The sequence below is a fragment of the Phyllobates terribilis genome, unplaced genomic scaffold, assembly GCF_046119375.1.
Source record: "Phyllobates terribilis strain yellow unplaced genomic scaffold, ASM4611937v1 Scaffold_1__5_contigs__length_1240528914, whole genome shotgun sequence".
In the NCBI taxonomy this organism is placed as follows: Eukaryota; Metazoa; Chordata; class Amphibia; order Anura; family Dendrobatidae; genus Phyllobates; species Phyllobates terribilis.
Window position 1 is genome coordinate 1,091,842,100 of NW_027362761.1, and position 72,089 is coordinate 1,091,914,188.

A 72,089-nucleotide genomic window follows, 5' to 3' on the forward strand; every position below is an offset into this window, starting at 1 on the left:
CTAGAAAACCTATTGTAACTGTATTAGAAATTGTAACTGTATTAGATTTTGTATTGGCTAAATTATAGAATATTCGGTGTACTCAGGTACGTCCCTAGTATCCATCAATAGTAAACCATCCAGCATGCCTACGTGAATGCATCAGCCAGTCGAACCTGAGGCCATAATCATGTTTGTAAATCATTAACAAATGATTGATGAAGACTATTTTTACAATAGGACCCTTCTATGTAGAGAAGTGCCATTTATTTCCCGCATTGTTTATATATAACCGCGGGGTACAGCGCCATGTTATCAGACAAATAAAGGCCATTGTCTTGAAAAATGATGATTAGTGAAAAAAGCTCATCATGTCCCCCTGCAATGAATTATGTGTGGTCTTCTCCGCTTTCTTGCAGGACTGTATAACATATAACTTATAGACACAATTCTACACATCCAGAGTATAAATTCAGAGATGCTCCAAAACTTCACATAATGGACCAAATCAAGTGCCGCCATATTACAGTTGTGCTCAAAAGTTTACATACCCCGGCAGAATTTTTCCTTTCCTGGCCTTGTTTCAGAGAATATCAATGATAACGAAAAAACTTTTTCTCCACTCATGGTTATTGGTTGGGTGAAGCCATTTATTGTCAAACTACTGTGTTTTCGCTTTTTAAATCTTAATGACAACCAAAAACATCCAAATGACCCTGATCAAAAGTTTACATACCCCAGTTCTTAATACCGTGTATTGCCCCCTCTAACATCAATGACAGCTTGAAGTCTTTTGTGGTAGTTGTGGATGAAGTTCTTTATTTTCTCAGATGGTAAAGCTGCCCATTCTTCTTGGCAAAAAGCCTCCAGTTCCTGTAAATTCCTGGGCTGTCTAGCATGAACTGCACGCTTGAGATCTCCCCAGAGTGGCTCAATGATATTGAGGTCAGGAGACTGAGATGACCACTCCAGAACCTTCACTTTGTTCTGCTGTAGCCAATGACAGGTCGACTTGGCGGCCTTGTGTTTTGGATCATTGTCATGTTGGAACGTCCAAGTACGTCCCATGCAGAGCTTCCGGTCTGATGAGTGCAAATTTGCCTCCAGTATTTGCTGATAACGTGCTGCATTCATCTTTCCTTCAACTTTTACCAAGTTTCCTGTGACTTTGTTGCTCACACATCCCCAAAACGTCAGCTATCCACCTCAGTGCTTTACAGTAGGAATGGTGTTCCTTTCATCATAGGCCTTGTTGACCTCTCCAAATGTAACGTTTATGGTTGTGGACAAAAAGTTAAATTTTGGTCTCATCACTCCAAATTACCTTGTTCCAGAAGTTTTGAGGCTTGTCTCTGTGCTGTTTGGCGTATTGTAGGCGAGATACTTTGTGGCATTTGCGCAGTAATGGCTTTCTTCTGGCGACTCGACCATGCAGCCCATTTTTCTTCAAGTGCCTCCTTATTGTGCATCTTGAAACAGCAACACCGCTAGTTTTCAGAGAGTCCTAAATTTCAGCTGATGTTATTTGTGGGTTTTTCTTTGCACCCCGAACAATTTTCCTGGCAGTTGTGGCCGAAATTTTCGTTGCTCTACCTGACTGTGGTTTGGTTTTTACAGAGCCCCTGATTTTTCATTTGTTAATCACAGTTTGAACGCTGCTGGCTTTTGTATCCCTTTCCTGTGTTATACAGTTCTACTACCTTTTCCCGTAGATCCGTTGTCAATTCTTTTACTTTCCACATGACTCACAATCCAGAAACGTCAGTGGCTGGATGAAAGATGCAAGAGTCTGTCTGGATCCCAGAAACTCACTCAGCTTTTATGCACAAACTGATTTGAAGCAAACAGGTCACAGGTGAGGATGTTACCTTTAGTAGCCATTCAAACCCATTTGTGTCAAATTCTGAGCATATTATCAGGCCAAAATCACCAGGGTATGTGAACTTTTGATCAGGGTCATTTGGATGTTTTTGGTTGTCATTAAGATTTAAAAAGAGAAAGCACAGTAGTTTGACAATCAATGGCTTCACCCAACCAATAACCATGAGTGGAGAAAAAGTTTTTTTTATTATCATTCATATTCTCTGGAACAAGGCCAAAAAAGCAAAAATTCTGTCAGGGTATGTAAACTTTTGAGCACAACTGTAAATCACATAGAATTTAAAGGGAATCTGACAGCTTTCCCAGGCCCCCCAAACTGTATTGTTGATTTCTTCATATGCAAACATCAATTTTATAAATGCTGTAGAAATATGCTAATTTGTGGGCAACTAGTTTTTTGGGACATTGATTTCTCCAGACTAGTCATCCCATGTCACGCAAGGTGTGGGAAAGACTAAGTGCAACACAAAGGGAAGAGGGAAAGGGAGCCCAGACTCTAGGGAAAGGGGGGGAGTGGAAACCTCCTAGGCTGATCTAGTTTCACCCTGTCTCCACTAGCATCCCTATTTTGGTTCTTCACTTATCGCTGCACGCGAACCTCGCCCTGTCTTTCCCAGGTGTTAGGCTCAGGCTACGGAAGGGAGGGGATAAGCACTAGTCGATCCCCACTGAATATTAAAGGCAACAAGGTGGGACAAACAAGGGAAAGTCGCTTAGTTTTAGTCGACTCCAGACAAATGTGCACACGTCCTCTAGCACCAGAGAGGAACAAGTACTGCTCTTGCTCAAGCCTTTACAAGGGGTAATGAATATCGCCGACACCACCCTCTGGCACACAGCAGGTATTTATACACCCAGGCCAGGGTGTTAATTAGCAAGAGGAAGGTAGCCGCTGGGTCCTAGAGATACAACTTCTAAGAAGTTGTCTGTAATGCCAAACAAAGAGATCTCCTGCAACCAACTGTGACATCCCACCATACATGCACAATGCGTCAACACATTGCGACTAATGAATACATGAACTTCAATATTGCTGTGAATGCTAAAAACGTAAGGTACGTAAGGTACGTAAATGTCCTACCTCTCCATGTCCCACACCAGCCTCATCTGAATGGGGAGTGAAAAGTGTTACGCACATGCCCGGGCTGACTGGCGTGAGCGTCATTAGTGATCCCACTGTACCATGAACCGAGGAGTGCCTGGAGGGGCGTAACTAAGTATCAACCCGATCCGACCAAGGTCACACTGCGGCTCAGTCGACTCCGTGAACCAGAGAGGAACCGAGCAGAGGGACCAGGTGCTACTCCAGGTCAGACTCCGGTCACAGCTGTTGACCCACACCGGGGAATGCAAGAACAGGCAGGTTAAACTGGCATATTGACTGATGGGTACTGGCAGGCACAGCTGGTATGCAGACAGGTGGATATTGACAGGCACAGCTGGCATGCAGACAGGTGGACACTGGCAGGCATGACTGGCATGCAGACAGGTGGGCACAGGGAGGCATGGCTGACATGCAAAAAGGCGGGTACTGGAAAGTAGAAACGTAGGCAGGATAGGGCCCAGTACAGACTGGGATACAGGAACAGAGCCGCAGGTGCGGTAGACAAGCAGAGCGGAGCAAAATCCACAGATGCGGTGAACAAGCAAAGCAGAGCAAAACCGCAGATGCGGTGAACAAGCAAAGCAGAGCAAAACCGCAGGTGCGGTGAGCAAGCAGAACAAAGCAAAACCCGCAGATGCGGTAGACAGGACAGGGCTCTGTTCACATGGAACAGACTGGAAAACGCAAGAAGATAGCTGGAACACAGGAGTTAGATACAGAGGGAGGGAAACAGAATGAGCAGAACCAGATACACACAAGGTACTTACAATGAAGTAGCGAGTGGACACAAGACTCACAAACAGAAGTACAGAGACAACGAGTTGGAGTTAGGTGCAGGTTCAGATACTGCAAGAAAGAGGGAAGATACAGACATAGAGACAAACAAGTAACGGACTAGGACACTGTTCAGACAGGATCTGAACCAGGAACAAGATACAGGAATGAGCCTGGTAACTCAGCCCCCAGGGTGGCAGAAACTGACTAGAAGTCACAGGTACAGGTAGAGGCCCTGGGTACTCAGCCCCCAGGGTGGCGGACAGACTAGAGTCAGGACAGGACCTGGCAACTCACAGTTGCACAGAACAGACTGTAAGAAAGTGTTGCTCAGGCACCTCCTACTCGGTGGAGGGGGTTTAAGTATCCAGTGACTCACAGCAATAGGCTGGGGACGCATTAGGATTGCGCACACTGTAGCTTTAAGAATCAGAAAGCAACAGCGCCGACGCCCTAAGCCAGCAGACAAGAGACATACAAACAGCAGATACTGGAGCAAAAGTGTGCAGCCTGGCCTGAAAGGTAAGATTGCGGTCTTGCATGGTGGGAGATGGTAAGCCATGCAAGCACGCCGCCAGGGATGTTTCAAAAAGGAGACCAGGCATAGCTTGCAATTAAAACCTTTGAGCGGGAAAGATTGGTGGATAAGGGTGCTGAGCCCTGGAGGGGGCCACAACTACCGATATGTACTACAAAAAAGAAAAAATACCTTTGGTATTAAAGTAATGTACAATAGAACAGTCCAAATTGACAGAAGACATATGACCTGGTATGGTCCTACAGAGTAATAGGCACCAACTGGGTCCGAAAAGTGGAATATGTGTGTCGAATAGTTATGCACGCTCAATGTGATCATGTCAAATATTTTTTTTCTAAATTAATAGGCCTGATATTTCAAGCATATTTGCTAGTTTTCTAGTATAATACTAGTTTTCTAGTGTTAAATGTTGCCATTTTTTTTGCCTCTTGTCATTTTTATGCCAGTCCACGCCAGCTTTTTGAAAATGGGTGCAGCTCGGGACAAAGCATGGCCAAGCGTACCTGAAAAATTAATCCAAATTGACACCACAAAAGTGGCATAAATTATGAGAGAGATGTACACCAGACCCTCTTTGGGGTAACATTAACTGACGGTGGCACACAACAGTTGAACGCTGCTCTAAATTCATTAGGATGTGCATGCCTCTTAGTGACTTTGATGCATTTTCAGCGCAAACTTAATTAAGACTGGTGTAAAAAATGACAAATGAATCTAGGTCAATGATTTTGAAAGACAGTATGTGCATTACATAAGTACCACACTCTGGATCCAGTTGGCACCCATTAGGATGTGACAGCTGTCAATCGATTGAAGTTCGCTCGGTGTTTGTATAGCGCTGTAATGTAGCAGGGGCACTGAGCGAACTATGGTTGCGTGATGGCTGTCACAACCTAATGGGCTCCAATATCGCTAGTGAGGCATAGCCTTACCCTCAACTATCATACCACTTGATTTCTTCTTGTGTCATTTGGGATTATTGATAATGATGGGTGGACCTGTAGATGTTCGGGTCCGGCAGGTTCGGCCAAACATCCATTAAAAGTTTGGTTCGGGAACCCAAACAGTACCGGAACCTGGACACCATTCATATGAATGGGGGGCCCGAACATTTGTGATTTCCCACATTGTCATCTGTAAGAGAGGTCACCAGGGCTCATCAGCTGATGAATTCCTGTGAACGTTCTCACGGCAGCTCAGCACTATACACTGCAGGAGCGATTACTCGCCTGTCAGTGTATAGCCGGCTGTCGTGTAGAGCAGTCACATCTGCTGATGTGACTGCTCTACAAGTGATCCGGATCATTTTACAGGTGACATGTGGATTAGATGTTAGGTGAGTATTATGGCATTTTTTTTATTAATTTATTTTTTTTTTTACAGGGGACAAGGGCTTCAGGGATTAGATGTTAAGGTGTTATTTATTTATTTTAACTTTTTTTTTCTTTACTTTGAGCACAGGCACCAGCTGAGGATTACTCCCGTCAGCGGTGCCTGCTCTCGCTGCTATCAGTGACAGCAGGCGTAGACTGATGGAATTTGTAGTCTCTCATCAGCCAACGCCTGTGACTGACGGGAAACATCCAGTGTTCGGGGTGCCGAACCCGAACATTAACATGGATTTCCTGAGTTAAGTCCATGTTTGGGGTCCATGCCAGAACCCTAGATGTTTGGTACGGGCCCTGAACTTTACTGTTCGGGTTCACCCATCTCTAATTATTAAGTTTTTTAATTTTATATATATATATATATTTTTTAATATATAAACTGCTTCCAAATTGGTCTCTAAATGTACGGCTCAGCAAGGTCTACTTATTAGAAAACCTTTCCATCCAATTTCTCTGGGAACATCCTTCTAGTACAGTTATTACCTGAACTAGTAGAAACAGACTGTTTGCATCATTCTAGAATTGATTCAGTTACTCCAGATTCTGCTGCAAACTACATATCAATACTATAAGATTATGGTGTGTGAAGCAAAGCCGTGTACATAGAGAGCTGCTGAGACATAGATTTTAGAAAATAACTCTCCCGAGAAATGATTACATTTCTCTGCAATTCCAATATCATTCTGCTACAGGAGATGTGTTTACTGGATGTCTCACAATCAAGTATTGTAATTGTGATTTGGCCTTCCTGTTACTCAGGCCCACTTGGTGCCTTGTCAATAGCCGTTAAATGGCTGTAGATAGATCTTATTACCCGCCGCAGTAATGTATTTTTTCATTATTTAGTTGTCTTCTTCAATCTAATGTTGTATTTATCAGGACAATGGAAACCTTTTTAAGTGTGGTGCAGATACTCCATAGACATCTGTAAGTGTAGCCGTCATTTATTGCACTGTCAGTTCACATTTCGCCAATCTACTCTTTCAGTAAAACACATCACTGAGCATCGTATTCATTAAAAGTCTTCACAGACTAAATGCTAAACCAAAGTTTCAATTTCTGGAACAGCTTGAATATCACAATGGTACTAAGTTCAGTGAAAATGTAATAATTATTGCAAGCTGACGTCTGTCCAGGATCCAACCATCATTTAAATAATTAATTTTTAACAATATGGAAGATCGGCATGATGAACAAGCACTGCAGAATATATTGCCACAATGTAAATTAAAGGGGTATTCCCCATATCATAATCATGGGCAACCCCAAAACTAGCAACTGCATGGAGAACAATATACTGCAATATTGAGCAGTGTACCTGTGAATCCAGCATTTGAGTGGGGTAAAATAATTGGTAGAAAATAATAGCAGCATTGTCCACTGTATTTTTGTCTGTCATTTTGCTCCTAGACTTCTATAGGCAATTGCAATTTCATACCTCAGTGAGCTGGCAGGAGGGGAAGTGGCTCATAAGTGGAGATGAAAGCATACTTCTATGATAAGCTATGTTTAATTGCTTGTAGTATTGATTTATGCATAGTTTGTTAAAATGACAGTGACCATTTACAGAAAATAGAATTAGAAAACCATGGCGGCTAATAGGGCAAATCTTGTACATTATCTGTGTGTCTGTTATTGCGGCTCAGCCACATAAAAATGTTGGTTCAGTGTGTTTCAAAAGTATATTGATTACATTTAGTGAAGTGGATCCACTAAGCCTCAGGTCGGGGTGGGCACACGGACCCCAGGCGTTGGTGTAGCAGGCAGGCACGTGAAAAGTGAGGGCTTGGCACACGCAGTAAACTAGGGACCAGTAGAACAGATGAAGTGGAGCAAAGCAAGGCCGAATGCAACATGAACCGAGTGCAGCAAAAGTTTGTTTATTTGCTGCAACCAATGGATAAATGCAGAGATGGCAGAGCAAGGGTTAACCTGCTGAGCTGTAGGTATGAAGGATCATAGAGTTGTAACACAAATAGTGAAGCACACCAAACACAGAACACTAGAGCCTTAAAGGGGTTGTCCGGTACAAACCAATAAGTCTGCAGTCACTCTGTGTGACTGTAGACTTATGAATCCCCCAGCGCAGGCACTGTGCGCTGCAGGGATTCGCCAGTTTATAACCTGGGACCGGGTTGAGTTATACATACCTCAGCTAGTCGGCGCAGCCTCGCTCCATACACTTGTATAAAGCAAGGCCACGCCCCGTCTAGTGACACGGCTGTCTAGTGGGTGTGTCCGACTAGAGGGCACGGCCTCGCTCCATACAAGTGTATGGAGAGCAAGGCCGTGCCCACTGCCCTGTAGTATGCATAACTCATTACATACCCTCCGGTCCCGGTTCAGAAACCGGCGAATCCCCGCAGTGCACAGTGCGTGTGCTGGGGGGATTCTGCAGTCACACAGAATGACTGCAGACTTATCGGTTTGGACTGGACAGCCCCTTTAATACCAAGACACAGGTGTGTGTCTTAGTAGGCCTTATATAGGTCTAGGTAGGTGATGTCATGGGAGCACGCTGGGACACTTGTAAAACCCGATGTGGAGCACAGCAGAGGGCAGTGGCCGTTGGGGAAGGTGGCAAAGCCCTGCTGAGCAGAGACAGGTGCGTAGCTTTAGTTATTTACTTTAATGACCTCATATCAGCTCCGATGTACCGCCTCCTTCACTGCTGAGTTTCCTGCCACCTCTGTTTGGGACTAAGGACGTTCTTAAAGGGGACTGGCTGTCTGACTCATTAAAAGGAATCTATCAGGTCATTTTTGCATACCCTACTAGTAGTATCCTGAAATAGGGCTTGGGCAGTCCTTTCATGATAGGTAACTTTTATATTTGTACGTTGCCCCGTTGTGTTGCTGTAAATCCCTGAAAATTTATAGTCGTGTGCCAGCTAGTCAAACATATGTAAATGCCAAATGAATATTCACCCCTTCCCCCGCCCATAATTCCGCCCACCCCTCTGCACTGGTATCAGTAATTCAGTCAGACTGCCGTATGCCTGAGGGTCGCATCGCAATCCTCGGACTGGCTGTCTGCTCTCCTGACCTAAGCGTGACAGCTGCATAGAAATACATCACGCTGTCACGCTCAGGTCAGGAGTGCAGACAGCCAGTCCGAGGATTGCGATGTGATCCTCGTGCGAGTAATTCAGCATCCTGACTGAATCAGTGATGCCAGCACAGAGGGGTGGGCCGGATTATGGGCAGGGGAAGGGGTGAATAATCATTTGGCACTAACATACTTTTGACTAGCCGGCGCACGACTATACATTTTAAGGGACTTACAGCAACATGATGAGGCAACGTGCAAAAATAAAAGTTACAAATCCTGAAAGGGCTGCCCAAGCCCTATTTCAGGATATTATTAATAGGATACGCAAAAATGACCTCACAGATTCCAGCCACTTTTCTGTTATGGCTGATGGTAAGATGGGAAGATCGGCTGGCTTAGTGGACCAGTGCTGAATTTGGACACTAAGGCTGCTATCGTAGTTAGAGTATATTCTGTAGATCCTGCGCTTTCCATTTTGTAATGTAATTGTCATCTGATGTCAGTTCGGGAGAACCCACGATAGTAAAGTAAAACTAATTAATCCAAGGCCCTTTCATGCTGCTTTCTGCCTCCTGCCCCGCTCACATTCTCCTTCCTTGGTATTGCGCTCCTCTATTCTTTGAATTCATGTTTGCTTTTTTCCTGTGGCTAACCTTTGACCGGCTCATTGTCAGCCACCTTGTGCTGTAGTAGTAAGCCCCTGCTTCTTGTCTCATCCCATGACATTAATATGTCATATATTAAGGGTGCTGCTCCTTATGACCTAGAATCACAGTTGCCACTCGCTGTTTTTTTTCATGTTCATTTGTTGGTAGAGAAATCATGGACACACACACGATACAAAGACTAAGACATTTAATAAGACTGCTCTACTAGATCTTTGTGCCCTCCTCATCCTTCTATAGTACTTCCCAAACCGTCATAACTTTATTATGTTTTCATTTTCCAGTTACTATATAGACATAGATTCATTTGCAATCAGTAGAGAGTACCTCCAGATCTTTGATGGGTTTCTATGTAGAATTTACCATTTGCAACCAGTTTCCAATATCTTTTGGTTCGGTAAGGTGGTATTCATTTTTTTTTTACCAGTACAGATTATTACTTGAAGTGCTGTTCTGCTGTGTAAAATGATAAACTCCAGCATTGATTAACTTCACTGACTGTTGCTGCTGTTTGTTACTTTGTATACGTCCTTTATATAAAGATGTCCTGACAGGTCTGTTTTACTAAATATTTGCACTCCCCTAAAATAAAAACATTTGGAGTATAATTTTTAAAGGGTTTGGCTCATCTTAACTGGTAAAACTGCAAAGTGCTTGATCTCAAGAACAGAGGGATTTACAGTATAATTCTATTGTGTACAGTTCATTGCCAAGGTTACCGGCCACCTTCTAGTCTCTGAGTGGCTGGTTACCTTGGCAAGGAGCCCATGCTGCTTCTGGCCCGTAGGGTGGTTATATTTGGCCCACGACACCAGAACCACTACCCCTATGTGGAGCCATTATACTGTATGTAGGACTATATGGGTCCCATTATACTGTATGGAGGACTATGTGGGGCCCATTATACTGTATGGAGGACTATGTGGGGCCCATTATTCTGTATGGAGGCCTATGTGGGGCCCATTATTCTGTATGGAGGACTATGTGGGGCCCATTATACTGTATGGAGGACTATATGGGGCCCATTATTCTGTATGGAGGACTATGTGGGGCCCATTATACTGTATGGAGGACTATGTGGGGCCCATTATTCTGTATGGAGGCCTATGTGGGGCCCATTATTCTGTATGGAGGACTATGTGGGGCCCATTATACTGTATGGAGGACTATATGGGGCCCATTATTCTGTATGGAGGACTATGTGGGGCCCATTATTCTGTATGGATGACTATGTGGGGCCCATTATACTGTATGGAGGACTATATGGGGCCCATTATTCTGTATGGAAGCCTATGTGGGGCCCATTATACTGTGTGGAGGGCTATGTGGGGCCATTATTCTGCATGGAGGACTATGTGGGGCCCATTATACTGTATGGAGAGCTATGTGGGGCCCATTATTCTGTATGGAGAGCTATGTGGGGCTTATTATACTGTGTGGAGGGCTATGTGGGGGCCATTATTCTGTATGGAGGACTATGTGGGGCCCATTATTCTCTATGGAGGACTATGTGGGGCCCATTATTCTGTATGGAGGACTATGTGAGGTCCATTATACTGTATGGAGCACTATGCGGGGCCCATTATTCTGTATGGAGGACTATGTCTATGTGGGGCCCATTATTCTGTATGGAGGACTATGGGGAGCTCATTATACTGTATGAGGAGCTATGTGGGGGCCATTATTCTGTATGGAGAGGTATGTGGGGGCCATTATACTGTGTGGAGGGCTATGTGGGGGCCATTATTCTGTATGGAAAACTATGTGGGGCCCATTATTCTGTGTGGAGGATTATGTAGGGCCATTATTCTGTGTGGAGGACTATGTGGGGCCCATTGTTCTGTGTGGAGGACTATGTGGGGCCATTATTCTGTGTGAAGGACTATGTGGGGCCCATTATTCTGTATGGAGGATTATGTGGGGCCCATTATACTGTATGGAGCACTATGTGGTGCCCATTATTGTGTATGGAGGACTATGGGGAGGCCATTATTCTTTATGGAGGACTATGTGGGGCCAATTACACTGTACACTGGTTGGCCCACGACTTTGTCCAAGTTTTTCATTTTGGTCCTCTTTGTGTTTAAGTTTTACATCCCTGCTCTAAAGCATAGGACTCAGCCAGCTTTTGTGCCGTGTACTTCTCCAATGCTGCAGAGGCAAAGCTAGGAGAGCACTCAGTTCAGACCAGTGACAAGACCGTGCCGCTTGTCAAACTTTCAATCTTCAGAAGCGTACTGCTCCCGAGAAGCAGAAGGAGCGGTGCATTCCTGAAGAAAGAAGATGAGACAAACCATTTAAAGGGGTTCTTAGGCAAGTTATATTGATGACCGATCTATAAGATACTGTAGGTCATCAGTTATGGATTGGTGGGGGTCCAACAGCTGGCACTCACACTATCAGCTGTTACAAACTCGGGTGGTGACCGGACATAAATATTGAACTGCCCAGGTCCATTCCATTTTATGCACCCACTACCGGGTACAGCACATCAGCGTGTTTGACCCCCACCGATCCGATATAGGACCTCTATTGGAGATTAGACATCAATATTATTTGACCGGACAACCACTGTAAATATCTGGGTTATTCCACTGTTATTATATTGCTCCTGGAAATATTTAAGTAAATTGATTACTGTGTTTTATCAATCACTTTGATAAAGAGGAGAGTCCCAACATATTCTGACACAGTCAGTATTATTCGGAAAATGTTATAACCTCAGCAAGGTGAAGAGTAAAACCCAGTTGTCAAGCTAGTCATACAGTTCCAGGGGTTAAAAGAGGGATGTCTCAAAGTTCAGAATTGGTGCACCTCTTTACTCCAAAGGGCAATTTAATCTCAGACATTTATGGCATATCCACAGCATATGAATGTCTGATAGGTTTGGGTCCCATCTCTGGGTTCACTGCTCCCATCTTGTGGCTGCTGTGAATAAAGAAGTGGCCGCTTAGTTTCTTATATGGGAGTTCCAAAAAAGCAAGCAGCCATTGACAGAAGCCATGGCACCACTTTCGAGTCATGCTTCTATCAGACATTTAGGGTCTATTCTGTAGCTACTAGTCTTGATTAGGCACAAAAACGCTATAACCTCCAATGAGAAAAGTGGGTAAAGCTCCAGATGACTGTACAATGGTTCTGTGGTTAGGACACGTCTTGGGTTTGACCCCATCCAGTGGTAAAATTATAGATGCAGTTTATCAATGCTTTGCTTTCCCACGCTCCAAAAATATACCGAAAGGCTATTTGACTTCCTATATAATCCTAATAATGAAAATCTTCGTGACTTTCTATTATACCTTGAGTTTTATATCTAAATTTTAGAACACTAGCCAGATGCTCCTTTGATAGTACGGCATTTAGGCAAATTTAATTTTTTTGTTCAAATTAAACCTGTAAATACAAAGAATTTCTTTTATTATTATTTCAATTTTAAATTGTAAAAAATATCTACTCACTGATTTGTAGGTGATTTGCTATCACATAAAAAAATAAGACAATAGAACACAACTCTCATCCTGAAGCTCCGGATGAGAATGTGTCACGTCAGTGTCTACAGATAACAATAGAGACATTGCTACCACCGTCCTACCACACAAGATGCTTTATCCCTCCTCTGGGACCACATTAAAAAACTCTTAGTCATGACCATGCTGTACTTAAGTGACTGATGGCTGTCAGACGAAGAAAATAACTGCAAACCTGAGGCATTTCCCTTTGACCTCTTTAATACTTGTTTGGCACTTTGTCCACATAATGTTACAAAACAGGATACATTTTGTTAGTGTCCAGCACCAAATCCCTATTCTACTCAGTGACATGAAGGTCATTCCTCGGCTGCATCTCATGACTACAACTCATTGTGTTCAAAGGAGGAAAATATTTCATATGATCCCTATGTGAACCACCCATGTCCTCCATTAGCCTGTTTTTAAAAGTTTCTCATACTTTCCAATTGATATAATGCATCTTAAAATATAATTTAATGGACTTTCCAGCTTGGCAGATCTAGTCCCTTCTTATACAGTGATATTCCTTCACTTCCAGTATTGTTGCATTGGTAAGTAGACTTGCCATTTCGGGCTGTAGTAACACAGGGCGGCAGCTATAAAAGATTAATTTCCATAGAACCATAAAGGCATACTCATATTCATGGTGGCTCTTATAGGTATCTTCATGGTTTCCATGGGTGGCATTGGGGCAATCTGTTGGGTCATGGGAGGTTTTATGTGTAAAAATTAGAAATCTTTGCAGCAAACTGCAGGGCCATGTCATAGCTAGAAGAATCCTTCATGCTGGTTGTGATCAGATGGCAAAAAGTCAGAAAAATACATGGCCACTGTCTTGGCTTAATGCTCACTCATCGCTAACAGATTAAGTGAATAACAATTATTATGTGAAAACCAGAACAAGGGGAGTGAAATTGCCACCTCAGTGACTTCTCCCACAGACTCTATCAGTGCCATGTATTCTGGACATCTTAAGAGGGCAACGATGAAAGAAACTTTGGTAAGTGATCACAGCGCCACCCCCTGATGAAGTCCTATTCTAGACAGCGTTATAGACGTTGCTGCTGGGAAGTGAGTGCAGCCCCAGCCTCCTGTGATGTCCAGTTTGAGACTCCCCTGAAATGAAACGTCATCGGAAGTGAAATAAAAATCACATTTAGGGATTAGCAGTGACGCGCCCCCTGGGCCGTGTGTGGGGGAATACCCGGAGCTGGGTCTCTGTGTAATGTTAGGGGTTGTAGTCTCCGTGGTGGCGTCCCGGTCCCGTGGCTCAGGGTGGTCAAACCAGTGGCGGATCTGTTTACTTGGTTTTTAAAGGTTGAAATGTCCGACTACGCCACCCGTGGATTGCGGTCACTGAGAACCGCCGCTGCGGGGCAGACCGCTGAGGCTGATGTTGTGTGCGCAGCAGAGGGTAGTATAACTCCCCACGGGAGGAGTATAGCCTCAGGGCAGCGTGTGTAGATGGTGAGGGTTGTGGTGCATGGGCGCAGCAGAAATGACTCAGAGTCTGTGCAGTGCAGTTCAGGGTCTTTACTGTTGGTAATGAAGAAGGCCCTGCCGGGAGTACTGGCTAACATTAGAGGCCTGGTCAGTCTGTGAGTGAACAAGAGTCCCCCTGGCCAGGTGGAGGTGTAGGCTTTCCCGTCTGACTGCACTCTTCCTGGCTACCCTGCTGTAGTCGTGTAGTAGCCCACGTCCCTGAGTGTACCGTGTGGTGCTCACCCGTATGGCTGGTGACTTGGGGCCTTTGGTACCTTCCGCTCCTCGATGGCGGTGCTGGTCCCTTGCGTGTGACTGAGCCTCTGGGCTTTCTATGGCCAGAGGACCTGAAATCCCCTGCCAGGTGGTTTCTGCTGCTGGATGTGGATATCCTCACAGCTTCGGACTCCGGTGTCCGGTTCTCTGCGTCTTCTGCCAGGACGAGCTCTGCCTGGCCTTCAGCTCCTGGCTCCTACAGAGCTCCTTGCTGCTGCTCTGTCCCTTCCTCTGGAACTAGACTCTCTAACCCCGCCCCAGATCCAGTTTATAAAGGGCAAGTTCCTCCCCTCCCTGGACTGGGGCAGGAGGCGTGGCATGCAATATGCTCCTGACCAGGAAAACCCATGCTCGCTCTCAGACATGGTATTTCTACCACTGTGGCAACCATACTCCTGGGGTACCACAGCAGGATAGGAAAAATTGTAGGGTATTATATAATAAAGCTAATTACAAAAGTGGTTAGGATGTAAAATATATTTATGAAGGATCACCCCTTTTTAGGGCTTTACTAATGTCTGTGTTATGATTTCTGTTTATAATTGTACGATGATGATGCTTATTATGAATATCAAGATGCAAAGTTGGATGTATCACATGATGGATACCTACAGCCCCTAAAATACCCTATTGATTTATACTGATGTCCATCAAGTCCTGGCTAGGTGTCTGTTGTTTTTCCAGAACAAAATAGCTCTGCATGTGCCTTAATTTTTTCAGTCATGTATAAATGAATTTCTGATAGAGGTTCCTGACGAAAATGTCAACACAGTGAAAGACAATTATTTTGTCTTCAAAAATAGTAATAGATTTATATACAGTACAGACCATAAGTTTGGACACACCTCATTTAAAGATTTTTCTATATTTACAATTGAAAATTGTACATTCACACTGAAGGCATCATGTCTTATATTTTAGGTTCTTCAAAGTAGCCACCTTTTGCTTTGATGACTGCTTTGCACACTCTTGGCATTCTCTTGATGAGCTTCAAGAGATAGTCACCAGAAATGGTCTTCCAACAATCTTGAAGGAGTTCCCAGAGATGCTTAGCACTTGTTGGCCCTTTTGCCTTCACTCTGCGGTTCAGCTCACCCCAAACCATCTCGATTGGGTTCAGGTCTGGTGACTGTGGAGGCCAGGTCATCTGGCGTAGCACCCCATCACTCTCCCTCTTGGTCAAATAGCCCTTACACAGCCTGGAGGTGTGTTTGGGGGTCATTGTCCTGTTGAAAAATAAATGATGGTCCAGCTAAACGCAAACCGGATGGAATAGCATGCCGCTGCAAGATGCTGTGGTAGCCATGCTGGTTCAGTATGCCTTCAATTTTGAATAAATCTCAACAGTGTCACCAGCAAAGCACCCCCACACCATCACACCTCGTCCTCCATGCTTCACGGTGGGAACCAGGCATGTAGAGTCCATCCGTTCACCTTTTCTGCGTCGCACAAAGACACGGTGGTTGGAACCAAAGATCTCAAATTTGGACTCATCAGACCAAAGCACAGATTTCCACTGGTCTAATGTCCATTCCTTGTGTTCTTTAGCCCAAACAAGTCTCTTCTGCTTGTTGCCTGTCCTTAGCAGTAGTTTCCTAGCAGCTATTTTACCATGAAGGCCTGCTGCACAAAGTCTCCTCTTAACAGTTGTTAAAGAGATGTGTCTGCTGCTAGAACTCTGTGTGGCATTGACCTGGTCTCTAATCTGAACTGCTGTTAACCTGCGATTTCTGAGGCTGGTGACTCAGATAAACTTATCCCCAGAAGCAGAGGTGACTCTTGGTCTTCCTTTCCTGGGGCTGTCCTCATGTGTGCCAGTTTCTTTGTAGCGTTTGATGGTTTTTGCAACTGCACTTGGGGACACTTTCAAAGTTTTCCCAATTTTTCGCACTGACTGACCTTCATTTCTTAAAGTAATAATGGCCACTCGTTTTTCTTTACTTTACTGCTTTTTTCTTGCCATAATACAAATTCTAACAGTCTATTCAGTAGGACTATCAGCTGTGTATCCACCAGACTTCTGCACAACACAACTGATGGTCCCAACCCCATTTATAAGGCAAGAAATTCCACTTATTAAACCTGACAGGGCACACCTGTGAAGTGAAAAACATTTCCGGTGACTACCTCTTGAAGCTCATCAAGAGAATGCCAAGAGTGTGCAAAGCAGTCATCAAAGCAAAAGGTGGATACTTTGAAGAACCTAGAATATAAGACATATTTTCAGTTGTTTCACACTTTTTTGTTAAGTATATAATTCCACATGTGTTAATTCATAGTTTTGATGCCTTCAGTGTGAATGTACAATTTTCATAGTCAGGAAAATACAGAAAAATCTTTAAATGAGAAGGTGTGTCCAAACTTTTGGTCTGTACTATATGTTTGTAGAAACTTTGTTTCTCATGATAAAAAGTCTACAATAGAAGAAAGTCACAATTCACAATCAACCTCATAATAACAGCAGCAAGTCAAGAAAACAAAATGTTATTGAAATAAAGTTTTGCTTTGGAGCCCCATTGAATGTTTGAATGTTTGTTAAGTAATTTTTAGCTTGTTGAAAATTAAAAAGTCCATTAAAGGGAAATATCCAGGAATGTAGTGAACCTGATCGGCCACTAGATGCTACATAACTACATAAAATCATGGAAACACAGACAGTAGCTAATAGTAAAGCAAAAACCAATCTGCAATAACAATAAAACTATTGACAAGCGAAGTGAATAACATTTCTTGAATGGATAGATTTGTATAGGTACTCGGGGGTGCAGCCTTTATAATGGGGGCTTTCTTTTTGCATAACCATTTTTTCATCTTGATCCCACACCCACTTGTCATTTTTTATCTGATTTTATCACATAGTCTGTTGATATTTCCTTCTTTTGTGTAAATCTGTAATTTAATGAACACTTTTGATATGTGTAATAAAATATAAATTGTATCTGTCTTAGATATTCGTCTTATCCCTCTGTGGTGTTTTGGCTGGGGCAGTTATCTGTGGCTGTTATGTTTCGGTATACTTGTAAGGAGTGTGGGGACGACATCAAAGGGACTCTGTCAGCACAGAATGACTGTTCAAACAAACTACAGGCGCTCGGTGCACTATGGCCGGGTCAATCATTTATATACACCTCCCCAACTGCTTGGTTTTCATATACACATGTGGTCAAAATTATTGGTACCCCTCGTTTAATGAAAGAAAAAGCCACAACAGTCACAGAAATAACTTGAATCTGACAAAAGTAATAATAAATTAAAAATCTTTGAAAATGAACAAATGAAAGTCAGACATTGCTTTTCAGCCCTGCTTCCACAGAATTTTTTGAAAAATTAAACTCATGAAATAGGCCTGGATAGAAATGATGGTTCTTCTTAAATTAATATTTTGTTGAACAATCTTTTGAGGCAATCACTGCAATCAAACGATTCCTGTAACTGTCAATGAGACTTCTGCACCTCTCTACAGGTATTTTGGCCCACTCCTCATGAGCAAACTGCTCCAGTTGTCTCGTGTTTGAAGGTTGCCTTTTCCAGATGGCATGTTTCAGCTCTTTCCAAAGATGCTCAATAGGATTTAGGTCAGGGCTCATAGAAGTCCACTTCAGAATAGTCCAATGTTTTCCTCTTAGCCATTCTTGCGTGTTTTTAGCTGGTGTTTTGGGTCATTATCCTGTTGCAAGACCCATGACCTGTGACTGAGACCAAGCTTTCTGACACTGGGCAGCACATTTCTTTCTAGAATCCCTTGATAGTCTTGAGATTTCATTGTACCCTGCACAGATTCAAGACACCCTGTGCCAGATGCAGCAAAGCAGCTCCAGAACATAACAGAGCCTCCTACATGTTTCACAGTAGAGACAGTGTTCTTTTCTTGATATGCTTCTGTGGCGCCCCTGCGGGTTCAGTCGCCACAGAGGTACTGCATCTCATCCAGAGGTGTGGTATCCCACTCTCAGGTAAGAATGGAGTACTGCCTGGGACCCACACACTTGCGTCCATTACACTCCACGTCAGAGGGAAGGGCGAGATTGCTCCTGAGGGAGAGCACAGTCCCTGGTCCCTAGCTGGAGGATGGAACCATGTAGTGGGTGTGGGTGGAGGAAGTTGTTCAGGGGAGCACCTTCAGTAGGAGTATAAGAAAGAAGGGAACCATCTAGAGACAGTTCAGTCAGTTCAGGCAGGGAGTTCAGTCTGAGGAGAAGGAGTGGGAGCAGGAGCTCTGTAGGAGCTCTGCTCAGAGGAGCGGGCCTAGTCTGGGAGGCCCCAGGAGGACTGGCAGGACGAGGAAGGGAGCAGGGAAGGCTCCAAGAGGAACAGAGGGGATCCCAGGGGCACGGGAAGTGCAGGAAGCCACCATGCGCCCGAATCTGCCGGAACGTAGAGGGGTCAGGCTGCAAAGGGGACCGGCCCCTAACTAGTGGAGAACTACGAGGCTCAGCTAGAAACCGGAGGCTTCTGTACTTTCAGGGTGCAGCTGCTCACAACCGCAACTACATCACTAAAAAGGTAGCCGCATAGGATTCAGGGAACTGCAGGTTGCCCGCCAAAATCCGAAGTTACCAGCTTGGGACACTGGTTGCGAGGCGCAGGGCAGGAGGGTGAGAGTGTAGGAAGATGACCGAGGAAGGCACACAGAATGGGGTCCCATTATGTACTCCTGAAATACATGAGGGATTGCTGAACCCCTTCCTTGGTGAGCACAGGACGACGTGGGAGGTTACCCTGGTACTGGTAGCCTGGAGTTCAACAACTGTGAGTAAACCTTGAAGACTGCACCCCACTGTGTCCTAGAATTATTATCTGCGCCATCACCTGCACTACACTGCACAGCAACATCTACCTCATTAATCATCACTTGCTGCCCTGGAGCTAAGCTCTGCCTGTGGAGAGCTGAACCAACTCTGCTGCGTCACCATCAGCTCCAGAGGATCTGCACCGCAGCGGCGGCTCCATATAGCCGCATACCACAGGTGGCGTCACAAACATTAAACTATAAAAACTATAATCCCCTTTTATTGACCGCACTGGGTCACGGACTGGGTCACTGCCACTGTTACATCCCCAAGCCGTTTGCATGGATTTATACAGTGTGACCTAGTTGTCAAGCACTTTCCAAGTGATGCTATCGCCTGGAAAGCGCTTGTCAATCTGCATGCGGAAACACATGCGTTAACGCATGTGGATACGCATGTGAATCCGCATGTATTCTGCAGGAAAAACGCATGCACAATCTGCATGCGTTTTTTCTGCCAGGGAGATGCAGAAATGCTGCAGAAATTTTCTGCTTCATTTCTGCATCGTGGGCACATAGCCTTACAGTTCTCCATAGAAATTTATGAGTACCAACTGTCATCTCTTATCTGATGGGAAAATCTGTATTCACTCAAGACAGGTTTTTTACTCATGAGTTCAGAATTTTAAGAATGAAAGTTCGGTCCAGGAGGAGAAAGAAGCAGATTTCTCTGATAAAATATATTACATAGTTTCTTATTTTGAAGTGTACTATTGATCTATGGAAAAAAAATGAATAAAATATCAGGTATTCATTAAATAAAATAGTCTGAGCTGCAGCACTGCAAGCGAGAAAACACCCACTATGTCATACAAGTCCTTTAAGTAACATTTTAAGAAAAAATTCAAAGAATTGTAGACCAGCCTAGTCTGGTATTGTCCATGATTGTATACGCATACTTGGGTCACACAACTGTTTTCTCTCCATCCACGAAAAATGGTCAGATTATGCTAATCAGAGTGTGATCAGGGTGTGATCCGATTTTCTCAGAGGTGGAGAATGAAAAAAAAAAAAGTTTCTCCACCTTTTCCATGCTGTCAGTCCAAGTGCAGTCCGATTTTTTTTTTACAGACCCATAGACTTGAATGGGCGAGTGCCATCTGATTCTTGGATGCAAATCGAGCATGCTGACATTTTTTTCCTCGGACCACTCGGTCCAAGGAAAAAATCGGACATATGCACGGCCCCATATAATAACATGGGTACGAGTGCTATCCATCCTATCTATATGGTCAAGCCCTTACATACATATCAGTGCTATCTAGAGCCAATTCTGTACTTTTTATGATACGTGGACCTATAGAACATAGACAGCATTCTCACCAGTGACATTGCTTTCCAGGTTGTATTACAATGTCTCCCCCTTCATTCCACATTCAGATGGTGTATAGTAACTTTCAATTGCAATACAATAAAAGCTGCGTGGACCACTCACACAGTTATCCCCTGCTTAGGATGCCATTAAGTCTGTTTCTATCTATCAATTCAGATGTAACTTCAAATGGATTTCACTAATGGTTATGTAATTCAGGGTATATGTCATTAAAAGATATGTATATGTGTCATTTACTGACATGTAATGGGGAATCATCATTCACTTATAGGTGACTCCAGATGTAGGTCACTCAGTATGTAGTTACGACTGTGTAGATTATGTACAGGAAAGCTCTAAATGAATGGCAATATCAATGAGTGTCATCTGATATGATGAATGCATTTAATGTGACTTTCTCTGTTGTGCGTGCACATCCTGTACATTCATTTGTGTCGATAAACAATTATTATATAGCATTGATATTGGTACATAAGGGTCTTACGGTCCGTAATTCAGTAATTGTCCAACAATGTTCTTTTGGATTGTTTGGCATTTCACTTTTCGATTTTATATGCTGAAGGGTCATTTTCTATCTCATATTTGTAAATTCCCAGATGGTAGTAAAGCCATACTGAGAGCTCTCTGGGCTCTTCTACTTCAAGGGTCATGGATTCCTTACCAACAAATAAAGTGCTTCAGCTCAGTTCCTATTCAAGTTAACAGGAGCAAAGCTGCAATACCCAAGAACGTCCACTAGACAGTGATGTCCCAGCTGTGTACACTCAGCAGTCTCAACAGTCTGCAAACAGCTGATTGTGGGGGGAGCTGGGTCTCAGACACCCACAGATCTGATATTATGACCTATTCTCAGGATAAGTCAATTATATCGTAAACCTGGAATACCCCTTTAATGAATATTAGAGAGTACAGGAAAATGTTCTGTTGGCTTATCTTCTCGTTCTCCCATTTTAGTTGGGTTCTGCTGATCTCAGAATATCTGTGGACCTAGGACCTTTGTTTAATAAAGCAGGGACCCCACTTATCAGAAATTTAGATGATACACTAGCTGCATGCTATAAATATCTATTGATGAAATATCCCTTTAAGGAGTGATTAACTAAGTGGGTCCCAACTAAGTAATGTCCGATCTCTAAATGGTCGATCCTCCCTTGTTGTATATGATGCATTATCGAGTGGTGTTGAAGATCGGAAATGCTTAAATAGATCAGTAGATATTACAACTATATCAATATTGCAATCCTTTCTAAACTAAATGCCTGCCCATCCAGCCTTATTAACAGCTATTCAGTGCCCCTCCTTCATTCTGCTGCTGAATCTCCAGTGTGTTGATATCTGCTTGTGATTGGTCAGCATCATACAGGGGGAAGAAGTACACACCCTCAGGGGAAACTAATAACACCCACTTGGACTTTACAAAAAGTAACTCATTAGGTTATCATATCTCATAGCTCCACAACAGAAAGACGAAATAAAAAAACAAAACAAAAAAAAAGTTTAATTCTGCTCTGCAGTCACTATTACATTGTGTGTCCAGTTCAACTTGAAAAATTTGGTGAAAGGTCCTCTTTAAGGCTATGTCTTACTGTACGTAGTATTTAGATGAAAGTTGGGAACTTATCTCACGGACTAGGCCACCTGATCCTGATATATTTAGTATGTAGAATGTTTGGCTGTTTCCTTGGCTGCTGTCCTCGAGCCGGATTGAAGATTCACTATATGGAGAGAAGTATTGGGACAGGCGTCTTATCATTCATTTCATGTTTTTCCTTCAGTCCCATGGCCACACGTGTATATCATCTAGCCCCTTGCCATGCATTCTGCTTTTGCAAACATTTGTGAAAGAATGGATTGTATAAAGCGCTCACTGCTAATTAGTGATGAGTGAGCATGCTCGCCACTGCTCGATACTCGATCGAGCATCAGGGTGCTCGAGTGCCATGCTCAAGTCCTCGGCCCACATGTTTTGTGGCTGTTAGACAGCCAATAAACATGCGGGGACTGCCCGCCATACACAGTAATGCTGTAGCCATGTTGGCTACTGGCATTACTGTGATTGGCAGGCCGCATCGCGTCATTGGGTCTTATAGAAGATCCAGTGATGTGATGCTCGGCACACTGTCCTCTGGAAGCAGTTCAGGAAGATATACGTGTGAGAACTTATATTAATGTCCACCCCGTCGCCCACTAAATATTATAAAGTTTCACACTTCAGTGCCTTTTATATGTCAATAAAGGGTGTTTTTAACCTTTTTTGATCCTATTAAATAAATAATTAATTAAAAAAAAATTAACGTGGGGGTCCCCCCTATTTTTGATAACCAGCCAAGGTAAAGCAGACAGTTGTGGGCTGATATTATCAGGCTGAGAAGGTCTATGGATATTGGTCCCTTCCCAGCCTAAAAATACCAGCCCGCAGCTGCCCCAAAATTGGCGAATCATATTAGATGCGCCAATTCTGGCATTTTGCGTGGCTCTTCCCGATTGCTCTGGTGCTTTGGCAATCGGGTTAATTTTTTTTGGGTTGATGTCAGCTATGTAGTGTCAGCTGTCATCAAGCCCAGGGGTTAGTGATAGAGAAGTGTCTATCAGACACCCCCATTACTAACACAGTAAGTTAAAAGGAAAAAAAATACACACAAAATATTTTATTAAAAAAAAAAAACAACTCCCCGACTCCCTCGTTCACCAATTTATTATTAATAGTAAAAAAAAAAAGCTACGCTAGTCCGAAGTATTGTAAGGATTCCAACGTAGTCCGCTAATGGCAACCTGAAAGGCATAAAAAGAGTGAATTAAATAAATAAAGACAAGAGACAGTCCCTCATTCTCCAATTTTTTAACCCCGCAGCTGCGACGTAATCCATGGTGATCCCACAATTTCCACCAATTCTGTAGTACAACCTATGGAGCCTCTTTCTGAGAATGAAGCGTCATAGGTCACTCCCTGTCAGGCTGCGCTCCGTGAGAGCGGTGATGACATCAGTAATGTTAGTGACATCACCTCTCTCGCCGGGTCACCTAGAGCGTAGCCTGCCTGGGAGTGACCTATCAGTGACCTGATAATATCAACCCTCAGCTGTCTGCTTTACCTTGGCTGGTTATCAAAAATAGGGGGGACTCCTTGTTATTTTTTTAAATGTTTTATTTATTTAGTTCTCAGTAGCAACTTGGGAGTCAAAGATACATCCAGATATCTTCCCCATGCTGTTCCCATTCAATTTGAGCACTGTTTCCATCCATTTCAGCTATTTTGTACCCCCCCAGCCACCCTGTTAGGGTCTTTCAGAAAAATTCTTGAGTTTCCCATTGACTTCCATTATACTCGTTATTCAAATTGAGCCCGTTGAGCGTCTGACCTGCTCAATTTGAGTACCGAGCACTCGAGCATTTTAGTGCTTGATCATCACTAATGTAATAGAACACCATCATTGTAACAAGTCAGTTCAAGACATGTCTAACCCTCCTAAATATTCCACCATCTTCTGTGAGTCTAATTATTGAAAAGTGGAAGCCTAACCACAAAAAGTCAACTACGAAGTGAAGACCATGATATAATATACATGATGTGATTGGTGTCTTCAGGGGTAGGAACACAACAGTTCAGTCCACACCCGTTACATTCCTCCCCTCTTTAACCTCAACCATGCCACGACCTGTAAGACACCAACGCACACAACGGCACTTAAACAATGGTCTCCTCTTCCAGGGGTATATAGTGTCTCTTTTACCTGTCAGCACTGACCCCGGACCCCCTAGGTTGGGACCCCGAAACATAAAGTTCAAGTTCTTTGGACCCACAGGCCAACATAACAACAGCTGCCCAACAGTCCATGTGTTATGATCTGCTACAAGCACTAAGGAAAGACAGGAGATCTGTCCCTACAATAGAACTAAGCTAGATCCCTACGATGTAACGGGAAACCTGATCCTGCGATCAGACCCGCTAAAGTCCTCGGCTAGTCTGTACGAAGACCTATAGATGCAAGGGAGGGATCCCTACAAGAACTAGGGACTGGGATAAAGTTGGACACCTCCTAGCAGAAATTGTAGCAGTAAAAGACAAACACACAACATAGAACATAAAGGTCCGAAGACCTAGCTAAACTGACTGAGAAAGGTAACTAAACACCAGGCTAACTTAAGAGTAGAAATTACAATGAAGTCCAGCAAGGCCAGGAGGGTGGAGCAGGATTAAATAGGCAAAAAAGGTCATGTGACCAGCAAGATAGAAAAAACCTAACAGGAGAGTTCTAACAGTACCCCCTCTTCTATGAGGATCCTCCGGATCCCCTAGGCCCAGGCTTATCAGGAAACCTCTTGTGAAACGCTCTGACAAGTCTGGAAGCAGAAACATCATCCCCCCTCACCCATGAGTTATCCTCGGGTCCGAAACCCTTCCAAGCGACGAGATACTGCAAACTCCCTCTATACCGTCTAGAATTTAGGATGCGGGAAATTTCGTATTCCCCGTCCTCCACCACCGGAGGAACAGTGGCAGAGGCGTCTCCATCCGACACATAAGCTCTTTTCAACAGAGAAACATGAAACACCGGATTAATCTTCCAGGAGGTAGGAACCTCCAACCTAACAGCAGATTGGTTAACTACCTGAAGCACCTTAAAGGGCCCTACAAACTTGGGACCCACAGGAGTGTTAAAAGCAGTCTTCCATTCATCACCCTCCTTCATGCGCAACAAATTGTATGCCCCCCGGAGATCAATTTTAGAGAACCACTTGGCCCCCACTAACTGGTTAAACAAATCAGGAATCAATGGCAGTTGGTAAGGATTGCGTACAGTAATTTTATTAATCTCACGAAGATCCAGACAAGGACGTAAACCGCCGTCCTTTTTTTTAACAAAAAAAAATCCAACAGCCACAGGAGACTTGGAAGGCCTAATGTGACCGGCGGCCAAGCTTGTCTGTATGTATTCCTCCAAAGCCTTTCTCTCAGGAATAGTAAGATTAAATAAACGACTTTTAGGAAGAGTCGCTGCAGGGACAAATTCACTGGTACAATCATAGTCTCTATGGGGAGGCAAAATTTGTGACTCCTCCTCAGAAAAAACTCTCCAAAAATTCTGAATAGGTACAGGTAATTCCCCTTTTTCCACCGCAGCAATACGTCCGTTACAACACTTGTCATAACACTTAGGGCTCCAGGACTTAATTTCATTGGTAGACCAATCCAGTACAGGATTGTGCAATTTTAACCAGGGTAACCCCAAAATTACTGGAGAAGGCAAATTATTTAATACCACCAAATCCAAATTTTCTTGGTGAATACCATTAATAGTGAGGGGAAATTCACAGACCTTGTGAGTAACACTCTTCAAGGGGGAGCCATCGACAGAAACCACAGCAATAGGGATGACAAAGGTTTGGGTTTTAATTTAAGTTTTTCCAAGAATCCCCCATCAATCACATTCAGAGTAGAACCACAATCCACAAATATCCGAAATTCAATTAATTCTTCCTGAGCAGCAGTAGCAGCAGAAAGAAATACCCCCTTAGTATTTAAACAGGCAATACGGGCATAACTGACCTTTTTTTTTTCTTTGTTCATACGAAGCACACAGTTCTTAATAAAATGGTCAGATTTCCCGCAATAAAAGCACAAACCTTCAGAAGATCTGCGGTCTTTTTCCTGAGAGTGGGGTGCCATCGCCCCAATCTCCATCGGCTCTCCAAAATCAGTACAGACCCTCTCAAGACTCGGAGCTGACATGGCAGAGGATTTACTCTCATTAACCCTTGCACGCAGTCTCCTGTCCACCCGTATAGCTAATTGCATTGCCTCCTGCAAGTTTCCAGGTGTGGGATAAGCAATCAGCAAATCCTTAACCCTTTCACCTAGCCCCGCAAGAAACAAACTTTACAAAGCTGAATCGTTCCACCCCACCTGGGCAGACCACCGACGGAAGTGAGAACAATATTTTTCCACATTACCTGATCCCTGCCTCAAACGTCTGAATTCAGTCTCAGCTGATGAGACACGATCAGGATCATCATACAACAAACCCAAAGCAGAAAAAAAACTATCCACTGATCTAAAGCATGGATCACTAGGTTGGAGAGAAAAGGCCCATCCCTGAGGTTCTTTGCGCAAAAGTGACATTATGAACCCTATGCGCTGTGATTCATCACCAGAGGATCTGGGTCTCAAACGAAAATACAACAAACAAGCATTTTTAAAGGAAAAAAATTCTTCTTGATCACCAAAAAATAAATCAGGCAAACGTACCTTTGGCTCCACAAAATGTGCTCCAGAACAGCTACTCACGTGTTGTTGAAGCTCGGCCACCTCCAGAGAGAGTCCCTGCAGGCGTTGAGCCAAATCCTGAACCGACACCATGATGGAAACTGGAAGTCTTTCCTTAGAGATATTTTTGGGCTGGACTTACTGTTATGATCTGCTACAAGCACTAAGGAAAGAAAGGAGATCTGTCCCTACAATAGAACTAAGCTAGATCCCTACGATGTAACGGGGAACCTGATCCTGCGATCAGACCCGCTAAAGTCCTCGGCTAGTCTGTACGAAGACCTATAGATGCAAGGGAGGGATCCCTACAAGAACTAGGGACTGGGATAAAGTTGGACACCTCCTAGCAGAAATTGTAGCAGTAAAAGACAAACACACAACATAGAACATAAAGGTCCGAAGACCTAGCTAAACTGACTGAGAAAGGTAACTAAGCACCAGGCTAACTTAAGAGTAGAAATTACAATGAAGTCCAGCAAGGCCAGGAGGGTGGAGCAGGATTAAATAGGCAAAAAAGGTCATGTGACCAGCAAGATAGAAAAAACCTAACAGGAGAGTTCTAACACCATGCGCATGACCCAACTTCTTCCATCCTGACAACAGTCCTACCAGGTAAACATTGGCGGTGACGGTGTGCGCGCGCCCACGAGCACAGGGAGTCACAGGTGATTGATATCTTGAAATCTATTTACCACATAAATACCCAGGTGGACACTGCCTCAGTACCTCCCGACGAAGCAGAACGCGAAACTCGCGTTGGGGTACGAGGCACTGTGGTTTCCTGAGTGATGGCACATGGTCTGTATGGTATTCATGCACTCAATTTCTTACCAACTCTGGGGTCTATGATATAATTTATTACATACTACTCTCATGATCTACCTTGGGTGGCTATTTTGTAATAATAACTAGTCTAATTCTCTGACTTATTGAGATGAAGTTATACACTCTAATATCTGTGTATAGGATTTAATAGCTGGCCCATTGATCTCTTTACATCATGTATTTGACATTGTTATTAATCTAGAAATTGGCTTCTTGATCCCCTTATATTGTGCATCGGACAATGTTATTAATAATGTATTAGATTGGTATTAATAAGCCATACATACATGCTATTTTGGATATCTCTTGTATGTAAATTATACCTGATATTACATGTATTGAACTCTTATGTTAATTTTGTATCATGTCTATGAATTAATTTGTTGCCGCATTAGATCATACCTAGAACCACACTGCCTCAATTTTTAAATGGGTCTTTTTTAGGGGCATATTTTATAAGGGGTGTCTGCTGTTTGTTAAATAAACTTTTGTATCTAATAAATCTACTAAAATACATGAATTTATTGTTATTGATTTATTGTAAATGAGGAATGAGAATTGGTAAACATTGACCCTGATCTGCCAAGGCCCACAAAAAACCATGAGGCTTCAACTCAGTTGGGACATTGGGTCGTCCTTCCCCCTCCTCCCAAACATTGGTCCTCACGACCAGGATACAGTCCTTTTGGGGCAAAGATCTCATGGGACACAGTTTATAGGATAAGGATACAGTCCCTTACATGTTTCCTGCTCACCACTGGCTGAAATCCAGTCCTGGGCTGAGGGTATGGGATCCTCCAGGGGCTGCAGCGTCTATGCAATCGAGCAGGGGGATGTGCAGCGGCCACAACAAACCTTTGGCCGTCCAAGTCCAACAACAAGGAGTCCAGGGCGGATGGGTTCTAAACCTGCTAAAACTTTTGGGACATTTTAGCACACAGGTGCAACCAGCACAACACGGTCCTCTCAACTTCCGACTATGTTTTCCTCACTGGTCGTCTTCCGACCTTGCTCAAACCCCAGTTTTCTTCTTTGTCTCGGCTTCTGGCTCTCCTCTAGGGGACCCAATGACCTTCTCCACCAGGCCACCGGGGACGCATTTCACCATCAGGCCGCAGGCCTCTAACTCTCCTGACCCCGGCACAGTATGGGACAGGAACTGGCTCCTCTCGGGATTACAACTTCTCACTCAGCACCAGTCCCGCTGGCTAGGGAAGCAATCACTTCCTCAATGGAGTTGTCCTTCAGCCCCTACCTCATGAGGGCCATCAACTACCGCAGCTGACCATGGCCTATTCCTCCATCGGGGCTGTCCAGCTGGGCCCAGACCCACTGCTCTCTTTCCGTCTTGGCCTGAACCACCCCCGCAATCCATGTTGCCAAAGGTGCAAGAGGTGCGCACCAAGGGATGGGGTTTACCTCCGGAATCTGGGCCTGCGTGATCTGCAGGCGCTTGGCCCTATCGCTGGCCGCAATCCTGGCTGCCGTCCATAGCTCCAGCTCCTGCTTGGCCTCGACCCTCTCCAGCAGGCCACCTGGTCTCATCTCCTTGACCACCATCTCCATCAGCTGGCGCACTCGTCCTCCGTCAGCTTTCTCCTCAGGCGACTCACTCCTCACCAATAGAATCTGCCACTCTGTCATTACTTCACGCTGCTGTTCTTTCAACAGCTTACAATTCTCGAATGGCATTGTGTCTTCCAGCTCGTGAGGCCCGTCATGGCCCCACCATTCACTGGGTGGGGTCCGCCTTAATTCTCCATCCCATTTCTTGAATGTCCCTGCCCATTTCCCTGGGCTACATCTTCTTGGGCTAATCTTCTCTTTCCACTTCACGCTGGGACGACGGTCAATCCCTGCTGTGGGCGGGCGCCTATGGTTGCAGTATTTCCCTCGGTTGTCATGCCTAATGAAGGGTTGGACTCCGCTTCGCCACCGGCTTGCCCACAATGAGCGGGTCCGTCTTTCCGTTTCGTGCCACTCACCGCCATTTTGCAGTCCTCGTTCAGCACCATCTTACCCGTCACCCGAGTCTTCTTTGCACTGCACGGTCCTCACAGCTGCAATACTCGATCCTTCCAACTATGCCAAATGTAGCGTGGTGCGGTAGCTGCGGGCGAGGCACTCGTCTTCTCCTGTCAAGCACTGGCACGCTACATAAAAGAGTGGTTCCTGGCTGAGTGTTGGTGCTAGTGTTGTGTGGGTCTTACGTCCATGCAGGCCACCTTTAGGTGATGGTGTTAGCTGGCCAGAACCACGAAATCCACAGATTAATAAAGGAGACTTCCGTTCAGACATGGGGATTTTACTAAAGTTGATAAAGGTTATGTACAAGGGATAGTTTATACACAGTTTTAAGCGTGTTTCCTTTACAATAAGAAGCCTTTTCATTCTTACTGTAGCCTTCATCTGTAGGCTACTCCAGGGCTCTGCAGCTTATTGCTTCATCTCTACGTTGCCACAACCCAGCTTCTAGGCCGCAGTCCTGATCAGCGAGTTTCTCTTCACTCATTCAGCGGTTTCGCACCCTATCATTATGGATTCCCTGTATCTACCGCTCATGAGCCCCACTAGTCCCACCCTCTCAGTCCTCTTTAGGTCCGTTATCTTCGGCACTAGCAAGGTTTCTTGTGACTCGGCGTCTTATTCAATATCGCCTTTTGGAAGGTCTCTCAGTCTCGTCAGTAGCTCTCTTTAGGATCTTGCTTTTCCTCGCTCCAGTCTCTTCTAGCTGTGGATCAACCCTTGGCAGCACTGCACTCTCCAAACTCTATCTGACTATATCCAGGAAGCATAGTCCTGTCCCAATCTCTAAGCCCTCCCCCTCTGGACTAGTCCCAACACTTAGCTACTTCTGAGCCTGCTGTCTGTTGCTGGGCAGAACTTCCTTACACTACACACTATGCACTACATTACTTATGTTACACTCTATACATTACCCAGAAAAAGACTACAATGCAATACAATTCACATGACACAATACAGTATATACAAAGACGCATGACATAATACACATGACGCAGTTGGTGTCTTCAGGGGTAGGAACGCAACAGTTCAGTCCACACCCCTCACATGGGGACGCCTAAAAGAAGATTGCCAACACGCTTAAATTGAGCTGCAGCACAATGGCCAAGATTCCACTCAGAACAGGTCTCGCCATGGTCTATCAAAGAAGTTGCGTACATATGCAGCATCATATTCAGAGGCTGCCTTTTCAAAATAGATGTATGAGTGCTGCCAGTATTGCTGCAGATTTTAAAGGGGTGGGGGGTCAGTCTGTTAGTGCTCAGACCATACACCGCACACTGCATCAAATTGGTCTGCATGGCTGTCCCAGAATGAAGCCTCTTCTAAAGATGATTTACAAGAATGCCTGCAAACACTTTGCTGAAGACAAGCAGACTAAGGACATGGATTACTGGAACCATGTCCTGTTGTCATGCACGGTGTGGGAAAAACTAAGTTCAACACAAAGGGAAAAGGGGAAGGAAGCCCAAACACTAGGGAAAGTGGGAGTGGAGACCCCTAGGCAGATCTAATATCGCCCTGCCTACCCTATTGTCCCTATATAGGTTCCACACCTATCGCCGAGCAGGAACCCAAGCCCTGAATGTCCCTAGAGATTGGCCCTAGATAGGGAGGGGACAAGGTGAGTACTAGTCAAACCCCACTACAAACTAAAGACAACAAACTATACAAACAAAGGGAATACACTTAGCTTGAGAAGACACCAGAGAGATAACGCCAACTGTCCTCCAAGTGCATCAGAGAAGAAACTAGCCGAGTGCTAGTGCTCGATGCCAACACAGAGCAAACTGAGTGTTTTTAACTCCCAAGCAAGAGTGCGTCAATCAGCAGCAGGAGGGAGGTTGCCGCTGGGTCCTAAAAGAAGAAAGATAAAGAAGGCGTCTGCAATGCCAAGCTCTGTGACCTTCTACAACCAGATCCAGAGCGACTGTCTGCTACAACTGACACACCTGTGACACCTGTGGTCTGATGAGACCAAAATAAACTTATTTGGTTCAGATGGTGTCAAGCGTGTGTCGCGGCAACCACATGAGGAGTACAAAAACAAGTGTGTCTTGCCTACAGTCAAGCATGGTGGTGGGAGTGTCATGGTTTGGGGCTGCATGAGTGCTGCCAGCTGTGGGGAGCTACAGTTCATTGAGGGAACCATGAATGCCAACATGTACTGTGAGATACTGAAGCAGAACATTATCCCCTCCCATCGGAAACTGGTCCACAGGGCAGTATTCCAACATGATAATGACCCAAGCACACCTCAAAACAACCACTGCCTTGTTAAAGAAACTGAGGCAAAAGGTGCTGGACTGGCCAAGCATGTATCCAGACCTAAACCCTATTGAGCATATGTGGGGCATCCTCAAACGGAAGGTGGAGGAGCACAAGATCTCTAATATCCACCAGCTCTGTGATGTCATCATAGAGGAGTGCAAGAAGATTCCAATGACAACCTGTGAAGCTCTAGTGAGCTTTATGACCAAGAAGGTTAAGGCAGTGCTTGAAAATAATGGTGGCTGCACAAAATATTGACACTTTGGGCACAATTTGGCCATTTTCACTTAGGGAAGTACTCACTTTTGTTGCTAGCGGTTTAAACATTAATGGGTGTGTCTTGAATTATTTAGAGGGCGCACCAAATTTTCACTGCTATACAAGCTGTACACTGACTACTTTACATTGCATCAAAGTGTCATATCTTTAGTGTTGTCCCTAGAAAAGATATAATAAAATATTTACAAAAGTGGGAGTGATGTACTCACTTTTGTGATAGACTGTATGTATTAAATGAAGGACTATGGGGTGCATTATACTATATGGAGGACAATGGGGTGTGTATTATACGGTATGGAGGACTATGGGGGTGCATTATACTGTATGGAGAATTATGGGGAGTGCATTATTCTACACGGAGGACTATGGGGAGTGCATTATGCTGTATGGAGGGCTATGGGGAGTGCATTATACTATATGGAGGACTATGGGGAGTGCATTATACTGTATGGAGGACTATGGGGAGTGCATTATACTGTAATGAGGACTATAGAGGGGTGCATTATACTATATAGAGGACTATGGGGGTGCATTATACGGTGTGGAGGGCTATGCAGAATGCATTATACAATATGGAGGACTATGGGGTGTGCATTATACTGTATGGAGGACTGTGGGGTGTGCATTATACTATATGGAGGACTATGGTGGTGAATTATACTATATGGCGGACCATGGAGGTTCATTATACTATATGGAGGACTATGGTGGTGCAATATACTATAAGGAGGACTATGGGGGGTGCATTATACTATATGGAGGACTATTGGGGTGTATTATAGTATATGGAGGACTATGGGGAGTGCATTATACTACACGGAGGACTTTGGGGAGTGCATTATACTATATGGAGGACTATGGCGGTGCATTATACTGTGTGGAGGACTATGGGAAGTGCATTATACCATATGGAGGACTATGGGGTGTGCATTATACTGTATGGAGGACTACGGGTTGTGCATTATACTATATGGAGGAATATGGTGATGCATTATACTATAAGGAGGACTATGGGGAGTGCATTATGCTATATGGAGGACTATGGGAGTGCATTATACTATATGGAGGACTATGGGGCCCATTATACTATATGGAGGACTATGGGGGTACATTATACTACATGGAAGGCAAAGTGTGGCCCATTATACTATATGGAAGGCATTGTGGGGACCATTGTAATATTTGGAGGGCTATGTGGGAGCCTTTATACTTTATGGAGAGCTATGTGGGTGCCCTTATACTTTATGCAAGCAATTATACAGTGTGAAGGTTTGTGTGAGGTCTATCATACTGTGTGGAGGGCTGTGTGGGGGCCATTATACTGTTTGTAGGACTGTGTGGAGGCCAATTCTACTGTTTGAAGGGCTGAGTGGAGTCCATTATACTATCTCTCTGACTGTATGTGCTCCGTCCATGCATGTGTCTGTATGTATGTTCTCCGTGTATGCATGCGTCTGTATGTAGGTGCTCTGTATACTTGTAATATCTGTATGTACTTACGTGCCTGTACATATGTGCTCTGTGTATACATGCATCTGTATGTATGTGCTCTATGTATATGTGTGTGTGCTATGTCTATATATACAGTACAGACCAAAAGTTTGGACACACCTTCTCATTTAAAGATTTTTCTGTATTTTGATGACTATGAAAATTGTACATTCACACTGAAGGCATCAAAACTATGAATTAACACATGTGGAATTATATACTTAACAAAAAAGTGTGAAACAACTGAAAATATGTCTTATATTCTAGGTTCTTCAAAGTAGCCACCTTTTGCTTTGATGACTGCTTTGCACACTCTTGGCATTCTCTTGATGAGCTTCAAGAGGTAGTCACCGGAAATGGTTTTCACTTCACAGGTGTGCCCTGTCAGGTTTAATAAGTGGGATTTCTTGCCTTATAAATGGGGTTGGGACCATCAGTTGTGTTGTGCAGAAGTCAGGTGAATACACAGTTGATAGTCCTGCTGAATAGACTGTTAGAATTTGTATTATGGCAAGAAAAAAGCAGCTAAGTAAAGAAAAACGAGTGTCCATCATTACTTTGAGAAATGAAGGTCAGTCAGTCCGAAAAGTTGGGAAAACTTTGAAAGTGTCCCCAAGTGCAGTTGCAAAAACCATCAAGCGCTACAAAGAAACTGTCTCACATGAGGGCCGCCCCAGGAAAGGAAGACCAAGAGTCACCTCTGCTTCTGAGGATAAGTTTATCAGAGTCACCAGCCTCACAAATCGCAGGTTAACAGCAGCTCAGATTAGAGACCAGGTCAATGCCACACAGAGTTCTAGCAGCAGACACATCTCTTTAACAACTGTTAAGAGGAGACTTTGTGCAGCAGGCCTTCATGGTAAAATAGCTGCTAGGAAACCACTACTAAGGACAGGCAACAAGCTGAAGAGACTTGTTTGGGCTAAAGAACACAAGGAATGGACATTAGACCAGTGGAAATCTGTGCTTTGGTCTGATGAGTCCAAATTTGAGATCTTTGGTTCCAACCACCGTGTCTTTGTGCGACGCAGAAAAGGTGAACGGATGGACTCTACATGCCTGGTTCCCACAGTGAAGCATGGAGGAGGAGGTGTGATGGTGTGGGGGTGCTTTGCTGGTGACACTGTTGGGGATTTATTCAAAATTTAAGGCATACTGAACCAGCATGGCTACCACAGCATCTTGCAGCAGCATGCTATTCCATCCGGTTTGCGTTTAGTTGGACCATCATTTATTTTTCAACAGGACAATGACCCCAAACACACCTCCAGGCTGTGTAAGGGCTATTTGACCAAGGAGGAGAGTGATGGGGTGCTACGCCAGATGACCTGGCCTCCACAGTCACCAGACCTGAACCCAATCGAGATGGTTTGGGGTGAGCTGGACCGCAGAGTGAAGGCAAAAGGGCCAACAAGTGCTAAGCGTCTCTGGGAACTCCTTCAAGATTGTTGGAAGAACATTTCTGGTGACTACCTCTTGAAGCTCATCAAGAGAATGCCAAGAGTGTACAAAGCAGTCATCAAAGCAAAAGGTGGCTACTTTGAAGAACCTAGAATATAAGACATATTTTCAGTTGTTTTCACACTATTTTGTTAAGTATATAATTCCACATGTGTTAATTCATAGTTTTGATGCCTTCAGTGTGAATTTACAATTTTCAAAGTCATGAAAATACAGAAAAATCTTTAAATGAGAAGGTGTGTCCAAACTTTTGGTCTGTACTGTATATGTACTCCACTGTTGATTACATTGGGAGGGCGTTTATATGTGATTGGACATGCTCTCAACCAAATCACATTTTTTGTGTTAAATGAATTTTGCTTTAGTCTGTTTATGTTCTGTGTCTTCCACAGCTTGTGATTCTAAACACATGGACTTCCATGTTCGGGATCAATCCTGGTTGCTTAATGAGGTTTTTAGGGAGGACTCTAGTGGGAATTTAGACATTAACTGCAGAGATTCTAGAGATCAGATAATTAAATTAAGAGATTTATTACAAAGAAGGACGAAATTGTGGTGTAACAAGGCCTTTCTGGAGCGGTACCTTACTAGAGGTTTAATCCCAAGGGGTTTAACAATCCATACATTCCCATCATTTCCGATAGACGATGATGACTTGGGAGGAGGTGGCCACCAAATGTTCCCAGAGCTTCATAGAATTGCTTGTTAAGTTTGACGAGAAAAAACTAGGGATTTTGGAAGTGGAGATTGACTCCATCCAAGCTATACTTAAGAATGAACTTACGACAGATGACTTAAAAAAATTGAATGGAGATCTAGATGATGATTTTACAAAATGGGAGCAGGAGGTCTATGCGGTAAAGTAAAAAAAATTTCAACGTGATACTTTGGATTTCCAAGAAAATAAAGTCTATAAATGGAAAAATCAGAGGGTTAAGGACCGACCCTCCTCCCAGTCTCGTTCTGGATCTATATCTTCAAATACATCACATGACGAGTTAAGTTCTGTACTCGGAAGATCCAAAACACTGGAGATCGATAAATTAAAGAAGGGGCGACAAGTCAAAATACAAAGGAGCCGCAATGCCAATAATAAAAGGAAACCTAACTCTCCACCAGAATATGAGAGAAAGGCTAAGAACAATGCCCTTGAGGTAATCAACCTTTCATCATATTCTCTTTCAGACACACAAAATGATCTATTGAAACTTGGTTTGAATTTTGTACCATGTAATGGTTTCAACTTTTTTTCCAGCAATGAAAGATGTACATTTGTTTTGTTGCAAATTGGTCTTGAAGAAATTACACAATCAATCTGGATCCATTTCCGGGTTGAACAGTGCTGCTGAGCTACAAGCTTTGGCTGCACTGGAAGATCTCCCTACAGAGCAACAACCAGATTTGTCAGGTATGTTCCCTAAATCAGTCGTCCCCAGATCTCTCACTTTTCCCCCTTTGTCCGTCTGTCCACAAATACACTGTGTTCCAAATTATTATGCAAATAATATTTTCTCAGATTTTCCCAAATTACCTATATGAATTGCAGTCATTGTAATTTTCCAGTCAAATAACTATTAGAGTACAATTGAAAGGTTTTTGTACAAACTGCCTATGATAACAGTATATTTTTAAAAAAATAAAAAACTCAAACTGCACTCAAAATGCATGTTCCAAATTATTATGCACAGCAGAGTTTTGAACCTTTTCATTTTAATAAAGAACAAAAAAAATTGTCATTTTTTAAATTATAAGCATTAGCAGGTTATTACAAACTGAAATCAAACAGTTTTCAACTCAAAACTTTATTCTAGGTGATGTTACATTTGCACATAGGACCCCTTGTTTGAAAGGAGCTTCTGAACTCTCGCGTCCATTGAATTTGTCAGGTTTTGGATGGTTTCTGCTTTAATTGTTTTGCATGAGGACAGAATACCCTCCCAGAGCTGTTGCTTAGATGTGAACTGCCTCCCGCCATCATAGACACTCCTTTTGATGATGCTCCAGAGGTTCTCAATGGGGTTGAGGTCAGGGGAGCATGGGTGCCACACCATAAGTTTGTCCCCTTTTATGCCCATAGCAGCCAGAGATGCAGATGTGTTATGTGCAGCATGAGACGGGGCATTATCATGCATGAAAATGATCTTGCTGCGGAATGCACGTTTTTTCTTCTTGAACCATGGAAGGAAGTGCTGTTTGAGAAACATACTTTATGGAGTTCATCTTTACCCCTTCAGGGATCCTAAAAGGCCGACAAACTCTCTCCCCATGATTCCAGCCCAAAACATTACTCCACCTCCTCCTTGTTAGCGCCGTAGCCGTGTTTGCATGGGGTGTCCATCAACCAGCCATCCTCCACTCCATCCATCTGGATCATCGAGATCATTTCATGCATGATAATGCCCCATCTCATGCTGCACATAACACATCTGCATCTCTGGCTGCAGTTTGAGTGCAGTTTGAGTTTTTTATTTTTTTAAAAATATACTGTTATCATAGGCAGTTTGTACAAAAACCTTTCAATTGTACTCTAATAGTTATTTGACTGGAAAATTACCATGACTGCAATTCATATAGGTAATTTGGGAAAATCTGAGAAAATATTATTTGCATAATAATTTGGAACACAGTGTAGATATTTTCTGTAAACTTGTTGTTGAAGATCTAAAGAAGATCCCACGGGCTATCTGCAAGGATAATCTTACGGCCAAACTAAAAGAGCTTCAAGCTCTGGAGGATGTGGTTATTAAACCGGCGGACAAGGGGGGAAATGTGGTGATCTGGCCGACTGACAAATACGAGAGAGAGGCTTATCGTCAATTAAAGAATAAAGATACCTATCGAGTGCTCCCACAAAATCCACTTCCTATTTTTTCCCAAAAATTGGAAAATATTTTACAGAATGCCCTTGATTCAGGCATCATACCCAAAAAGATTTTTTGTGGCTTAATGCCTAAATCACCGAAAATTGCCACATTCTACCTTCTGCCGAAGGTCCATAAGGACCTTATTAAACCCCCTGGCCGACCTATTGTCTCTGGCATGGGAGGGCTGTGTGATAACATCTGTAAATTTATTGATTTTTACCTTAAACCTTTGGTTGAGACATTGCCCTCCTATGTCAGAGACACTACTGATGTATTAACTAAGATCAACAGTCTCTATCTAGAGACAAATATGATTCTTGTCACTGTAGACATTGATTCCTTATATACATCAATCAGACATGATGATGGACTCATGGCAGCCTGTTTTTTCCTCGAGAGTGCCAACTGGGATGACCACTTCTCTGAATTTATTCTAGACCTGCTTGAATTCGCTATACTGCATAATTTCTTTGCATTCAAAGACAAATTCTACCTGCAGACCCAAGGGACCGCCATGGGCGCAGCGTGTGCTCCCTCGTATGCAAACCTGCTTCTCGTTTTTTTGGAGAGGCAGGTTTTTCAGGGCGAGGGAGCACACGCCTCAGACCCAGTGCTAGGGTGGTTCCATTATATCGACGATGTTCTGATTATTTGGCGAGGTAGTGTGACGGAGCTCATTAAATTCATGCAGGGACTGAATGACAATACCTTCAATCTAAAATTCACATATAAATTGCATCAAAATCAAATTGATTTCCTGGATATTCGACTTTATGTTGAGGCTGATGGCTTGATACAAACAGATCTATACCGTAAAGAGTCTTCAGTCAACTCAATATTGCATGCCTCTTAAGCGCATGTATATCCAGCTATTAAGGCCATCCCAGTTGGCCAATTCTTGAGGAACAGACGGGTTTGCTCAACTGAGGAATCTTTTGAATGTCAAGCCGTTGATCTTGCAGATGGGTTTAAGGCCAGACGGTATAGCGGCAGATGTATCAGGAATGGGTACAAGTGAGCCAAGTCATCTAAAACAGAGGATCTTTTGACAGCCCCTAAAAAAAGCAAAGTAGATTATCCTGAAGCAAGCTTTATCTCTACTTCAAATTGTCAGTGGGAGCATATTCGCCAAATTCTCAACAAACATTGGCAAATCTTATTGACCGATAACCTACTGGCGGCCCATCTATCACCGGTTCCACGAATGATACCGAGACGGAAGATGAATCAACTGGACCATTTGGTTAAAAGCCACTATGTGGAAAAAAAGAAGCCATATTTTGATGCACGGGGGCCCAGAAAAGGCTGCTACCCGTATGGAGATTGTGTTGCCTGCCCTAATATTTTGAGGTGCAGTGGGTTTATCTCGTCGGATGGAAATAAGAAATTCTTAATCCGGGATTATAATGCATGCAATACCACATATGTGGTTTATTATGCCACCTGCCCCTGTTCCCTTATTTACATTGGCATGACTTCTCGCGAAATTAAGACAAGGACCCGTGAACATGTGCGTGACATTCTGGCAGCAAAGGATGTCTCTGATCCATCCATTCTGAAGAGTATACCCAGACACTTTAAAGCCCATCATAATACTGATCCACGGGGCCTGAAGGTCAGGGGTATTGATAAAATCCTTGGTGGGATTAAGGGGGAGCGACATGAAGCGCATTCTGGCACAGCAGGAATGTAAATGGATTATTACCCTTAATAAAATGACACCTATGGGTTTGAACGAGAAACTGAGCTTTATCCCATTTTTATGATCCACTTTTCCGTTCTCATATTATATGGTCTCTGTGATGTATTGTTACTCTATTCCCACTTTTTAATTTTAATCTTTTAATTTTTAATTTGTCTTGTCTTTTTTCTTTTTCTTAGTTTGCTTATTTGCCTTGTGTCTTCCTGACGCTTATATTACCATGAATATGCATTGGATCTGCTTATCACGCTGCCCTTCTATCACCACAGAATGCTTCATCATTGGAATTATCTAAAATTAATAATCAAGACATAACTTAATTTTTATATATTATTATTATTATTTTTTATTATTATTTCTTATGGGTTGGGTTTGTTGGAGGTGGTGCCCCTTTTTTCTGATATGTCAGTCCTTTTTTTTTGTTCTTGTATGTTCATGATTACCTTTGTCTTTTTAATTATTTATATACTGTATTTATTAGTCGTTTTTTGACTTGTCATTGCACTGTCACTTTAAATAATTTTATGCATAAGGTTTATTCTTCATGTTATTACCTATAGCACTTTCCTTATTATGCATGTACCTTTGCACTTTATGCATATTTATAATTCACTTCACTATTATCTATTCTATGTATGTGATTTTCTTTTGCCTTCCCCATGCACATATAACTGTAAGTATGAGGTTTATTCTTCATGCTACTATTTACACCTTGCTTATTATGAATGCACTTTTGCACTTTATGTGTATTTATGATTCAGTTTACTACTATGTATTTTATGTATTAGACTTTTTTCTTGCGCTCGCACTCCCCATTCCCTAGTCTAGGTTTACTTGGGTGATAGATATCTATTCATATACTGTATACCCATATGTCTTCACTACATACGATCAAGTTAGGTCTTCATCAAGATGGCCGCCGTTGTGCGCATGCTCTCTGCTGCGTTGTACCGTGGACGGCTGCCGGATGTGTGTAGTGCGCATGTCTATTGACATCATCGGGCCATGGTTTACCCGACATGCGCACCATACGGAAGCGGACGTGACGGAGATGACTTGGGCAGAGTGGGAGCTGGTGCACATGCGCCACTAATCATCGGCAGCTGACACAAGCATATATATATATATATATATATATATATATATATATATATATATATATACAGCCACAGGACAGGATAAGTCAAACAACACTTCCTTGATAAAGCTATTCCATGAAACGCGCGTGTTGTGCCGCAGGTGGAGCGTGCACAGCAAGGGCACACTATGGGTAAGCACTTTATAACTATTTTGGCAGTGATTACTTACAATTAATTAGTGGTTTGGGGAGATTCACCCCTGTACTGCTTGGATACACATATGAGGATTCCTATAGGTTGTGCCCATAACTTTTTATTGCCTACTACTTACCGTTTCCCGCATGCGAATGTTGTTATATTTGTTTTCCTCCTTAAAACCTTGATGTTCTGGCATATATGTATATGTTTTTAATACATTGATAATAAAAGTTGTTAATTTTATGTGGTTATGCTTACTCAATTTCTGGGTGTTTACACCTAATGTGTTGGTTATATATTGGAGTACTCCACTGTTGATTACATTGGGAGGGCGTTTATATGTGATTGGACATGCTCTCAACCAAATCACATTTTTTGTGTTACATGAATTTTGCTTTAGTCTGTCCCCATAAAGTACACTCTTATAGGAAGCACATCTGCAGTTTGCACCGGTCGATGGGCTGCTGAGAACAATGATTTTTGTTCCCGAATAAACAATCGAATCACCCAATGAATAGGCAGCATTTTGCTAGTGCGTTGGACGATTGCTGATGTTTACATCTGTGAACTTCCGTCTGTCCCACCAGTGTTTATAAATATGGATGCTAAACACACACAGTTTGTGACACGCACGTTGTGGGGGTTCTACTCACTCAGGTGCGTCGGGAGGCAAACAGGAAGCATGTTTCTTTAAATGTCCATGTCGGTTTATTACGTCATAAACCAGGCAAAAGCAAAAAGGAATACAAACAGCCTTTAGTTCAGGCAAAACAAAGTAAAGAGTCCTTAAGGCAAAGTCTCTGGTTAGCCAGTCCTGTCGGCACACAGGCTGGGTAGCATCCAGTCCACTGGCTTGGTCGGGAGACCACAACACACAGGAGGCCTTCTCCCTCCAAACACACAGACCATGTGCCAAACAACGGCCTCCATTTTATACCTTAACCACACCCAGAGGTGAGATGTGTGGGTAGCTAGACCATCTCTCCAACTGCCCGTAACCCGGCTCCCAGGTGCACCAAACAGTCCTCTTAGTGCACTAGAGCAACAATTCGGGTTACATCAAAGAGGACAGCCATCTCTGTGATACACACTTCCTACCAACTATGTGTCCGTTAGCCACCTTACAACGTATACACAAACTGTATGTTGTACACACACATACAGTACAGACCAAAAGTTTGGACACACCTTCTCATTTAAAGATTTTTCTGTATTTTCTTGACTATGAAAATTGTACATTCACACTGAAGGCATCAAAGCTATGAATTAACACATGTGGAATTATATACTTAACAAAAAAGTGTGAAACAACTGAAAATATGTCTTATATTCTAGGCTCTTCAAAGTAGCCACCTTTTGCTTTGATGACTGCTTTGCACACTCTTGGCATTCTCTTGATGAGCTTCAAGAGGTAGTCACTGGAAATGGTCTTCCAACAATCTTGAAGGAGTTCCCAGAGATGCTTAGCACTTGTTGGCCCTTTTTCCTTCACTCTGCGGTCCAGCTCACCCCAAACCATCTCGATTGGGTTCAGGTCTGGTGACTGTGGAGGCCAGGTCATCTGGCGTAGCACCCCATCACTCTCCTTTTTGGTCAAATAGCCCTTACACAGCCTGGAGGTGTGTTTGGGGTCATTGTCCTGTTGAAAAATAAATGATGGCCCAACTAAACGCAAACCGGATGGAATAGCATACCGCTGCAAGATGCTGTGGTAGCCATGCTGATTCAGTATGCCTTCAATTTTGAATAAATCTCCAACAGTGTCACCAGCAAAGCACCCCCACACCATCACACCTCCTCCTACATGCTTCACTGTGGGAACCAGTCCATCCGTTCACCTTTTCTGCATCGCACAAAGACACGGTGGTTGGAACCAAAGATCTCAAATTTGGACTTATCAGACCAAAGCACAGATTTCCACTGGTCTAATGTCCATTCCTTGTGTTCTTTAGCCCAAACAAGTCTCTTCTGCTTTTTGCCTATCCTTAGTAGTGGTTTCCTAGCAGCTATTTTACCATGAAGGCCTGCTGCACAAAGTCTCCTCTTAACAGTTGTTGAAGAGATGTGTCTGCTGCTAGAACTCTGTGTGGCATTGACCTGGTCTCTAATCTTAGCTGATGTTAACCTGCGATTTCTGAGGCTGGTGACTCGGATAAACTTATCCTCAGAAGCAGAGGTGACTCTTGGTCGTCCTTTCCTGGGGCGGTCCTCATGTGAGCCAGTTTCTTTGTAGCGCTTGATGATTTTTGCAACTGCACTTGGGGACACTTTCAAAGTTTTCCCAATTTTTCGCACTGACTGACCTTCATTTCTTAAAGTAATGATGGCCACTCGTTTTTCTTTACTTAGCTGCTTTTTTCTTTCCATAATACAGATTCTAACAGTCTATTCAGCAGGACTATCAGCTGTGTATCCACCAGACTTCTGCACAACACAACTGATGGTCCCAACCCCATTTATAAGGCAAGAAATCCCACTTATTAAACCTGACAGGGCACACCTGTGAAGTGAAAACCATTTCCGGTGACTACCTCTTGATGCTCATCAAGAGAATGCCAAGAGTGTGCAAAGCAATGATCAAAGCAAAAGGTGGCTACTTTGAAGAACCTAGAATATAAGACATATTTTCAGTTGTTTCACACTTTTTTGTTAAGTATATAAGTGAATGTACAATTTTCATAGTCAAGAAAATACAGAAAAATCTTTAAATGAGAAGGTGTGTCCAAACTTTTGTTCTGTACTGTATATGCTTGTGTGGCACCCCAGGGGTCTGGTTTCCACAGTAACGGCAGTGTTATGTCTGAGAGCAGGTGGGAGGTCTCTTGGTCAGGGATCCTGTGCATGCCACACCTCCTGCCCAGTCCTGGGAGGGGAAGAACTTCCCCTATATAAACCTAGGGCTGAGGCAGGGTTAGTGAGTAGAGAAGAAGTAGAGACAGAGAAAAGAAGCAAATATAGGAACAGAACATCAGGAGCTCTGTGGGAGCAGTGTTACAAGGAGTCAGGGGCTGGCAGCTGCAGAGCTCGCCCTGACTGAGAAGATTTCTTACCGGACCCGGAGTCCGAGGCTGTGGGGACTAACTCCTACCCAGCAGCAGAATCCGTCAGGCAGGGGATTCCAGGTCCTCTGGCCAAGAAACCCGAAGGCACGGTCACACGCATGGGACCAGCACCGCCGTCGTGGAGCGGAAGCTACTAGAAGGCCCCGAGTCACCGGCCATACGGGTGAGCACCACACGGCACACTCAGGAACGTGGGCTACTTTTACCCGCCTCTAGCAAGGTAGCCAGAAGAGTACAGTTAGTTTGGGAGGCCTACAACTCCGCCTGGCCAGGGGAGATCCCATCTGCTCAAGTACTGACCAGGCCCCAATCGCTAGCCAGTACTCCGGGAGGGTCTATCTTTGTCACCAGTAAAGACTCTGAACTACACCGTACCGTCTCCGAGTGGTTCCTGCTACCCCCATCATCCACATCGGCTGCCCTGAGGCCATACCCCTCCCGTTGGGGGTTATACTATCACGCTGCACAATCCTACCACCGGCCTCAGCGGTCTGCCCTGCAGCAGCAGCTCCTTAGCTGTACTCAACGGGTGGCGTAGTCGTCCAACATCTACCGCTAATACAGCGCCACTTAGTCTGACTCCCTGGGCACGGACCGGATCACTGCCACGAGACTACAACCCTCAAGAGATCCGGCTCCGGGTAAGCTCCCGCGTGCGCAATGCAGCGCGACACAGGCCCAGGGGCGCGTCACTTGTGTCAGCTGCTGATAATTAGTGGCACATGCACACCAGCTCCCACGCTGCCCAAGTCATCTCCGTCACGGCCGCGTAAACCATGACCCTATGATGTCAATAGACATGCGCACTACACACATCCGGCAGCCGTCCACGGTACAATGCAGCAGAGAGTCTGCCACGCATGCGCACAACGGCGGCCATCTTGATGAAGACCTAACTTGATCGTATGTGGTGAAGACATATGGGTATATGAATAGATATCTATCACCCAAGTAAACCTAGACTAGGGAATGGGGAGGGTGAGCGCATGAAAAAAGTCTAATACATAAAATACATAGTAGTAAACTGAATCATAAATACACATAAAGTGCAAAAGTGCATTCATAATAAGCAAGGTGTAAATAGTAGCATGAAGAATAAACCTCATACTTACAGTTATATGTGCATGGGGAAGGCAAAAGAAAATAACATACATAGAATAGATAATAGTGAAGTGAATCATAAATATGCATAAAGTGCAAAGGTGCATGAATAATAAGGAAAGTGCTATAGGTAATAGCATGAAGAATAAACCTCATGCATAAAATTATTTAAAGTGACAGTGCAATGACAAGTCAAAAAACGACTAATTAATACAGTATATAAATAATTAAAAAGACAAAGGTAATCATGAACATACAAGAACAGAAAAAAGGACTGACATATTAGAAAAAAAGGGGCACCACCTCCAACAAACCCAACCCATAAGAAATAATAATAAAAAATAAAAATAATATATAATAAAAATATATAAAAACTAAGTTATGTCTTGAGACTTCATTTTAGATAATTCCAATGATGAAGCATTCTGTGGTGATAGAAGGGCAGCGTGATAAGCAGATCCAATGCATATTCATGGTAACATGGAAGGAAGGAAGATAGAAGGCAAATAAACAAACAAACTAAGGAAAAGAAAAAAGACAAGACAAATTAAAAATTAAAAGATTAAAATTAAAAAGTGGGAATAGAGTAACAATGCATCACAGAGACCATATAATACGAGAACGGAAAAGTGGATAATAAAAATGGGACAAAGCTCAATTTCTCGTTCAAACCCATAGGTGTCATGGTATTAAGGGTAACGATCCATTTACATTCCCATTGTGCCAGAATGTGCTTCATGTCGCCCCCCTAATCCCACCATGGATTTTATCAATGCCCCTGACCTTCAGGCCCCGTGGATCAGAATTATGATGGGCTTTAAAGTGTCTGGGTATACTCTTCAGAATGGATGGATCAGAGACATCCTGGCATCCTGGTATGTTCACGGGTACTGGTCTTAAGTTTATGGGGACAGGTTGATCTATTAGTGATCATTCTGTCCCCATCATTCTTCCTCAGCAGGTGTAAAGAGGTACGACTACCCACTCGCTTTGTGAATACAAGGAAATTGTGACCGTGTGTGCATCGCACACCATCAGGATTAAATAGTCTGTAGTCACATTGTATGACTGCAGATTTTACTTTTCAGCCTGGAAAACCCCTTTAACACAAACACAGCATTACTAATGTCAAAATGACCTCAACGTACAGTATATGGCTATGGGCAATTGGATGGTAGCTGTTTTGCATTGTTGTCCTGTCACACATATTATCTGTAATGTTTATTCAGTGTTTTATAGCCTCCCTATAGGTATTACTGAACTGTGACATCCTCTCACTATGTGGCTTTATCACAAAGTTGCTCCAGCATTTCAGGTGTGATTTTCATATTTCCCACACCTGTTACTTGCCACAGATGAGTTTGAACACGCATCATATGCTTGAAACAAAGTTATTTACTCACAATAGTTTTGTCAGGCTCATTTTGGGGGTTTTATGTGACATTATGTCCAATTTTGCCTTTTTCTCATTTTTTTGTGTTGTTCCAATACACACAAAGGAAATAAACATGTGTATAACAAAACATGTGCAATTGCAATAATTTTCTCAGAGAAATACTTCATTTTCTGGAACAATTTCAAGGGTGCCAACACTTTTGGCCATGACTGTATCTGATTTATATTTGCTTATTTTATATATGAGTGATATTTTATTACTAGGTATGTGTATGATACATTATTATACTTATTATGCTGTCATTGGCAACAATTTGTAACACTGACCTGCACACTGATTTGCATAATTAATTAATTGAATGATGTTATATCTCCATTATATACCACTGTTACGCATCTGCCTCAGATCGGCAAGGCTTCACCTTCCTCTATGGCCACTGCCCTCTGCTCAATGTTGGGTTTTACAAGTGGCCTGGTGTGCTCCCATGTGATGTGCCAAGGCCTATGTAAGACCCACCAAGACGCACACCTGTGTTTTGGTATTAAGACTTGGTTATATTTGCGTTGGTGTGCAATAGTACCTGTGTCCTGTCTGCCTGTGGCTTCCAGTGCATCAAGTCCTGTTTTCCCGCGTGCCTTACCTGCCTGGTGCATCAATGCTTGTAGTCCATGTGTCCACCCGGACCTGGGCTTAGAGCAGGGATGTCAAACTCAAGCAAAGACACAGAGGGCCAAAATTAAAAACTTGGACAAAGTTGCTGGCCAACCTTGATATTTATTTAAAACAAAAAACAAAACGTAATATTCGGTGGGGTCACAAAGGAGCATATCACAACTTTGCAGCCCTCACAGAGTAATTTTCCTCCTATTGAAGCCCCTAGATTGCCCTTTCATTGCCCCCATAATGTATGATGCCATCAAAAGTGCCTCCCAAACATAGTATAATACCCCCACAGTTAATTCCTTTCCTTCCTAATCTTTGAAGAACAAAAAATGGGACAAATCATGCAGCTCATGCAGAGTGTCGCAGCAAATTTTGACCACGCCCCTAGCCATACCCCCCAAACACACCAATTTACCATTTCTTTGGGTAAGAAGCCTGCAGGTGGTAGACCCAAATCCAGTACTGCCCTGCTGTATCCAGGAAGTTTGGAACTAGAGATGAGTGGATCGATTCACGGGACTCAGGTCCAGCGTCCAGGTCAGTGGTACGTGGTGGCTGGACCGGAGGCCTGCAAATCTTTTACCGGCTTTTGATCACTCAGTGCCAGCGAGACACTATCTGTGCGTCCTGCTCATCTCTAGTTGGGACCTATGAATTTATTTTTTGCTCATGCATTCACAGTCATAGCAGCCAGAGCTTTTTCATCTTTATGTAGCTTCACTATATGACATCTGGCTTTTTTGTGTCTGTAAGGCCGTATTGACACGTAGCATAGATACTGTGTTTGTTTTTTTTTCTGCAGGTGTCCGCACCAAACTACACAATAACAGTCTTCTCTGATTATTGCGGTTTTGCTGCATTTTTTATGCCTTTTCTCTCTTATTTGGTGCTTAGCTGGTGCAGACGTGAAGCTGCGTTTTTTGAGTATTTTTTTTTTTAAGGTACAGAAAGGCTTTGATTCTGCACTTTAAAAATTAACTGCAGTTTTTATATGCTTCTTGTAGGCTGCACATAGAAACCTCTGGAGAAAAAGGCACCAATACCACACAATTCTCTAGACGCACAGTGAGTGCAGCTTTCATGAAATCACATCCACTTTGCTTAGCCAGTTAAACACAGCAGAATTTCAGTGGAAAAAAGCGGCAGAAAAAAATGCAGTATTTACGCTACATGTGAATATGGTCTAAATATTCAAGCAAAGTGAATGTGATTTCATGAAAACTCGTCCCTTGGTGCATCTAAAGACGCTGTTGTACTATGCAGTTTTGTTGCTTTTTTTCTCTATAGGCTTCTATGTGGAGCCTGAAAAAAACGCATGTAAAAAAAAGCGCAGTTAGATTTTTAAGCTCAGAATCAAATTTTTTTAACACTATTAAAAAATCATTAAAAGTGCAGATTCACATCAGGCCCGAAAATACATCAAACAAGGGGGAAAACACATAAAAGAAACACAGCAAACACACATTACTCAGAAGAGATTGTTATTGCGTTATGTGGTGCGGACACCAGCAGAAAACATACAGAAAAAAAACAGTAGAAAAAATTCAGCATTTACGCTACATATCAATATGGCCTCAGCATTACATTTTTATTACATTTTTTATGAGTTTAGTGGAGAAGGAAAATATTCAATCACTCCATTTTTTTACGCCATTTACCGATCACCATAAATAATCTGATCACTGTGTTGTGCGGGTCACTAGGATTACAGGGGCACCAAATATGTATGTTATATGCTGATCTGTGATGTTTATTATTTTTTTAAAAAGGGCATAAAAATTATAGAAAAAAAATCTTTCTTTTGTTTTCCCTCTAGAATACAGGGACATAGAAATGCACTGCTATTTATAGATTTATCTCTATGTACCAGTATAATCTGTCTTTGTGTTCACTGCCTGCAGCACAGCTTCAAGTATAGAAAATCCTTTCAGTATAAGCTGTGACTTATAGTTTTAGCTGCTGCAGGTTGTGGGTTCAATTCCTGGGAAGACTAGATCTCACAAAAAAGAGAATATGACATTTTTGTAATTGTTTTTCCTTAATTTTTAGTAGTTTTATAGGAATAAAAAAAAATCTGACTTTTACTTCACCTCTATAATCAGGGACATAGAAATAGACTGCTATAAACTATGTATCTCTATGTACCAGTATAATCTACCTGTGGGTTTACTAAATTCTCCTATTGTTACCAATGCAGACTGTGGCTCATAGTTTTAGCTACTGCCTGCAAAGATAGAGATCGTTGGTTTGATTCCCGGGAAGACGAGATCACAAGAAGAGAAATGAATTGTTTATTTAATTAACATTATTGTTAATATAAGTGTGGGCAGAGCAGAGATGCTGGCCCCAGCCCCACGAGGGGGAGCAGCTGTGGAGCGATGAAGAGAAGACACTGTGAGAAGAGAGAGAGTGAGTAGTGGAAATTGGGACAAAGCCCTGACATGCCAGTACAGCAAGATTGACCCATCAAATCGTGACTATTCCTCTGAATTCGGGACAATTGTAAGCTATTGTTGGTTGCTTGAGAAAGTCCTATGATGGGGTCAAATCAGCTTTTAGTGAATATTAGAGTTTGTGTGAACTGACTCACAGGACATGGTCCAACAGCCACATCAAAAATCTGTGGCCAATGGACCGAAGCCCTAAGTATCATCTCTTATCTGATGGCATCCGTGGCTCTTCTTCTGATTAGTGCGACATCATCGTTGTAGCATAACATTCATGTGATGACACGCCAGGCTTGCTAACCAAAAGAAGAGCAGCAGATGCCGAAAGGTAGAAGGTGGCTTTCAGGGTTGCTGTCCAGCGACCACAGACTACCAACATGGCCAATAGACCGAGTTCTGTGAATTAATTCGCACCAATTCTAGCGAATATTAGAAACGATTGCTGATGGAAAGCTTCAGCCAGTCCTCAACACTATAATAGGGAGTGTTATGGAAAGTGCATGGTTTTTCCAGCAAGAATTCTTATATAAAAAATTGTTTCACTTTGAGAAATAAAGTAATATCATTGTATGAACTCAGAAGGACAGATAAGTTTATGAAGCTTTCACAGTCTTTGAACTGTGTCCATCTGTGGACATAAAACTAAGATAAATTGTTGACTGTTGCCTGGAAACTGGCACACAAAACTGGCAGAGGTCTATTCCAGAGATTGATGGTGTCATTTCACTAGACCAGGACATGTGAAATTTTAAAGAGATTACCATTGATGCCAGCTTAAACAAAAAGCAATTTATAAAATTGTACAAGACACGTGTCCCACGGTTTTTCAACATGATCAATGCATCGCTAGCTCCTCTTCGGTACGGTCTCTTTTGTAGGGATATGTCATGGAAACCGTCCTTTTTGAATTAGGGCATTGTATGAACAATCATTACCAAAAGAGTGACTTTAATTCTACCTAAATTTGCCTCCAGAGTTCACAATAAGGTCTCATTCAGACGTTCGGTTTTCTCACGTATGAAAAATGTCATCTGAGTGCGGTTTGATGTTTTCTTTGACCCATAGACTTCCACTGCTAATTTTAATCTGACCCTCGGATCAAAATCAGTCATGTCTTTGCAATTTTCTGTGGACCGCTCACTGCACAAAGAATCATGGATATGTAAATGGCCCCATAGACTATCACAGATATGAGTGCTATCCATAGATAGCACTTGTTCGAGAACATCGGACATCTGAATGAGCCCTAAAAAGGTGCCCCACAAATTCATGTCCATAAAACAAAAAAATGCTTCAATAAAATATATGGGCTGTTAGGAAAATCTAGAATTTTCAAAGGTGGTTTTGGGAATCTGCTAGCAGAACTAAAAGGAAACCTGTCAGCAGGATCTAGCCCTATAAACTAAAGGCATGGCTATAATGGCACTGTGATGCTGATTAATATGATATATGTTGTGAAGGGATCCGCTCAGTGCCTGCTGAATACTTGTAGCACCCTGAGGATTCGGCTGCTACAGGGGTATTGCACCTCAAGCCAGAGGTGTGGTATTCCACTCCCGGGTAAGGATGGAGTGTGGAACTGAGCTCAGTTAGCTGCATGCACTACACACATCCCATTTACGAGGAACAGACCGATGGTACTCCCACTAGAGAAATGTGCAGGTACGACAGTGTCTGTTCCTGGCTGGAGTGGGAGGGGGGTGGAACATCCCAGTAGTGTAGGGGCAGATAGGGGGAGCAGTCTGGGTAGTGCTAGGAGCTCATTGGGTGCTGGTCACCTGAGCTCACACATAGAGGGAGTATATAAGGTGGGAACCATCTTAGATCAGGGTCAGTCTTTTGCAGAGTGAGGTCAGTCTGTCAGAGCAGAGGAGAAGAGCAGCTCCAAGGCCAAGAGAGAGAGAGAGGAGAAAGAAAGACTCAGAGGGGGAGAAAGAAGGAACTCCAAGAGCCCAAATTAGACCAGAGGGTGAAGAGTTGGCAACAGGGTACCGGATCCCAAGCTGGCAGAGGCTACAGCACACGTTAGCCAGGAACCGGAGGTCGTGGGCAGGATCGATCTGCCACGATCACCCACTAAATCCACCCGGAAGGCAGACCAGGAATAGGGTCAGGGAACTTTGAAACAAGGGTTTACCACCAAGAGGCCCGAGGGAGCCGGACATAGGTGGATCCCTGGTGGGGAAGGCCAGAGAAGAGGACAGGACAGAAAGGGAGCTCAGGACCATGCTCCAGAATCACCTGGGGGTTGGCTGAGTCCAGGACCTGGTGGACGCAGCACGGATCGGGTGGTCACTTAAGGCCGGAGTGACCAGAACAACTGCAGTAAGTAAACAAACCCTGAACTGCACAGCCCGACTCTGAGTCTCATTTCCATCCCCGCTGCACCACCACAACCCCCATCCTCTGCAACTGACCCCCTGAGGCTATACCCCTCCCGTTGGGGGTTATACTACCTGAGCTGCACATACATCACCAGCCTCAGCGGACCCTGCTGCAGCGGCGGCCGTATTGACCGCAATTCAACGGGTGGCGTAGTCGACACAAAAGAACATCTAGTAACATCATAAGGACTGCCACACACTGAGCTTGACACCCTGGGCACGGACCGGGTCACAGCCACTCGGAGACTACAACCCCCATCTGATCCGGCTCCGGGTATCCCCTACAGCACTGGCCCAGGGGGCGCGTCAACCTTTGGCGTAGTCGGCAGGATTACGTGCCCGCAACAACCGGGTACTGCGTGCCTGAAGAAAAGTTCACCGTTACCTCAAAAAGAAGTCTCCTGCCGGTTCCGGAGGGTCCCCGCCATCGGGCCCCATCACAGGTCGTTTCCCGCCGGTTGTCCGCCATTTGCAGCTTTTTCCCGCCATCCATGGAGTTTCCCGCCACTGGGAGACGATTCCCGCCATTTCCGAAGATTTCCCGCCTTGGGGGAGCGGACGCCATTATGGGCGTGCCAGAGGGTGGCAAGAGGCCACCTCCCATCGTGGGCCAGGTCGAAGAATGGCGCCAAAAGCGGAAACCGCGCCCACCAACAGAGACTGTGATGCTGGAAGTGTCCATCAGCGTAAGAGAACTGCCCCTGGAACTGAAGTTGCCCCGGGACCACCCTCGATGTGGGCGGAGACAGAAGAAGAGAACAAAGATGGGTGTCGCCTGGAGCAGTCTGGAGAGAGCGCACCCGGAGACAAGACGTCTGGAAGAGAGTCCAGAGAGAGCCTACCCGAAGATGGAGGGAGAGTCAGGCAGCACCGACCCAGTGGTCAGGAGCCTGTTGCAGGTCGCCACTCCGGAAGGCCTGCTGGAGATCCTAGCACAGCTCCCCCGAGACCGGGAGTGTGCCCAGACCGCGCTGGAGGGCCTCGCACGGAGGATGGCCCGGGTGCAGCGAGAGACGTTGGCGGAGTGGAGCCGAGAGATGGCCCAGCAGACCGAAACCCGTCAGCGGAGCACGCCACCCGAGACGAGGAGACAGACCGCCTCTGAGGATGGCGCAGGAGGAATGAAGGCAGGAGACGGCGCCGAGAAGGGAGCTGAACGGACGGAGGCAGGTAAAGGGGACGTCTCTACCCCGAGCCGGGAAACCGCGTGCCTGCCCCAGCTCCCCGTCGCAGAGCCCGAAATTCCCCCTGCCGTGCCCGTCGCTGCATCGTCACCGCCGCCGACTAGGCCTCAACCGGAAACTGCGGCCGCGACCCCTGTGACGTCACACGCCTCGACCTCGAGCGTGGCCAAGCAGGAAATACCACCGGCCTGGTCGCAAGGCCTAGTACCTCCGGGCGCCGCAATACCAACAGCGCCCCCTACCTCCGCGGAGCCACCGGCCTGGCCGCAGGGCCGAGTAACCACGGGCGCCGCCGTTCTTACGGTGCCCTTTGCCTTTAGGGTGCCCCAAGCCTGGTCGCAAGGCCTGGTCGACCCGGGCGCCGCTACCATCAACGCGCCCTCAACATCTAGAGTGCCGCACCTGGGTGAAAATCTATTTGCCCAGCATACGTGCCCGGATGGGCAGCCCTTTATATGGCCACCGGAGTTTCACCATCCCCGACTCCGGAAAGAGAGACCCCTAGACGAGCCCCTGATTCCGGTTCCGAAGCCTGTAAAGAGGACCTCGCCCCCGCTGGAGGAGGCACAGTTCGAGTGGGACCCCACTGGAGAAGACCTCATGGGGTTCACTCAGGAGACTCGGGCGGCCGCAGCGGAGCGTGCAGAGTGCTGCCGCCAGCAGCTCGAAGTCTTCGAGAGGGAGCGGAGAGAGAGGCGGGTCCGGGAACAGCAAATGCAGATAAGGAGCGCGGAGCAGAAGAGCCGGACCAGGAGGAAACCCCGTGCAGCTCATGGTCCCCGTGCCACCGGGACTGTGATAAAATTCAACATGCAGCATGGGTGGGGCTTCATTAGAGACCATCATACCCCCGGCGACGTCTTTGTGACTCGCAGAGACGTAGAAAGCCATCTGCCGGAGGGACACAGAGGTCGTGACCTGTATGTAGGGGACGAGGTCACCTTCACCCGGCACAAGTGTGCCAAAGGACCCTACGCCCTCCATGTGCATCGCCTGACGGAGGAGGAGCTGCGGTGTGAGGAGGAGCAAGAGGACCCGGACGGGTCTGAAGAATCTAAAGACGGAGCAGGAGGACGCCGTCGTTGAAGTACGGTAGAGAGAGACTGTATAAAGTTGCCCGTCGGGGTACCAAGAACTGTTGCTGCTTAAAATATGTCCCCGTTGGGACAAGAGTGAACTGTTAACCCCGTGTGTCCCTATTCCCACTGACCGAGGACTGAGAGCGGTCAATCCTCCCTAATACCTGGCCGAGGACTGAGAGCGGCCATATCCCCTTGTATATAGTTGCGCTTCCTAAAGCGCCCCCTACCGGTTTTATAGGAAACTGTTTTATTCCAAGAGAGACTGTCGCACTTTACCCGGTCACAAGTTGCACCGTGACCGGAGGAACCAGAAACAAGAATGTTTATATGAAAAGTTTATTGCTGCTGATGATGTTTTATATGTTTATGTTTATGAAAAAAATTGTATGTTTTGGATGTTTTTGTTTATATCTTACAGCCCGAGGACGTGCTGTGGTTTACCAGGGGGGAATGTAGCACCCTGAGGATTCGGCTGCTACAGGGGTATTGCACCTCAAGCCAGAGGTGTGGTATTCCACTCCCGGGTAAGGATGGAGTGTGGAACTGAGCTCAGTTAGCTGCATGCACTACACACATCCCATTTCCGAGGAACAGACCGATGGTACTCCCACTAGAGAAATGTGCAGGTACGACAGTGTCTGTTCCTGGCTGGAGTGGGAGGGGGGTGGAACATCCCAGTAGTGTAGGGGCAGATAGGGGGAGCAGTCTGGGTAGTGCTAGGAGCTCATTGGGTGCTGGTCACCTGAGCTCACACATAGAGGGAGTATATAAGGTGGGAACCATCTTAGATCAGGGTCAGTCTTTTGCAGAGTGAGGTCAGTCTGTCAGAGCAGAGGAGAAGAGCAGCTCCAAGGCCAAGAGAGAGAGAGAGGAGAAAGAAAGACTCAGAGGGGGAGAAAGAAGGAACTCCAAGAGCCCAAATTAGACCAGAGGGTGAAGAGTTGGCAACAGGGTACCGGATCCCAAGCTGGCAGAGGCTACAGCACACCTTAGCCAGGAACCGGAGGTCGTGGGCAGGATCGATCTGCCACGATCACCCACTAAATCCACCCGGAAGGCAGACCAGGAATAGGGTCAGGGAACCCAGAAACAAGGGTTTACCACCAAGAGGCCCGAGGGAGCCGGACATAGGTGGATCCCTGGTGGGGAAGGCCAGAGAAGAGGACAGGACAGAAAGGGAGCTCAGGACCACGCTCCAGAATCACCTGGGGGTTGGCTGAGTCCAGGACCTGGTGGACGCAGCACGGCTCGGGTGGTCACTTAAGGCCGGAGTGACCAGAACAACTGCAGTAAGTAAACAAACCCTGAACTGCACAGCCCGACTCTGAGTCTCATTTCCATCCCCGCTGCACAACCACAACCCCCATCCTCTGCAACTGACCCCCTGAGGCTATACCCCTCCCGTTGGGGGTTATACTACCTGAGCTGCACATACATCACCAGCCTCAGCGGACCCTGCTGCAGCGGCGGCCGTATTGACCGCAATTCAACGGGTGGCGTAGTCGACACAAAAGAACATCTAGTAACATCATAAGGACTGCCACACACTGAGCTTGACACCCTGGGCACGGACCGGGTCACAGCCACTCGGAGACTACAACCCCCATCTGATCCGGCTCCGGGTATCCCCTACAGCACTGGCCCAGGGGGCGCGTCATACTCACCTTATGAAGTTTTCAGAAGATGACGTCTTGTGTACTTCAGGGCAGGACGTGGGGGCAGGGTCCTTTTCTCGTTCTCCGCCCCCCCACCAGTCTCCTCAGTTTCTTCTGCAGGTCACTGATTATTCAGTAACCTGACTCCTTTTTCAGGTCATCATTGTGTGGGCGGCGCGTGCGCAGTTTGAGCCAGCGTGCTGTGTGCAGGACTTCAATAAAATGGCGCCGGAGGCGGGGCATGTGCAGATCGAGGTTTTGGCTGTGAACTGATGAAGTTTCACCCTTATAAAGCAGTGGTGAATCATGTGTTGGGTGCTGTGGTAGGTGAGCTGATCATTGGTATGCATTGTTGACTTTCTCCTCCTTTGGGTATATGTATAGATATCTTTTACCCTCATATTACTATTAATTACTGTAACATACCTGGTGGCATTCTTGCATAGTGCTCCATCCCCCACTAAGCAAGATCGCAAACTTGACCACCAGTCCAGTCTGCTAGCCTGGCTTCATTCCATGCTGTCTGCTTGCCTTTGTTCTGGCTGCTTAAGGGCGGCGCCCGATCTCTTCCTGCTTCTTGTAGCTGCTGTGGGCACACCCCTAATGCATCCTCAGCCTATTGCTGTCCGTCACTGGATATTTAAACCAGCTTCACCTGGAAGCTGGTGCTTGAGCAACGTGTTCATTCAGTGTGCTCTTTCACTCTGAATGTGCCAGGTCCTATTCTGTGTTTTCTTGCTTGCCTGTCTGCCTTCCTGGAGGCTGTATTTCCAGGCCTGTCTGAACACACTCCTAGCCTGTTCATCCCGCCCTCTGGGGGCCGCATACCCAGACTCGCTCCTGTATCTCGCTGCAGTAACAGTTCCTGTCTGAACTGTCTCCTAACCTGCTTCCTGTTTTTCTCTATGTCCGTACCTTCCCTTTCTCCTGCATTGTCTGAACCAGTACTTGGCTTTACCTTGGTTCGTTCCTGTATTTGTTGCAGTAACAGTTCCTGTCTGAACTGTCTCCTAACCTGCTTCCTGTTTCTCTCTATGTCCGTACCTTCCCTTTTTCTGCAGAGTCTGCTCCTAACTCCTACTCGTTGTCGCTGTACTTCCGTTTGTGAGTTTAGAGTCCACTCGCTACTTCATTGCAAGTATCTTGTATGTATCTGGTTCTGCCTTTCCCTTCCAGTCTGTTCCGTGTGAACAGAGCCCTGTCCCCTCTGCTCTGCCTTGCTCACCGCTCCGGCGGTTCATTCCTGCTCTGCCTTGCTCACCGCTCCGGCGGTTCTTTCTTGCTCTGCCTTGCTCACCGCTCCGGTGGTTCTTTCCTGCTCTGACTTGCTCACCGCTCCGGCGGTTCTTTCCTGCTCTGTCTTGCTCACCGCTCCGGCGGTTCTTTCCTGCTCTGCCTTGCTCACCGCTCCGGCGGTTCTTTCCTGCTCTGCCTTGCTCACCACTCCGGCGGTTCTTTCCTGCTCTGCCTTGCTCACCGCTCCGGTGGTTCTTTCCTGCTCTGCCTTGCTCACCGCTCCGGCGGTTCTTTCCTGCTCTGCCTTGCTCACCGCTCCGGCGGTTCTTTCCTGCTCTGCCTTGCTCAACGCTCCGGCGGTTCTTTCCTGCTCTGCCTTGCTCTCCGCTCCGGCGGTTCTTGCCTGCTCTGCCTTTGCTCTCCGCTCCGGCGGGTCTTGCCTGCTCTGCCTTTGCTCACCGCTCCAGGCGGTCTCGCTCTGCCCTGCCTTTGCTCACCGCTCCAGGCAGTCTCGCTCTGCCCTGCCTTTGCTCACCGCGCCAGGCGGTCTCGCTCTGCCCTGCCTTTGCTCACCGTGCCAGGCGGTCTCGCTCTGCCCTGCCTTTGCTCACCGCGCCAGGCGGTCTCGCTCTGCCCTGCCTTTGCTCACCGCGCCAGGCGGTCTCGCTCTGCCCTGCCTTTGCTCACCGCGCCAGGCGGTCTCGCTCTGCCCTGCCTTTGCTCACCACTCCAGGCAGTCTCGCTCTACTCTGCTTGTCTACCGCATCTGCGGTTCTGTTCCTGAGCCCCAGTCTGTACTGGACCTTATCCAGTCTGTGCTCCAACCTGCTAGTGCCTCCCTGTCGGCACTCCAGCCGTGCCTGCCAGTACTCCCTGCCTGCATACCAGTCGTGCTTACCAGTGCCCGCCTGTCTGCATACCTGCCGTGCCTGCCTATACCCACCAGTCAGTGTGCCAGCCTAACCTGCCTGTTCCTGCATTCTCCGGTGTGGGTCAACAGCCGTGTCCGGGGTCTGACCTGGTGTAGCACCTGGTCCCTCTGCTCGGTTCCTCCCTGGTGCACTGGCGTCGTTAGCCGTCGTGCAACCTTGGTCGGATCGGGTAGATACTTAGTTACGCCCCTCCAGGCACTCTCCGGTTCATGGTCCAGTGGGATCACTAAACACGCACACGCCAGTCAGTCCGGGCATGTGCATAACAATTACCACTATATACCTATGGGATACTCATATACCTAATTCTATTGGCCAAATTTATTTGTTTCATGTACATGCATACATCTAATTATCTAATTTGCTCTTAGAGGATTACTTGTTTTTGTGATCATTTGTGATCGTGCCTTCCTGTACACATGTACTCATGAAACGTCTATGATTAGCTCACCTACCTTTTTTAAGATGTCCATGTTTGTCTTTTGGTGTTTGCTTTAATTACTTTGTACAGTGGGGAAAAAAAGTATTTAGTCAGCTACCAATTGTGCAAGTTCTCCCACTTAAAAAGATGAGAGAGGCCTGTAATTGACATCATAGGTAGACCTCAACTATGAGAGACAAAATGAGAAAACAAATCCTGAAAATCACATTGTCTGATTTGGAAAGAATTTTTTTTCAAATTTTGGTGGAAAATAAGCATTTGGTCAATTACAAACAAGCAAGATTTCTGACTCTCACAGACTTGTAACTTCTTCTTTAAGAGGCTCCTCTGTCCTCCACTCATTACCTGTAGTACTGGCACCTCTTTGAACTTGTTATCAGTATAAAAGACACCTGTCCGCAACCTCAAACAGACACACTCCAAACTCCACTATGGTGAAGACCAAAGACCTGTCGAAGGACACCAGAAACAAAATTGCAGCCCTTCACCAGGCTGGGAAGACTGAATCTGCAATAGGCAAGCAGCTTGGTGTGAAGAAATCAACTGTGGGAGCAATAATTAGAAAATGGAAGACATACAAGACCACTGATAATCTCCCTCAATCTCGGGCTCCACACAAGATCTAACCCCATGGGGTCAAAATTATCTCAAGAACGGTGAGCAAAAATCCCAGAACCACACGGGGGGACCTAGTGAATCACCTGCAGAGAGCTAGGACCAACGTTACACAGGCTACTATCAGTAACACACTACGCCGCCAGGGACTCAGATCCTGCAGTGCAAGACGTGTCGCCTTGCTTAAGCCATTACATGTCCGGGCCCATCTGAAGTTTGCTAGAGAGCATTTGGATGATCCAGAAGAGTATTGGGAGAATGTCATATGGTCAGATGAAACCAAAGTAGAACTGTTTGGTAGAAACACAACTCGTCATGTTTGGAGGAGAAAGAATGCTGAGTTGCATCCAAAGAACACCATACCTACTGTGAAGCACGGGGGTGGCAACAGCATGCTTTGGGGCTGTTTCTCTGCCAAGGGACCAGGACGACTGATCTGTGTACATGAAAGAATGAATGGGGCCATGTATCGTGAGATTTTGAGTGCAAACCTCCTTCCATCAGCAAGAGCATTGAAGATGAAACGTGGCTGAGTCTTTCAGCATGACAATGATCCCAAGCTCACCGCCAGGGCAATGAAGGAGTGGCTCAGTAAGAAGCATTTCAAGGTCCTGGAGTGGCCTAGCCAGTCTCCAGATCTAAACCCTATAGAAAACCTTTGGAGGGAGTTGAAAGTCCGTGTTGCCCAGCGACAGTCCCAAAACATCACTGCTCTAGAGGAGAACTGCATGGAGGAATGGGCCAACATACCAGCAACAGTGTGTGCCAACCTAGTGAAGACTTACAGAAAATTACTTGTTTGTAATTGACCAAGTACTCATTTTCCACCAAAATTTGAAAAAAAAATTATTTCCAAATCAGACAATGTGATTTTCAGGATTTGTTTTCTCTCTCATAGTTGAGGTCTACCTATGATGTCAATTACAGGCCTCTATCATCTTTTTAAGTGGGAGAACTTGTACAATTGGTGGCTCACTAAATACTTTTTTTCCCCACTGTATATATGTTTTTAATGAATTCTGATAATAAAAATCAAGTTGTACTCTTTTTCCTGGTACAACTTTTGGTTATTTGATTTTAATAACTATCTAGTTCTAGTTTGTGAATAGACGGAAGGGGGCAGAAAGACCTCCGCAGAGGCCTTAAATCCTCCGAAGCTTATCAGAAAGATCCTTTGACTACCATTACATTTTAAAAGCACCTGTTACTAAGTAAAAAATGGCCTGTTTTTGCTGCTGTATTATTCCATCTTCCATCTGAGTATTTCCTGAATATGGCGGTTTTTGTTTTTTTTAAAGGGAATCTCAGTAGGATCATAATTGCATCACCTGTGCAATGCTAAGGAAATCCTGAAAACATGACCTCTTGGTGACTCTTGAGGACTGGTCTTAGGGAACACTGATCTATGGTATGGGCCGGACACTGATCTAACCTCCAGAGCTTATTATAAATCAAAGTGTTACCAATGTGAGACATGTACAGTACAGACCAAAAGTTTGGACACACCTTCTCATTTAAAGATTTTCTGTATTTTTATGACTATGAAAATTGTACATTCACACTGAAGGCATCAAAACTATGAATTAACACATGTGGAATTATATACTTAACAAAAAAGTGTGAAACAACTGAAAATATGTCTTATATTCTAGGTTCTTCAAAGTAGCCACCTTTTGCTTTGATGACTGCTTTGCACACTCTTGGCATTCTCTTGATGAGCTTCAAGAGGTAGTCACCGGAAATGGTTTTCACTTCACAGGTGTGCCCTGTCAGGTTTAATAAGTGGGATTTCTTGCCTTATAAATGGGGCTGGGACCATCAGTTGTGTTGTGCAGAAGTCTGGTGGATACACAGCTGATAGTCCTACTGAATAGACTGTTAGAATTTGTATTATGGCAAGAAAAAAGCAGCTAAGTAAAGAAAAATGAGTGGCCATCATTACTTTAAGAAATGAAGGTCAGTTAGTCAGAAAAATTGCGCAAACTTTGAAAGTGTCCCCAAGTGCAGTTGCCAAAACTATCAAGCGCTACAAAGAAACTGGCTCACATGAGGACCGCCCCAGGAAAGGAAGACCAAGAGTCACCTCTGCTTCTGAGGATAAGTTTATCTGAGTCACCAGCCTCAGAAATCGCAGGTTAACAGCAGCTCAGATTAGAGACCAGGTCAATGCCACACAGAGTTCTAGCAGCAGACACATCTCTACAACAATTGTTAAGAGGAGACTTTGTGAAGCAGGCCTTCATGGTAAAATAGCTGCTAGGAAACCACTGCTAAGGACAGGCAACAAGCAGAAGAGACTTGTTTGGGCTAAAGAACACAAGGAATGGACATTAGACCAGTGGAAATCTGTGCTTTGGTCTGATGAGTCCAAATTTGAGATCTTTGCTTCCAACTACCGTGTGTTTGTGCGACGCAGAAAAGGTGAACGGATGGACTCTACATGCCTTGTTCCCACCGTGAAGCATGGAGGAGGAGGTGTGATGGTGTGGGGATGCTTTGCTGGTGACACTGTTGGGGATTTATTCAAAATTGAAGGCATACTGAACCAGCATGGCTACCACAGCGTCTTGCAGCTGCATGCTATTCCATTCGGTTTGCATTTAGTTGGACCATCATTTATTTTTCAACAGGACAATGACCCCAAACACACCTCCAGGCTGTGTAAGGGCTATTTGACCAAGAAGGAGAGTGATGGGGTGCTACGCCAGATGACCTGGCCTCCACAGTCACCAGACCTGAACCCAATCGAGATGGTTTGGGGTGAGCTGGACTGCGGAGTGAAGGCAAAAGGGCCAACAAGTGCTAAGCATCTCTGGGAACTCCTTCAAGATTGTTGGAAGACCATTTCCGGTGACTACCTCTTGAAGCTCATCAAGAGAATGCCAAGAGTGTGCAAAGCAGTCATCAAAGCAAAAGGTGACTGTAACGGGTCTGGGAGGCGGAACCTCTGAGCTACTATACAAGGGGGCGACCCTTGTAAGGGAGCGGGTGGCAGTCTCTGGATGAACGGACAGGGAGATACGGCAAGTGATCAGGGCAGTCTCTGGGTAAAGGGTAGGTACGACCTGTGATGGCAGAGCCTCCGGGTAGGCTAGCAGGCAGATGGTAGACGTGTGCTCCCAGGTGAGCAAGCGAGAGTCTCTGGAATAGCAGGTGGTCACGGCACGTGACGGCGGAACCTCCGGGCTGGCAAGCAGGCAGGTAACGGAGAAGCGCTCCCAGGTGAGCGGACAAGAGTCTGAAGTAGCTGATGGTCACAGCACGTGACAACGGAGCCTCCGGGCAGGCAAGCAGGCAGGTAACGGAGAAGCGCTCCCAGGTGAGCGGGCAAGAGTCTGGAATAGCTGGTGGTCACAGCACGTGACGGCGGAGCCTCCAGGTAGGCAAGCAGGCAGGTAACGGAGAAGCGCTCCCAGGTGAGCGGGCAAGAGTCTGGAATAGCTGGTGGTCACAGCACGTGACAACGGAGCCTCCGGGCTGGCAAGCAGGCAGGTAACGGAGAAGCGCTCCCAGGTGAGCGGGCAAGCTGGTCCATAGACAGACTGACCGGAGTTGTAAGGCAGACCGTCGGACCTCAGGAAAGCAGGCAGGTAGCTGATGTGCGCTCCCAGGTGAGCGGGCAGGCTGGTCCTTTAGACAGACTGACAGGAGTAGTAAGGCAGACCGTCGGACCTCAGACTGGCAGACAGGTAACAAGTATTCAGGCAGGAATCAGGCAGGTAACTGGCAGGAAACTGGCAGGTAACTGGCAGCGGGACCTGAGGGCTGAAGCACAGGTGAGACACAGGTGCAAACAACATTGCTCGGGCACCTCCATTTTGGAGGAGGTGCCTTATATATGATGAAGTCCTCCGGCCATTGGCCGGGGACTCCTTAGGACGGCGCGCGCGGCCCCTTTAAAAGGAGGGGAGCGCGCGCGCGCCCTAAGCACAGGGGCCGGGAAGGAGCGCGCGCTGAGAGCAGAGCGGGAGGAGGACGCCGGGAAGGAGCGCGCGCTGACAGCAGAGCGGGGAGAGGACGCCGGGCACGGAGCAGAGCGGTGAGGGGAGCAGCGTCCCTGCCTAGCAGAGGGCAGGGACGCCAGCGCTACAGTACCCCCCTTTAGGCCCCCCCTTTTTTAGGCCAGACAGAAATTTAGCTAGGATGAGAGGGGCATGGATGTTCTCCCGGGGCTCCCACGTTCTCTCCTCAGGACCAAACCCCTTCCAATCTACCAGAAAAAAGGTCTTTCCTCTTACCCTTTTGGTGGCAAGAATGTTCTCTACCTCAAACTCGTCCTCAGCAGAAACCGGAGCAGGAGGCGTACCTGTAGACTTGGAAAAAGAGTTAAGTACCACAGGTTTGAGGAGAGATACATGGAAGGAGTTAGGGATCCGTAAGTTGACCGGGAGTTTCAATTTATAGGCCACCGGGTTGATCTGACTGATGACCTCCAGTGGGCCGATGAACCGAGGCCCTAACTTATAGGAAGGGATCTTGAGCCGGACATATTTGGACGAGAGCCAGACTTTATCCCCAGGACGGAATTGAGGAGGGTCCAGACGTTTTTTGTCAGCGTGTCTTTTCATACGCTCGGAAGACTGAAGGAGTTCGGATCGGGTACTCTCCCAAATGGAGGAAAATTTGCTAACGAGAGATTCCGCAGCCGGGTTGTCCACCGAGGTGGAGACAGGAAAAGGAATCCGAGGATGCTGACCAAAGACTACAAAAAACGGGGATTTGGAGGAGGATTCGCTCTCGTGATTATTGTAAGAGAACTCGGCCCATGGTAGGAGATCCACCCAGTCAGAATGGTGGGCATTAACGAAGTGCCGGAGGTAACTGGTCAGGTTCTGATTGATCCGCTCCACTTGACCATTGGACTGTGGGTGGTAAGCGGAAGAGAAGTCCAGGGTGACGTCTAGTAGTTTACAAGTGGCTCTCCAGAAGCGTGAGGTGAACTGTACCCCACGATCCGACACGATGTGGAGGGGCAGGCCATGAAAACGGAAGATGTGACGAATAAAGTCTCTAGCTAGCTCGGGTGCAGACGGGAGGCCTGGCAGGGGAACGAAATGAGCCATCTTGGAGAAGCGGTCAGCGACCACCCAAATGACCGTACAACCGGCAGAGAGTGGGAGGTCAGTTATGAAGTCCATTGCAATATGCTGCCAGGGGGCAGCAGGTACTGGGAGCGGAAGGAGGCGACCGGCTGGCAGATGTCTCGGAACCTTGTTGCGGGCGCAGGACACACAGGCAGAAACAAAGTCTATTACATCCTTGTGCAGGGTAGGCCACCAGTAGTGCCGGGAAATAAGCTGGAGGGTCTTCTTCTGACCAGCGGGGCCAGCCAGTTTAGACGAGTGACCCCAGTGAAGGATCTTCTCCCGATCAGGTACTGATACGAACGTCTTTCCGGGAGGAAGACGATTTAGACTCACGGGAGCCACCTGCATTACTCTGGCGGGATCGATGATGTGTTTCGGATCTTCCTCGAGATCAGATACCAGAAAGGATCGAGACAAGGCGTCCGCCTTGACGTTTTTGTCAGCCGGGCGAAAATGAAGGACAAAATCAAAACGAGCAAAAAACAAGGACCACCGGGCTTGGCGCGGGTTAAGTCTCTGGGCATGCTGGAGATAAGCCAAGTTCTTGTGGTCAGTGTAAATTATTACCGGGTGAAGAGCCCCCTCAAGCAGGTAACGCCACTCCTCCAATGCCAGTTTGATGGCCAATAACTCTCGATCTCCTATGGAATAATTGCGCTCTGAGGAGGAGAAGAGTTTAGAGAAGAAGCCGCAAGTTACCATCCTCCCGGAAGAAGATTTTTGAGTAAGTACCGCTCCAGCTCCAGAGGAGGAGGCGTCCACTTCCAGGAAGAACTGCTTGTTGCCGTCCGGGCGATGCAGCACCGGGGCGGAAGAGAAGGCCTGTTTTAAGGAAAGAAAGGCTTCTTCTGCTTCGGGCGGCCACTCTTTGGGATTAGTACCCTTACGGGTGAGCGCGGAAATTGGGGCAGTCCGGGAAGAGAAGTGTGGTATGAAGAGGCGGTAGTAGTTGGCGAAGCCCAGGAACCGCTGAATGGCCTTCAGCCCCTCCGGTCGAGGCCATTTCTCGATGGCAGACAGTTTCTCTGGATCCATTCGTAGGCCGGTCTGAGAAATAATGTAGCCCAAAAACGGAAGCGAGGTCTGCTCAAAGAGGCACTTCTCGTATTTAGCGAAGAGGTGATTCTGCCTGAGCCTGAGCAGGACCTGACGAACGTCCCTCCGGTGAGTCTGGAGATCCGGAGAGAAGACCAAGATGTCGTCCAGGTACACCACTACGCAGGAGTAGAGAAGGTCCCGGAAGATGTCATTGACCAACTCTTGAAAGACGGCAGGAGCGTTACAGAGACCAAAGGGCATTACCAGGTATTCATAGTGGCCGTCCCGGGTGTTGAATGCCGTCTTCCATTCATCCCCTTGACGGATACGAACCAGGTTGTACGCCCCACGGAGGTCTAGTTTGGTGAAGATTCTAGCCCCCCTCAGACGATCAAATAATTCTGGAATGAGCGGAAGGGGGTACTTATTCTTCACCGTGATCTGGTTTAGGCCTCTATAGTCTATACAGGGACAGAGAGAGCCGTCCTTCTTTTTAACGAAAAAGAAGCCTGCTCCCGCCGGGGAGGTAGATTTCCGGATGAATCCCCTGGCCAGATTCTCCTCAATATATTCGGACATCGACCGGGTCTCAGCAGCGGATAAAGGATAAATACGCCCACGGGGAGGAGTAGTACCGGGTAACAGGTCGATGGGACAGTCGTATGGTCTATGAGGGGGTAATGTCTCTGCCTCCTTTTTATTAAAGACATCAGCATAAGACCAATAAGGAATTGGAAGTCCAGGTAGATTAGCTGGGGTAGGAGAGGGACGGACGGGATGGACGGGAACCAGGCAGGTCTTATGACAGTCTTGTCCCCAGCGAAGGACTTCTCCGGTTTGCCAGTCAAGCACGGGTGCATGTCTCTGGAGCCAAGGCAGACCTAGCAAGAGGGCGTGAGAGAGTCCAGGCAGAACATGAAAGGAGATACTCTCAGAATGCAGCATTCCCACCTGCAGAGTAATGGATTCGGTGATGAGTTGGATGGGGCGTGGTAAGAGCCCCCCATCCACGGCAGCCACAGACAAGGGTACAGCCAGAGGTTTGGTGGGGATGCGGTATTTCTCTACCAGGGACTGTGAAATAAGATTCCCGGCTGCTCCAGAGTCCAGTTGGGCTAGTTCGAAATAACGGTTCTCCCCGTAGACGATTGAAACTGACAACAGCAGGGATGGAGAGGATTTATTCTTGTCTAGGTGGACCTCTCTGAGCGAACCTAGACACAGGCGTTTCCCGACCTTTCCGGGCAGGCACGAATCTGGTGCTCCTTACTGCCACAGTAGAAGCAGGTCCCCTCGGCACGGCGTAAGTCCTGACGGGTCTTGACCATCTTGGTCTGGTCGACCTGCATAGGCTCAGGAGGGTGTACCTGGTTAGAGACAGAAGGAGTGACGGGTTTCTGAAAAGTAGGAGCTAGACGTGGTAACCTCCTCTCACGGGTGACCTCTCTGGCACGCTCCTGGAACCGTAGGTCAATCCGGGTGGCAAGAGTTATTAAGTCATTGAGAGTGGTAGGAATGTCCCGACCGGCAAGTTCATCTTTAATACGGCCGGACAGACCCTCCCAGAAGACGGAAACCAGAGCGTCGTTATCCCAGGTCAGCTCCGAGGCAAGGGTACGGAACCGTATGGCATATTGGCCCACGGTGAGACTCCCCTGACGGAGGCGTAGCAACGATGATGCAGATGAGGTCTTCCGTCCGGGTTCGTCGAAGACTTTCCGGAAAGCCGTGAGAAAAGCAGGCAAGTTGGACACAAGGGGGTCTCCTCTCTCCCATAGAGGATTTAGCCAGGCCAGGGCCTCCCCGGTGAGATGGGACATGATGAAGGCAATTTTGGCCCGGTCGGAGTTAAACTGGTAGGACAAAAGTTCAAAATGCAGGGTGCACTGATTTAAGAAGCCCCGAGCCTGGACGGAGTCGCCTCCGAAGCGAGGAGGTGCAGAAAGCCGGGGTCCGGGGTAGGATACCATGGTATTAGTGGGCAGCGGAGCTGCCGGATTGCAAGATATGGCACTGGCGGAGGTTGTTGGTGGATCAGACAGAGTGTTCAGGCGAGTATTAACATTCCGCAGGTGACCCAGGATGGCCTCCTGTTGGGACCTCTGACGGGACAGTTCAAGACAGAGGTCCGAGAGCGAGGGAGCTTGGGTGCCACCGGGTTCCATGGCCCGAGCAAACTGTAACGGGTCTGGGAGGCGGAACCTCTGAGCTACTATACAAGGGGGCGACCCTTGTAAGGGAGCGGGTGGCAGTCTCTGGATGAACGGACAGGGAGATACGGCAAGTGATCAGGGCAGTCTCTGGGTAAAGGGTAGGTACGACCTGTGATGGCAGAGCCTCCGGGTAGGCTAGCAGGCAGATGGTAGATGTGTGCTCCCAGGTGAGCAAGCGAGAGTCTCTGGAATAGCAGGTGGTCACGGCACGTGACGGCGGAACCTCCGGGCTGGCAAGCAGGCAGGTAACGGAGAAGCGCTCCCAGGTGAGCGGACAAGAGTCTGAAGTAGCTGATGGTCACAGCACGTGACAACGGAGCCTCCGGGCAGGCAAGCAGGCAGGTAACGGAGAAGCGCTCCCAGGTGAGCGGGCAAGAGTCTGGAATAGCTGGTGGTCACAGCACGTGACGGCGGAGCCTCCAGGTAGGCAAGCAGGCAGGTAACGGAGAAGCGCTCCCAGGTGAGCGGGCAAGAGTCTGGAATAGCTGGTGGTCACAGCACGTGACAACGGAGCCTCCGGGCTGGCAAGCAGGCAGGTAACGGAGAAGCGCTCCCAGGTGAGCGGGCAAGCTGGTCCATAGACAGACTGACCGGAGTTGTAAGGCAGACCGTCGGACCTCAGGAAAGCAGGCAGGTAGCTGATGTGCGCTCCCAGGTGAGCGGGCAGGCTGGTCCTTTAGACAGACTGACAGGAGTAGTAAGGCAGACCGTCGGACCTCAGACTGGCAGACAGGTAACAAGTATTCAGGCAGGAATCAGGCAGGTAACTGGCAGGAAACTGGCAGGTAACTGGCAGCGGGACCTGAGGGCTGAAGCACAGGTGAGACACAGGTGCAAACAACATTGCTCGGGCACCTCCATTTTGGAGGAGGTGCCTTATATATGATGAAGTCCTCCGGCCATTGGCCGGGGACTCCTTAGGACGGCGCGCGCGGCCCCTTTAAAAGGAGGGGAGCGCGCGCGCGCGCGCCCTAAGCACAGGGGCCGGGAAGGAGCGCGCGCTGAGAGCAGAGCGGGAGGAGGACGCCGGGAAGGAGCGCGCGGTGACAGCAGAGCGGGGAGAGGACGCCGGGCACGGAGCAGAGCGGTGAGGGGAGCAGCGTCCCTGCCTAGCAGAGGGCAGGGACGCCAGCGCTACAGTGACTACTTTGAAGAACCTAGAATATAAGACATATTTTCAGTTGTTTCCCACTTTTTTGTTAAGTATATAATTCCACATGTGTTAATTCATAGTTTTGATGCCTTCAGTGTGAATGTACAATTTTCATAGTCATGAAAATACCGAAAAATCTTTAAATGAGGTGTGTCCAAACTTTTGGTCTGTACTGTAGATCTGAAGAGCAGACTGTCAGTCATTACATGTCTCACACTGGTAACTCCTCCTTTCATTTAACTTAATATAAGCTCTGGAGACAGACAGATTCTAGGGGAGATCAGTGTCCGGCCCACAGATCTTAGCAGCTCATTTACATATTAAGAAAAATGTGGATTTTCCTTGAACAAGATAATGGATCGTAGAGATCAAGGTATAATTTTATTCAACTTTCTATGACTTGCCTATATAGACGGCTTAGGAGGGTTGATCCTACGGACAGATTCCCTTTAAAATTGGCAACACAGCTCCAGAGATATGGGCCTCTTTATTTAGTGCTAATTTTTATGATTATTAGAATGCGGCATGGCTCACAGGTTAATTATGCAGAGCAGTCTACAAACATGCCCCCAGATAATTCTGTGAACAAAGTCCATATGGTAAAGACCATAAAAAGTAGCCGATTTAAAAAACAAAAAAAAATAAAACAGAATACTCAGAACCACAAGAATAAAACAAGCAATAACTGGCCACTTTTGACTTGGTAACAGGTCATCCCTATACATGCTGTTTAAATGTCAGATGAACCCACAATCTTATATACAGTATATGAGGGTATCCCAGTGCTCTACCAGCCACCAATGTTGGGAGAAAAAGTGTTGGATATGTTAGATTTCAACATTATCGACCCTTTTTGTTGTCACAATAAGGTGCTTGGTAATGTCTTATTCCTTTCCCTCCATTGAGAAAACATGCACAGCCGAGTGTGCATGTATATGGGGAAGCAGAGCAAGGGCTCAGCCAATAATTAATTATCCTTTGGATAGGTTATCAATGTCTGATCGGCCAGGGTCCAGCACCCGGCACCCCCGCCGATCAGCTGTTATCGGTATTGGTGGCGGCTATTGTGTGTTGTTGTTTCAATACAATGAAGGTTTTATCAGAAGGAGATTAACACTCCAGGATTACAGCTGATGTGCATCCTGGTCCTACTCCGCCCCCAGCACTGATAAGCAGCTTGCTGTCAATAGACAATGTACAAAAAAAGCTGTGGTGTTGGCCGGGTTAGTTTTCTGAGCTCTGCTACATCACAACTGCTGCACCCAGTAAACTAAGTGATACATCAGAGTCTTTTTTCCTACATCACGCTGCTCACAGATGAGGTAGCAAAAATCTGGTGACACATTCCCTTTAAGTGCAGAATTTCCAGCCTATTCATCAAGGTCTAGATTTGTAAAATGTATATTTTCTTTACCTTCACAGAATTAACATGCCATAAAATAATGCTACTGGCCTTCAATATGTTGTAATATTCTCCAATAGAAGAAAGAACATTAAAATTCACTGATGTTAGGACCTACTGTATGAGATCTGACTTAGCTATAATTTATTTTGATTGTTGTGATTATTTAGAACTGATTTATTACTATTGGAGGATAGACCCTTGCCATGCCACCATCAATACACAAGATCATAGACTTAACTGTAGATCTTCCCTAATACCAGCGCATTGTAAGCATTCTTGCATTACAAAGAAGGTTGTCCCTGTATTGTGTAGCATCAGAAGGAATGTAAAGGATTCTACCATGGATTCCAGGCTACATTCACAATTGCTTTCAGACATTTCGATTGTCTGTTCCATTTTTAATAACATACAAATGGTATAAAGGGTTTCTCTGAGAAACCTTTAATACATTGCCACCGTCACCTATCTCCATCCTAAGCACACACTAGGACAGGTCGCAGCCTGAACAATCGCTGCTCGAGACATGGGAATTGACTGTCAGGCTGAGGAGCAGCATTGTGAACAAGCATAACTAATCTGGTCACTTATCTGACAAGCTTATAACGAGGCATGGACCAGGATAAAACAGCCACTCTACTCAGTGTGCCTACCTACCCTGCTGTTTACAGCAGAGCATGTATATTCAGTGAACATATAAAGGAATATTGGGGGTTTCGGAAACTGAATCTACAGTGAAGCTTAAATAATTAAACATCGCCATCTAGAGATCACAAATTGTAAGAACAAGAACAAAAAGAGAGCAAGTAGGAACTGCAAAGTGAATCGTGAGTTTCCCAGAGGGAATAGATAAGAAGACACACCAGGTCATGTGATAGTTGTGCTGCAGTTAGGAAATATAAAAACCCCTGAGGCCAGTTCAGAGGATAAGTCATCGCCTGGACCTGTGTCAGGTCAGACGTGCAGTGCTGGCTGAACTGGCTTACAGCTATATCCAAGAGAGTTGGGAACAGCAGGATGAGATCTCTGGCCCAGACTAAGAAGGCGCCTGGTTAGAGGCAGGAAACCTAAAGAAATGGACAATATTGTGATTGGTTAAAGGCATGAGGCCTTCTTAAAGGTACGGACAGTCGTGTGAATGGGAAGTACAGGAAACCTTCTTAAAGATATGGTTGTGTAAGCAGAAGTACAGGCAGCTTTCTTCAAGGGACCATCATGTGAGCGGGAAGTGCAGGAAGCCTTCTTAAAATGAAATGGACAATCCAGTGAGCGGGTAAAAGGAATACAGACATTCGACTGAGTGGTTGATGATTCGGACCACCTGGTGAGCTGAAACCCAGAGACCTAGGTGACTATAAGAGAAGGGAGGCAGCCGGAATGACACATCGGTGAAGTGACTCGTCAGTATTCTACGACAAGAGACTTGCGGCCTAACGGAAGAATCGAGCTGACTCCCGTTGAGGCCTGTTGAGTGACTACCATACCATGACAGACTTAATGGGGTTTTCCAATGAACAAAAGTTCATTTTATTCACTAGATCTTGGAATGATAATAATTTCCACAATTGGATGTGTTTAAATAAAATGTTCCAGTGCTGAGATAATCTTATAAATGTGCCCATGCTGTGTACTGTGTAATGGCTGTGTCTGACCGTACATGAACATGGTCTGATCATGCCACAGCTCCTGGGCAAGGGAGGAAGCAAAAGAGTATACAGACATTACAGCAGGGGATCACAGCTGATTCTTTCTTTGAGGTAAAACATT